This window comes from Triticum urartu, chromosome 7A, assembly GCF_056163025.1.
Source record: "Triticum urartu cultivar PI428250 chromosome 7A, HENAU_Tu73, whole genome shotgun sequence".
Lineage (NCBI taxonomy): Eukaryota > Viridiplantae > Streptophyta > Magnoliopsida > Poales > Poaceae > Triticum > Triticum urartu.
In genome coordinates this window covers 79,509,506-79,581,594 of record NC_141879.1, presented here as the reverse complement: position 1 = coordinate 79,581,594, position 72,089 = coordinate 79,509,506, and positions in this window count along the sequence as shown.

Genomic DNA, 72,089 nt, shown 5'->3' with positions numbered 1-72,089 from the left:
AACGAGGTCATGCTCCTTTTTAACTTTCACATACAAAGTACTCCTCCCCCCAGAGTCTCTGCAGATTTTCAAGTACCAATCATGCAATCTTCGCATCATCATTGATAGAGATCTTTCATCTTTGACGAGAGGCTTCCCGTACTTGTATCTTTGTATCTGGACCTCCATGAAATCATAATGTACATCATCGGGAGGTAATCACCAAGATTGCTATAACCGGGCACCATCCTCGGATCATTAGCGACGTTGTCGCTAGGCACCTTGAGCGGGGGGAATTATTGCTTCGCTTATTCGCCGAGCTGGGCAATTTGTTTCCCAGCTCGTCATTCTTTCAGCCATTGATCACTGACAGTACTTCCCGACCGCTCTGCTTCGGCAAACTCCTTTCCAATAATGCGCTCATAGTTTCCTTTCGGCGGAGACTTGGGTGGTTTTGTCAGGGCAGCCAGAGTGCGCTTCGCTTTCACCGGATCTACCTTCTCCTCCGGAGGTGGATGTTTCTTTGCTTTCACCCCTTCAAAGTAGTTCCTCACTTCTTCTCGTGCGATCTCGGCGTTCTCCTCCGGGGTCCTCTCGTATGGTAACTTCTCCGGAGTCTTCAGAGAAGGACCGAATCTGTATTTCCTCCCGCCTCTGGCTGTATTGCTAGACGCCGGCAGAGCATACGGAGCGGTTGTCTTCTTTACTTGCTTACGAGGCGGAGGAGAAGGACTATGACGCGCCAGACCAGCCGGAGCGGCGGCAGGTCTCTTCCGCCCTTGCTGACGAGGCGGAGAAGGAGGAGGCTAGCTGCTCGGGCGCGTCGGCGCAGGCGGAGAAGGAGGCGGAGTGCCGCCACGCAACGGAGAAGGAGCCGGTCAAGTGCCCTGATCGTCACTCGCCGGAGGACGAGGCGGTGGAGGAGGCGGAGTGCCCTGACTCGCCAGAGGAGGAAGCGGTGGAGGAGGCGGAGTGCCCTGACTTGCCGGAGGAGGAGGCGGTGGAGGAGGCGGAGTGCCCTGACTTGCCGGAGGAGGAGGAGGAGGCGTATGCGTCCAGTTCGGAAGGTTGATGAGCTCCTTCCGCCATAGGCATGGAGTCTTCAAAGCAGACCCCAGCCTAGTCTCCCCTTCACCGGTAGGGTGGTCAAGCTGGAGGTCCTCAAATCCCTCCGTTATTTCATCCACCATCACCCTAGCATATCCTTCTGGAATCGGCCGCCAGTGAAAAGTTGCGCCGGGTTCAGTAGGATAAACAGAGCCAACAGCCGCCTTAACCTTCAAATTCATCCATTGTGTCATAAGGTGACAATTTTGAGACTCCGTGATAGCATCCACGGGATAGCTGGCAGGAGCCATCAAGGCATGCTCCGGCTGAAGCAGCTCGGTGGAAGCCACGCTGCTTCTCCGCTGAGATGGCGGGGTAGCTTCGGGGGAAGCTTTGGCAGTACATTTTCTGCGATTTGCTTCTCGTTCCTCTATCGCTTGTACCCTTGCTTGCAGCGCCTGCATTTGGGTCTACTGCAATTTTTTCCTCCTCTCCCGGGATTTGTAACCGCCTGCGTCCGGAAACCCAACCTTCCACGGAATGGAGACTGGCGTGCCTCGTGTCCATCCAGGGTGCTTAGGATTCCCGAGGGCCATTGTGAGCTCGTCGTTCTCTCTGTCTGGAAAGAACGTCCCTTGCTCTGCTGCTTCGATATAGTGCTGAAGCTTCCTGACTGGTATGTCCATTTGATCGTTCGTCCAAATGCACTTCCCTGTTACAGGGTCCAAGGTTCCGCCAGCCCCGAAGAACCAAGTCCAGCAACGGTCTGGCCAGTTAATTTTCTCTGGTTCGATCCCTTCATCAACCAGATCATTCTCAGTCTTGGCCCACTTAGGCCGGGCTACGAGGTAGCCACCTGACCCCGTGCGATGGTGATGCTTCTTCTTTGTAGCATTTTGCTTGTTTGTCACTGACATCTTCTTACTCTTTTCCGATGTCTTGTGGGCCACAAATGCGGGCCAGTGATCTCTGATCTTCTCATATCTGCCCTTGAATTCTGGTGTCTCTTTATTTTCGACAAACTTATTCAGCTCTTTCTTCCATCTCCTAAATAGTTCTGCCATCTTCTTAAGAGCAAAAGACTTGATTAATTGCTCTTTAACTGGCTTCTCTGGATCATCCTCTGGCGGTAGGGTGAAATTTGACTTCAGCTCAGTCCAAAGATCATTTTTCTGCATATCATTGACATAAGACACCTCAGGGTCTTCTGTAGCCGGCTTTAACCATTGCTGGATGCTGATCGGGATCTTGTCCCTAACCAAAACCCCGCACTGAGTAACAAATGCGCTCTTTGTCCAGAGGGGTTCAATCGGTTGGCCGTCGGGCGCGATTGCTATGATCTCAAACTTTTCGTCCGAGCTCAACTTTTTCTTCAGGCCTCGTCTCTTTACCGAAGTTGTGCTCGATCCGGAGGGCTAGAAAAAAGAACAAAGACTTAATTAATATGTGTACATACCAAAACAATGAATGCATCAATTAGCTAGTCAGCAGAAGCTTAACTAATATATATACCTGGCCGGACTCGGTTCGGTCACCGGAGACGTCATCACGGTCTCCTTCTTGCACCGGCATTGGGTCACCGGAGCCGTCCTCACGGTCTCCTTCTTGCACCGGCATTAGGTCACCGGAGCCATCATAATCATAACCAGCTGCTTCCAGACGATCGGTGTCGTTGAGAAACAACGAGACGACGGCATCACTTCCTCGTGTGATTATGTCCCCCAACAACTCTTCTTGTACTTCGTCTCGGGCGGTGTCCATAGTTTCTACAAATATTGACAACATGGCAATTATTATTCAAACATGACAGATGGATATATTAGTGGCAAACTTAGAACTAATATCAATTAGTGGCCTCGACGCTGCTTCTCTAGGGTTTGGGGTGGCCTTGACAACGCTTCAAGGATAAAAAAAGAAGAGGAAGAAGAAAAAAGAGGAGAAGAAAGAATAGAGGAGTAAGAACTCCTCTATTCTTTCTTCTCCTCTTTTTTTCTTTTTCTTCCTCTTTTTTTATCGGGAACGAGGGTCATCGAGGGTCACCGAGCGGTAGAGGAAACCCTAAATAGCAAGTATCGTGGGTGTGAGATACATGTGGCCGTCGGTGTCGGACACTACATCCACGTCCCACAAGTGACGTGGGCGTCGAAGCCCGCATCACTTGTGGGACGTGGATGTATTGTCCGACACCGACGGCCACATGTATCTCACACCGACGATACTTGCTATTTAGGGTTTCCTCTACCGCTCGGCGACCCTGACCCTCGACGACCCTCGTTTCCGATAAAATAAAGAGGAAGAAGAAGAAAAAAAAGAGAAGAAGAGAAGAAGAAGAAAAAAAGAGGAGAAGAGAAGAAGAAGAAAAAAAGAGGAGAAGAAACGAGGGTCGTCGAGGGTCAGGGTCGCCGAACGGTAGTGGAAACCCTAAATAGCAAGTATCGCGGGTGTGAGGTACATGTGGCCGTCGGTGTCGGACACTACATCCACGTCCCAGAAGTGACACGGGCGTCGAAGCCCGTGTCACTTGTGGGACGTGGATGTAGTGTCCGACACCGACGGCCACATGTATCTCACACCGACGATACTTGCTATTAAGGGTTTCCTCTACCACTCGGCGACCCTCGACGACCCTCGTTCCCGATAAAAAAAGAGGAAGAAGAAGAAAAAAAAAGAGGAGAAGAAAGAATAGAGGAGATCTTCTCCTCTATTCTTTCTTCTCCTCTTTTTTTTCTTCTTCTCCTCTTCTTTTTTTATCCTCTTCTTCCTCTCATGTTCGACGACCCTCGACCCCTCGGCGACCCTAGACCCCCTCTCGACCCCCTCATGTCGAAGTTATCAGGTAGGGGGTATATCGACAACGACATACCCGATACATACATACATACATATCACATGCATCCATACATATATGAACAAAATTAATATCTACTAATTAACAACCGAAATAAAAAAACTAAGACATATAGGAAGCAGAAGAAGAAAAAAGAAGAGAAGAAAGAATAGAGGAGAAGACTTCCTCTCCTCTTCTTCTCCCTCTTCTTCCCCTTCTTCCCCGCCTCTCTCATGAATGTCCGACGTCCCCCCTCCCCCCCTCATCATCATCTATCACCCCCCCTCTCATGTTCGACGACCCTCGACCCCTCGGCCGCCCTCTCGACACACCCACGACCTAAAATGACCTAAAATGAAAATAACCTAAAATGCAATAAAGTTATCGATGACCCTCTCGACACACCCACGAATAAGAAAATATATCATCTTCTTCATCTCCTCTTCTTTGCATATTCACATAGCCACATACACACACATAGCCACATACATATTCATGTATGAATAAAAAAACATCATAGGTACAATTCATATCGACATTCATACATACATGAAAAAAATTATATGAACATCGTGAACAAAAAGATCATCGAGCAAAATTAGTTTCCATGAACATACATATAGCCACATTCATATAAAACTTTTGCATATATGAACATATATAGATGATTTTCTAAAAATGTAACTTTTGCATATAAACAGAGAGCAGCGGCGGCAATGGGTGGCGTCGTCGGCGACGGGGATGGGAAAGGGGGGATCTCACTTGGGACGGGCGGCGACAGGGAGAGGAGGCCAGCGACGGGAAGGAGGACGGCGGGCTCGGGGATGCCGGCGACGGGGACGGCGTGCATGGGGCGCGTGACACGCGGTGACGGGGACGACGGGCTCGGGGTGGCACACGGCGACGGGGACGGTGGCGGGCTCGGGGAGGCACATGGCGACGGGGACGAGGAGGCGGGGCTTGGGGCAGGACGGCACACAGCGACAGGGACGGGGAGGCGGGGCTCGGGGCAGGGCGGACGGCAGCGGGCTCGGGGCAGGGCGGCCGGCGACGAGCAAGAGGGCGCGGCGACGACGACAGCGACAGGGCGCGGCGACGGCGACGGGGCAGGGCGCGGTGACGGCAAGCACGCGGGGATGGGGCAGGGCGCGGCGAGGGCGACGAGGAGGACGAGCAGCCTGGCGGCGTCGGCGATGGGGAATGGAGCAGTTGGTGAAATTTTCGCAAGTGTGGGCTTATATAGGCGGACCAATGGTCCCGGTTCGTCGCATGAACCGGGATGAATGCGCACCTATGGTCCCAGTTGGTGCTACCAACCGGGACCAAAGGCCTCTTTTCGGCAGCCCAATGGGCGGGAAGCAGAGGCGTTTGGTCCCGGTTGGTCGCACCAACCGGGACTAAAGGGGGGCATTCATCCCGGTTGGTCTTACGAACCGGTACCAATGCACCCCTTTAGTCCCGGTTGGTGCTACCAACCGGGACCAAACGCCTTGTGCTGGCGCGGTGCGGTCGTATGTTTAGTCCCACCTCGCTAGTTGAGAGGGGCTCGTAGTGGTTTATAAGCCTCGCTGCCACATCCCTCTCGAGCTCCTCTCCATTGCATGCTTACAGGCCTAATCTGTGCACTACTATGCCTGTTGGGCCTGCTGGGCCTTCTGCGGGCCTGAATCCTGGCCCATGTAAGGGTTTCTAGTCGTATTCAGGCCGTGGAGGCCTAGTAGGTGGCATTTTTTTGTTTTCTTTTTTGCTTTTTATTTTTTTATTTGTACTAAATACTTATAGTTTTTTAGAGATTTCTTTTTGCTTTTAGGTCACAAAATTATAAACTTTCTGTTAGTGCCATTTGTTTTAAAATTTGATTTTTTTGTTTTCTTCTTTTGTTATCTCTTTTGCTTTTTTTTATTTGTACTAAATACTTATAGCTTTTTAGTGATTTCTTTTTGCTTTTAGGTCACAAAAATTATAAACTTTCGGTTAGTGCCATTAGTTTTAAAATTTGAATTTTTTTTGTTTCCTTCTTTTGTTTTATTTTTTGCTTTTTATTTTTTATTTGTACTAAATACTTATAGTTTTAAAATGTATGTGAATCACTAGTTTATGAATAATTTTACTATGAAATTAGATTTTTGAGTGATTCTTTTTCTTGCTACTTAATATTACAGTGTTTTATCATTATACTCTATTTGGTAATTTTAGGTTATTTTTAATATCTGTTTTAATCAAAAACAAATTTTGTTATTTTTTTGCTATTAAATTCTTTTTTCTATTAATGTGTTGAACAAAAAATACTTTCTGAATTTAAGTTGCATAAATTTTATATAAGTTTAGTTTCAAACATACTAGAGGTTTATAAAAACTTTTTAGTTGGTTCCTTTTGCTTTTTTGAGCTATAAGACCCTGAAATTGAAAAGCATTTCAAATGAACTCCAAAAAGGTTAAAAGTTGGCATGGTATCATCATTTCACCCACATAGCATGTGCAACAAAGTTGAGATGGTTACGGCAAAAACTGGATGCACTTCGTGTACAAAACGGACAATCTCTTTCGAAGTATCAGGGTTCCGGACGAAAGATCATCTGTTACAAAGGGATTTCATTTTCTTGAACTTATTTGAACTCCATATTTTTTCTGTGTTCAAAATGCACCATTCAAAGACACATCATCAATTTTCAAGCCTTTCTGACTTCATTTGTTATTTTTCATGCATTTACTAATTTTTTTGAGCTATAAGACCCTGAAATTGAAAAGCATTTCAAATGAACTCCGAAAAGGTTGAAAGTTGGCATGGTATCATCATCTCACCCACATAGCATGTGCAACAAAGTTTAGATGGTTACGGCAAAAACTGGATGCACTTCGTGTACAAAACGGACAATCTCTTTCAAAGTATCAGGGTTTCGGACGAAAGATCATCTGTTACAAAGGGATTTCATTTTCTTGAACTTATTTGAACTCCATATTTTTTCTGTGTTCAAAATGCACCATTCAAAGCCACATCATCAATTTTCAACCATTTCTGACTTCATTTGTTATTTTTCATGCATTTATTGATTTTTTTTGAGCTATAAGACCCTGAAATTGAAAAGCATTTCAAATGAACTCCGAAAAGGTTGAAAGTTGGCATGGTATCATCATTTCACCCACATAGCATGTGCAACAAAGTTGAGATGGTTATGGCAAAGACTGGATGCACTTCGTGTACAAAACGGACAATCTCTTTCGAAGTATCAGGGTTTCAGACGAAAGATCATCTGTTACAAAGGGATTTCATTTTCTTGAACTTATTTGAACTCCATATTTTTTCTATGTTCAAAATGCACCATTCAAAGCCACATCATCAATTTTCAACCCTTTCTGACTTCATTTGTTATTTTTCATGCATTTACTGATTTTTTTGAGCTATAAGACCCTGAAATTGAAAAGCATTTCAAATGAACTCCGAAAAGGTTGAAAGTTGGCATGGTATCATCATTTCACCCACATAGCATGTACAACAAAGTTGAGATGGTTACGGCAAAAACAGGATGCACTTCGTGTACAAAACGGACAATCTCTTTCGAAGTATCACGGTTTCGGACGAAAGATCATCTGTTACAAAGTTGGCATGGTATCATCATAATAGTTGCGGGAGAAAGTCTTCACTTTTTCTTTGCTTGTGTCATTTGCTTATTGCGCCGTAACCATGGATAATCTTCATCGTTTATCAGGATGCTTGGGTCAGCCTTGACATTGAAGGGAGGAATTTCATGAAACTTCTCATAATCTTCAGACATGTCTGTCTTGCCGTCCACTCCCAAGATGTCCCTTTTTCCTGAAAGAACTATGTGGTGCTTTGGCTCATCGTATGATGTATTCGCTTCCTTATCTTTTCTTTTTCTCGGTTTGGTAGACATGTCCTTCACATAGATAACCTGTGCCACATCATTGGCTAGGACGAACGGTTCGTCAGTGTACCCAAGATTTTTCAGATCCACTATTGTCATTCTGTACTGTGGGTCTACCTATACCCCGCCGCCTGACAGATTGACCCAGTTGCACTTAAACAAAGGACCTTAAAATCAGGTCCGTAGTCAAGTTCCCATATGTCCACTATGTAACCATAATATGTGTCCTTTCCGCTCTCGGTTGCTGCATCAAAGCGGACACCGCTGTTTTGGTTGGCGCTCTTTTGATCTTGGGCGATCGTGTAAAATGTATTCCCATTTATCTCGTATCCTTTGTAAGTCAATACAGTCAAAGATGGTCCCCTGGACAACAAGTACAACTCATCACAAACAGTGTTGTCACCTCTGAGATGTGTTTCCAACCAACTGCTGAAAGTCCTGATGTGTTCACATGTAATCCAGTCGTCGCACTGCTCCGGGTGTTTGGAGCGCAGACTGTTCTTGTGTTCATGGACATACGGGGTCACCAAGGTAGAGTTTTGTAGAACTGTGTAGTGTGCTTGAGACCAAGAATATCCGCCCCTGCATATTACTGAGTCACGTCCAAGAGTGCCTTTTCCAGTCAGTCTCCCCTCATACCGCGATTTAGAGAGACCTATCTTCTTAAGGCCAGGAATGAAGTCAACACAAAACCCGATAACATCCTCTGTTTGATGGCCCATGGAGATGCTTCCTTCTGGCCTAGCGTGGTTACAGACATATTTCTTTAGGACTCCCATGAACCTCTCAAAGGGGAATATATTGTGTAGAAATACGGGCCCCAGGATGACAATCTCGTCGACTAGATGAACTAGGACGTGCGTCATGATATTGAAGAAGGATGGTGGGAACACTAGCTCGAAACTGACAAGACATTGTGCCACATCACTCCTTAGCCTTGGTACGATTTCTAGATCGATCACCTTATGAGAGATTGCATTGAGGAATGCACATAGCTTCATAATGGCTAATCGGACATTTTTCGGTAGAAGCCCCCTCAATGCAACCGGAAGCAGTTGCGTCATAATCACGTGGCAGTCATGAGACTTTAGGTTCTGAAACCTTTTCTCTGGCATATTTATTATTCCCTTTATATTCGACGAGAAGCCAGTCGTGACCTTCATACTGAGCAGGCATTCAAAGAAGATTTCTTTCTCTTCTTTCGTAAGAGCATAGCTGGCAGGACCTTTATACTGCTTCGGAGGCATGCCGTCTTTTTCGTGCAAACGTTGCAGGTCCTCCCGTGCCTCAGGTGTATCTTTTGTCTTCCCATACACGCCCAAGAAGCCTAGCAGGTTCACACAAAGGTTCTTCGTCACGTGCATCACGTCGATTGAAGAGCGGACCTCTAGGTCTTTCCAGTAGGGTAGGTCCCAAAATATAGATTTCTTCTTCCACATGGGTGCGTGTCCCTCAGCGTCATTCAGAACAGCTAGTCCACCGGGACCCTTTCCAAAGATTACATGTAAATCATTGACCATAGCAAGTACGTGATCACCGGTACGCATGGCGGGCTTCTTCCGGTGATCTGCCTCGCCTTTGAAATGCTTGCCTTTCTTTCGATATTGATGGTTGGTCGGAAGAAATTGACAATGGCCCAGGTACACATTCTTCCTGCATTTGTCCAGGTATATACTTTCAGTGTCATCTAAACAGTGCGTGCATGCGTGGTATCCTTTGTTTGTCTGTCCTAAAAGTTTACTGAGAGCGGGCCAATCGTTGATGGTCACGAACAGCAACGCCTTAAGGTTAAATTCCTCCTGTCTGTGTTCATCCCACGTACGTACACCGTTTCCATTCCACAGCTGTAAAAGTTCTTAACCTAATGGCCTTAGGTACACATCAATGTCGTTGCCGGGTTGCTTAGGGCCTTGGATGGGAACTGGCATCATAATGAACTTCCGCTTGATGCACATCCAAGGAGGAAGGTTATACATACATAGAGTCACGGGCCAGGTGTTGCGATTGCTGCTCTGCTCCCCGAAAGGATTAATGCCATCCGCGTTTAAAGCAAACCATACATTCCTTGGGTCCTTTGCAAACTCATCCCAGTACTTTCTCTCGATGTTTCTCCACTGCGACCCATCAGCAGGTGCTCTCAACTTCCCATCTTTCTTTCGGTTCTCACTGTGCCATCGTGTCAACTTGGCATGTTCTTCGTTTCTGAACAAACGTTTCAACCGTGGTATTATAGGAGCATATCACATCACCTTCGCAGGAACCCTTTTCCTGGGGGGCTCGGCGTCAACATCACCAGGGTCATCTCGTCTGATCTTATACCGCAATGCACCGCATACCGGGCATGCGTTCAGATCCTTGTATGCACCATGGTAGAGGATGCAGTCATTAGGGCATGCATGTATCTTCTCCACCTCCAATCCTAGAGGGCATACAACCTTCTTTGCTGCGTATGTACTGTCGGGCAATTCGTTATCCTTTGGAAGCTTCTTCTTCAATATTTTCAGTAGCTTCTCAAATCCTTTGTCAGCCACAGCATTCTCTGCCTTCCACTGCAGCAATTCCAGTACGGTACCGAGCTTTGTGTTGCCATCTTCGCAATTGGGGTACAACCCTTTTTTGTGATCCTCTAACATGCGATTGAACTTCAGCTTCTACTTTTGACTTTCCATTGCGTCCTTGCATCAACAATGACCCGGCGGAGATCATCATCATCGGGCACATCGTCTGGTTCCTCTTGATCTTCAGCAGCTTCACCCGTTGCAGCATCATTGGGCACATCGTCTGGTTCCTCTTCATCTTCACCAGCTCCCCCCGTTGCAGCATCACCGTATTCAGGGGGCACATAGTTGTCATCGTACTCTTCTTCTTCGCCGTCTTCCATCATAACCCCTATTTCTCCGTGCCTCGTCCAAACATTATAGTGTGGCATGAAACCCTTGTAAATCAGGTAGGAGTGAAGGATTTTCCAGTTAGAGTAAGACCTCGTATTCCCACATTCAGTGCATGGACAACACATAAAACCATTCTGCTTGTTTGCCTTAGCCGCATCGAGAAACTCATGCACGCCCTTAATGTACTCGGAGGTGTGTCTGTCACCGTACATCCATTGCCGGTTCATCTACGTGCATTATATATAATTAAGTGTCCAAATTAATAGAAGTTCATCATCACATTAAAACCAAAGTGCATACATAGTTCTCATATAACAACATATAGCTCTCCAGACCATCTAATTAATTAAACCATACATTGAAACTATGTAAAACATTTCAATGCGAAAACAAATGCGATCATAATCGTAACCAAGGTAACAATTGATCCAACGGCATAATGATACCAAGCCTCGGTATGAATGGCATATTTTCTAATCTTTCTAATCTTCAAGCGCATTGCATCCATCTTGATCTTGTGATCATCGACGACATCCGGAACATGCAACTCCAATATCATCTTCTCCTCCTCAATTTTTTTATTTTTTCCTTCAACAAATTGTTTTCTTCTTCAACTAAATTTAACCTCTCTACAATAGGGTCGGTTGGCATTTCTGATTCACATACATCCTACATAAATAAAATCTATTTCACGTTGGTCGGCATAATTTTCATAAACAATAAATGAACCAATAGTTATAAAGATAATATATATACCACATCTGAATCATAGACAGGACGAGGGCCGACGGGGGCGGATACCAAAACCATCGCACTATATAAGATGCAATAATAAAAGTAAGAAAATAATACAAGTATCTATGTAAACTTACAAGTAAGAATATTTTTCCTTTCAGAAAGAAGATAAGAACAAGAGGCTCACCACGATGGTGCCGGCGATGAGCTCGGCGCGGGTGATCGACGGCGGTGAAGACGGGGACGGGGCGTGACGGACCGCTAAACCTAGACAAATATCGTGGAAAATGGAGCTTGGAGAGGACAAAGCTTAAGTAGTGTGGCTCAGGCATTCCATCGAACACCTTGTGTGCATAGGAGGTGAGCTAGAGCACCACCAAGCCCTCTCCCCCTCGGACAGAAAAAAACAGAGCAGTGTGCTCTGCTCTTACGCGAGGGGGTATATATAGGCACTTCATTGGTCCCGGTTGGTGGCATGAACCGGGACTAAAGGGGAGCCTTTGGTCCCGGTTCAAGCCACCAACCGGGACCAATGGTGGTGGGCCAGGAGCGAGGCCCATTGCTCCCGGTTCATCCCACCAACCGGGACCAAAAGGTCCAAATGAACCGGGACCAATGGCCCACGTGGCCCGGCCGGCCCCCTGGGCTCACGAACCGGGACCAATGCCCCCATTGGTCCCGGTTCTGGACTAAACTGGGACTAATGGGCTGACCCGGCCTGGACCAAAGCCCTGTTTTCTACTAGTGTGCAATGCTCCTCCGTTATGTGCAGGAGTTCACGGAGCTTCAAAAGCGGCAGGCGTCCACCACAAAGATGCTCGAGGCGTCGGCGGCGTTGCTGCAGAAAGTGGGAGATACGATAGGCCGTCAGGGGAGCCGGCTGGAGTGCGAGCGGGCCGATCGTGACGAGGTCCAGGATAGCCTCAGCCACTTGGTGAACCAAGTTGCCATGCACGTGTTGCGGCTGCGCGATGCCTACCGTCGTGCCAGCGCGACGATGCCTGCCGTCGGGCTAAACCCTCTGCATGGGCATGTCCATGTCTCGGCGCAACATGTCCGTTGGATCAAACTCAGACGGTGCAGATCAGTCACTGTAGCACAAAGCGTGTGGGTGTCTTTGGTTGCATTCTCATCTCAATATAGTTGTTTCCTCTTCGTGTATTTTTGTCAACCTACTAGTGTGGACTCATGCACCCTTCATGCACTCTGCCAAACACCCAAAAGTGGGTCGAGAAGGGAACTTTTGCTCCCATCCCGTGCTGTTGGGTTTCGTAGTAATTTCAAAAATTTCCTACGCACACGCAAGATCATGTGATGCATAGCAACGAGGGGGAGAGTGTTGTCTACGTACCCAACGCAGACCGACTGCGGAAGCGATGACACGACGTAGAGGAAGTAGTCGTACGTCTTCACGATCCAACCGATCAAGCACCGAAACTACGGCACCTCCGAGTTCGAGCACACGTTCAGCTCGATGACGGTCCCCGGACTCCGATCCAGCAAAGTGTCGGGGAAGAGTTCCGTCAGCACGACGGCGTGGTGACGATCTTGATGTACTACAGCGGCAGGGCTTCTCCTAAACTCCGCTACAGTATTATCGAGGTATATGGTGGCAGGGGGCACCGCACACGGCTAAGGAATAGATCACGTGGATCAACTTGTGTGTCTAGAGGTGTCCCCTGCCTCCGTATATAAAGGAGTAGAGGGGGGAGGCTGGCCGGCCAAGGAGGGAGGTGCAGGAGGAGTCCTGCTCCTTCCGGGAGCAGGACTCCCCTCCAATCCTATTCCAATTAGGATTCCCCGAGGGGGAAAGAGGGAGAGGGGTGGCCGGCCACCTCTCCTAGTCCTAATAGGACTAGGGGAAGGTGGGAGGCGCGCAGCCCTTGTGGGCAGCCCATGTGGGCAGCCCTTTCACCTTTCCACTAAGGCCCATGTAGGCCCATATGGCTCCCGGGGGGTTCCGGTAACCTCCCGGTTGTTGGCGAACGTTGCAGAAAACAAAAATTTTCCTACTCGTTTCACCAAGATCATCTAGGAGTTCATCTAGCAACGAGTCATTGGATGCATCTACATACCTTTGTAGATCGCGCATGGAAGCGTTCAAAAGAACGGTGATGATGTAGTCGTACTCGACGTGATCCAAATCACCGATGACCAGCGCCGAACGGACGGCACCTCCGCGTTCAACACACGTACGGGACGGGAGACGTCTCCTCCTTCTTGATCCAGCAAGGGGGGAGGAGAGGTTGATGAAGATGCAGCAGCACGACGGCGTGGTGGTGGATGCAGGGCGTCACAGAAGCAGGGCTTCGCCAAGACTACGAGGGAGAGACGTAACGGGGGGAGATGGAGGCGCCAGGGGCTGGTGTAAAATCCCTCCTCTCCCCCCCACTATATATAGGGGTGCCATGGGGGGGGCGCCGGCCCTAGTAGATGAGATCTACTAGGGGGGGCGGCGGCCAAGGGGAGGATTCCCTCCCCACCAAGGCACCTAGGGGTGCCTTCCACCACATGGACTCTTCCATGGTGGAACCCTAGGCGCATGGGCCTATAGGGGCTGGCGCCCCAGCCCACTATGGGCTGGGTTCCATCCTATTTCAGCCCATGGGGCCCTCCGGGATAGGTGGCCCCACCCGGTGGACCCCCGGGACCCTTCCGGTGGTCCCGGTACAATACCGATAACCCCAAAACTTGTCCCGATGACCGAAACAGCACTTCCTATATATAATTCTTTACCTCCGGACCATTCCGGAACTCCTCGTGACGTCCGGGATCTCATCCGGGACTCTGAACAACATTCGGGTTTCTGCATATACATATCTTCACAATCCTAGCGTCACCGAACCTTAAGTGTGTAGACCCCACGGGTTCGGGAGACAAGCAGACATGACCAAGACGACTCTCCGGTCAATAACCAACAGCGGGATCTGGATACCCATGTTGGCTCCCACATGCTCCACGATGATTTCATCAGATGAACCACGATGTCGAGGATTCAATCAACCCCGTATGCAATTCCCTTTGTCAATCGATATGTTACTTGCCCGAGATTCGATCGTCGGTATCCCAATACCTCGTTCAATCTCGTTACCGGCAAGTCACTTTACTCGTACCGTAATGCATGAGCCCGTGACCAGACACTTGGTCACTTTGAGCTCATTATGATGATGCATTACCGAGTGGGCCCAGTGATACCTCTCCGTCATACGGAGTGACAAATCCCAGTCTTGATCCATGTCAACCCAACAGACACTTTCGGAGATACCCGTAGTGTACCTTTATAGTCACCCAGTTACGTTGTGATGTTTGGCATACCCAAAGCACTCCTACGGTATCCGGGAGTTACACGATCTCATGGTCTAAGGAAAAGATACTTTGACATTGGAAAACTCTAGCAAACGAACTATACGATCTTGTGCTATGTTTAGGATTGGGTCTTGTCCATCACATCATTCTCCTAATGATGTGATCTCGTTATCAATGACATCCAATGTCCATAGTCAGGAAACCATGACTATCTGTTGATCAATGAGCTAGTCAACTAGAGGCTTACTAGGGACATGTTAGTGTCTGTTATTCACACATGTATTACGATTTCCGGATAATACAATTATAGCATGAATAAAGACAATTATCATGAACAAGGAAATATAATAATAATTCTTTTATTATTGCCTCTAGGGCATATTTCCAATAGACTCCCACTTGCACTAGAGTTAATAATCTAGTTACATTGTGATGAATCGAACACCCATGGAATTCTGGTGTTGATCATGTTTTGCTCTAGGGAGAGGTTTAGTCAACGGATCTGCTACATTCAGGTCCGTATGTACTTTACAAATCTCTATGTCTCCATTTTGAACATTTTCACGAATGGAGTTGAAGCGACGCTTGATGTGCCTTGTCTTCTTGTGAAACCTGGGCTCCTTGGCAAGTGCAATAGCTCCAGTGTTGTCACAAAAGAGTTTGATTGGCCCCGACGCATTGGGTATGACTCCTAGGTCCGTGATGAACTCCTTCACCCATATTGCTTCATGTGCTGCCTCCGAGGCTGCCATGTACTCCGCTTCACATGTAGATCCCGCCACGACGCTCTGCTTGCAGCTGCACCAGCTTACTGCTCCACCATTCAACATATACACGTATCCGGTTTGTGACTTAGAGTCATCCAGATCTGTGTCGAAGCTAGCGTCGACGTAACCCTTTACGACGAGCTCTTCGTCACCTCCATAAACGAGAAACATTTCCTTAGTCCTTTTCAGGTACTTAAGGATATTCTTGACCGCTGTCCAGTGTTCCTTGCCGGGATTACTTTGGTACCTTCCTACCAAACTTACGGCAAGGTTTACATCAGGTCTGGTACACAGCATGGCATACATAATAGAACCTATGGCTGAGGCATAGGGGATGACGCTCATCTCTTCTATATCTTCTGCCGTGGTCGGACATTGAGCTGAGCTCAATTTCACACCTTGTAACACAGGTAAGAACCCCTTCTTAGAATGATCCATATTGAACTTCTTCAATATCTTATCAAGGTATGTGCTTTGTGAAAGACCTATGAGGCGTTTTGATCTATCTCTATAGATTTTGATGCCTAATATATAAGCAGCTTCTCCAAGGTCCTTCATTGAAAAACTCTTATTCAAGTAGGCCTTGATGCTGTCCAAGAGTTCTATATCATTTCCCATCAATAGTATGTCATCTACATATAATATGAGAAATGCTACAGAGCTCCCACTCACTTTCTTGTAAACGCAGGCTTCTCCATAAGTTTGTGTAAACCCAAACGCTTTGATCATCTCATCAAAGCGAATGTTCCAACTCCGAGATGCTTGCACCAGCCCATAAATCAAGCGTTGGAGCTTGCACACCTTGTCAGCATTCTTAGGATCGATAAAACCTTCCGGCTGCATCATATACAATTCTTCCTTAAGGAAACCATTAAGGAATGCCGTTTTGACGTCCATTTGCCATATCTCATAATCGTAGAATGCGGCAATTGCTAACATGATTCGGACGGACTTTAGCTTCGCTACCGGTGAGAAAGTCTCATCGTAGTCAACCCCTTGAACTTGTCGATAACCCTTAGCAACAAGCCGAGCTTTATAGATGGTCACATTACCATCCGCGTCTGTCTTCTTCTTAAAGATCCATTTTTTGTCTATGGCTCGCCGTTCAACGGGCAAGTCAGTCAAAGTCCATACTTCGTTTTCATACATGGATCCTATCTCGGATTTCATGGCTTCTAGCCATTTGTCGGAATCCGGGCCCGCCATTGCTTCTTCATAGTTCGAAGGTTCACCGTTGTCTAACAACATGATTTCCAAGACAGGGTTACCGTACCACTCTGGTGCGGAACGTGTCCTTGTGGACCTTCGAATTTCAGTAGGAGCTTGATCAGAAGTGTCTTGATCATTATCATTAACTTCCTCTTCAGTCGGTGCTGGCACCTCAGGAACATTTTCTTGAGTTGCGCCATTTTCCGGTTCAAGAGGTAATACTTCATCAAGCTCTACTTTCCTCCCACTTACTTCTTTCGAGAGAAACTCTTTCTCTAGAAAGGACCCATTCTTGGCAACAAAGATCTTGCCTTCGGATCTGAGGTAGAAGGTGTACCCAATAGTTTCTTTTGGGTATCCTATGAAGACGCATTTTTCTGACTTGGGTTCGAGCTTCTCAGGTTGAAGTTTCTTCACATAAGCATCGCATCCCCATACTTTTAGAAACGACAGCTTAGGTTTCTTCCCAAACCATAATTCATACGGTGTCATCTCAACGGATTTCGACGGAGCCCTATTTAAAGTGAATGCGGCAGTCTCTAAAGCATAGCCCCAAAAAGATAGCGGTAAATCGGCAAGAGACATCATAGATCGCACCATATCTAATAGAGTGCGATTACGACGTTCGGACACACCGTTACGCTGAGGTGTTCCAGGTGACGTGAGTTGTGAAACTATTCCACATTTCCTTAAGTGTGTGCCAAATTCATGACTCAAGTATTCTCCTCCACGATCTGATCGTAGAAACTTGATTTTCCTGTCACGTTGATTCTCAACCTCACTCTGAAATTCCTTGAACTTTTCAAAGGTTTCAGACTTGTGTTTCATTAAGTAGACATATCCATATCTACTCAAGTCATCAGTGAGGGTGAGAACATAACGATATCCACCGCGAGCCTCAACACTCATTGGACCGCACACATCAGTATGTATGATTTCCAATAAGTCGGTTGCTCGCTCCATTGTTCCTGAGAACGGAGTCTTGGTCATTTTACCCATAAGGCATGGTTCGCACGTGTCAAATGATTCATAATCAAGAGACTCTAAAAGTCCATCTGCATGGAGCTTCTTCATGCGTTTGACACCTATGTGACCAAGGCGGCAGTGCCACAAGTATGTGGAACTATCATTATCAACCTTACATCTTTTGGTACTCACATTATGAATATGTGTAGCATTACGTTCGAGACTCATTAAGAATAAACCATTCACCATAGGAGCATGACCATAAAACATATCTCTCATATAAATGGAACAACCATTATTCTCAGATTTAAATGAGTAGCCATCTTGAATTAAACGAGATCCCGATACAATGTTCATGCTCAAAGCTGGCACTAAATAACAGTTATTGAGGTTTAAAACTAATCCCGTAGGTAAATGCAGAGGCAGCGTGCCGACGGCGATCACATCGACCTTGGAACCATTCCCGACGCGCATCGTCACCTCGTCCTTTGCCAGTCTCCGTTTATTTCGCAGCTCCTGCTGTGAGTTACAAATATGAGCAACGGCACCGGTATCAAATACCCAGGAGTCACTACGAGTACTGGTAAGGTACACATCAATTACATGTATATCAAATATACCTTTTGTTTTGCCGGCCTTCTTTTCCGCTAAGTATTTGGGGCAGTTCCGTTTCCAGTGACCCTTCCCTTTGCAATAAAAGCACTCCGTCTCAGGCTTGGGTCCACTCTTCGGCTTCTTCCCGGCAGCTTGCTTGCCGGGCGCGGCAACTTCCTTGCCGTCCTTCTTGGAGTTCTTTTTACCCTTGCCTTTCTTGAACTTAGTGGTTTTATTGACCATCAACACTTGATGTTCCTTCTTGACTTCTACCTCCGCTGATTTCAGCATTGAGAACAACTCAGGAATGGTCTTTTGCATCCCCTGCATGTTGAAGTTCATCACAAAGCTCTTGTAGCTTGGTGGAAGCGACTGGAGGATTCTGTCAATGACCGCATCATCCGGGAGATTAACTCCCAGCTGAGATAAGCGGTTATGCAACCCAGACATAGTGAGTATGTGCTCACTGACAGAACTATTTTCCTCCATCTTACAGCTGAAGAACTTATCGGAGACTTCATATCTCTCGATCTGGGCATGAGCTTGAAAAACCATTTTCAGCTCTTCGAACATCTCGTATGCTCCATGTCTCTCAAAACGCTTTTGGAGCCCCGGCTCTAAGCTGTAAAGCATGCCGCACTGAACGAGGGAGTAGTCGTCAACACGTGTCTGCCAAGCGTTCATAACGTCTTGGTTCTGTGGGACAGGTGGATCACCTAGCGGTGCTTGTAGGACATAATCTTTCTTGGCAGCTATGAGGATGATCCTCAGGTTCCGGACCCAGTCCGTATAGTTGCTGCCATCGTCTTTCAGCTTGGTTTTCTCTAGGAACGCGTTGAAGTTGAGGACTACGTTGGCCATTTGATCTACAAGACATATTGCAAAGATTTTAGACTAAGTTCATGATAATTAAGTTCATCTAATCAAATTATTAATGAACTCCCACTTAGATTAGACATCCCTCTAGTCATCTAAGTATTACATGATCCGAGTTAACTAGCCCGTGTCCGATCATCACGTGAGACGGACTAGTTAACGTCGGTGAACATCTTCATGTTGATCGTATCTTCTATACGACTCATGCTCGACCTTTCGGTCTTCTGTGTTCCGAGGCCATGTCTGTACATGCTAGGCTCGTCAAGTTAACCCTAAGTGTTTTGCATGTGTTCCGAGGCCATGTCTGTACATGCTAGGCTCGTCAACACCCGTTGTATGTGAACGTAAGGATCCATCACACCCGATCATCACGGCGTGCTTAGAAACGACGAACTTTAGGAACGGTGCACAGTTAGGGGAGAACACTTCTTGAAATTGTTATGAGGGATCATCTTATTTACTACCGTCGTTCTAAGTAAACAAGATGCAAAGACATGATAAACATCACATGCAATCAAATAATAATCGTGACATGATATGGCCAATATCACATAGCTCCTTTGATCTCCATCTTGGGGCTCCATGATCATCTTGTCACCGGCTTGACACCATGATCTCCATCATCATGATCTCCATCATCGTGTCTCCATGAAGTTGCTCGCTAACTATTACTTCTACTACTATGGCTAACGCGTTTAGCAATAAAGTAAAGTAATTTACATGGCGTTTCTTGATGACTCGCAGGTCATATAAAAGAATAAAGACAACTCCTATGGCTCCTGCCGGTTGTCATACTCATCGACATGCAAGTCGTGAATCCTATTACAATAGCATGAACATCTCATACATCACATATAGATCATTCATCATTCATCACAACTTTGGCCATATCATATCACAAACCACTTGCTGCAAAAACAAGTTAGACGTCCTCTAATTGTTGTTGCAAGTTTTACGTGGCTGAATTAGGGTTCTAGCAAGAACGTCTTCTTACCTACGTTAAAGCCACAACATGATTTGTCAACTTCTATTTACCCTTCATAAGGACCCTGTTCATCGAATCCGCTCCAACTAAAGTGGGAGAGACAGACACCCGCCAGCCACCTTATGCAACTAGTGCATGTTAGTCGGTGGAACCGGTCTCACGTAAGCGTACGTGTAAGGTTGGTCCGGGCCGCTTCATCCCACAATACCGCTGAAGCAAGATAAGACTAGTAACGGCAAGAAAGTTGACAAATCTCCGCCCACAACTAATTGTGTTCTGCTCACGCAAGAAGAACTACGCATAGACCTAGCTCATGATGCCACTGTTGGCGAACATTGCAGAAAACAAAAAATTTCCTACTCGTTTCACCAAGATCATCTAGGAGTTCATCTAGCAACGAGTCATTGGATGCATCTACATACCTTTGTAGATCGCGCACGGAAGCGTTCAAAAGAACGGTGATGATGTAGTCGCACTCGACGTGATCCAAATCACCGATGACCAGCGCCGAACGGACGGCACCTCCGCGTTCAACACACGTACGGGACGGGAGATGTCTCCTCCTTCTTGATCCAGCAAGGGGGGAGGAGAGGTTGATGAAGATCCAGCAGCACGACGGCGTGGTGGTGGATGCAGGGCGTCATAGAAGCAGGGCTTCGCCAAGACTACGAGGGAGAGACGTAACGGGGGGAGATGGAGGCGCCAGGGGCTGGTGTAAAATCCCTCCTCTCCCCCCACTATATATAGGGGTGCCATGGGGGGGGGCGCCGGCCCTAGTAGATGAGATCTACTAGGGGGGTGGCGGCCAAGGGGAGGATTCCCTCCCCCCCAAGGCACCTAGGGGTGCCTTCCACCACATGGACTCTTCCATGGTGGAACCCTAGGCGCATGGGCCTATAGGGTCTGGCGCCCCAGCCCACTATGGGCTGGGTTCTATCCTATTTCAGCCCATGGGGCCCTCCGAGATAGGTGGCCCCACTCGGTGGACCCTCGGGACCCTTCCGGTGGTCCCGGTACAATACCGATAACCCCGAAACTTGTCCCGATGACCGAAACAACACTTCCTATATATAATTCTTTACCTCCGGACCATTTCAGAACTCCTCGTGACGTCCGGGATCTCATCCGGGACTCCGAACAACATTCGGGTTTCTGCATATACATATCTTCACAACCCTAGCGTCACCGAACCTTAAGTGTGTAGACCCTACGGGTTCGGGAGACAAGTAGACATGACCAAAACGACTCTCCAGTCAATAACCAACAGAGGGATCTGGATACCCATGTTGGCTCCCACATGCTCCACGATGATTTCATCGGATGAACCACGATGTCGAGGATTCAATCAACCCCGTATGCAATTCCCTTTGTCAATCGATATGTTACTTGCTCGAGATTTGATCGTCGGTATCCCAATACCTCATTCAATCTCGTTACCGGAAAGTCACTTTACTCGTACCGTAATGCATGATCCCGTGACCAGACACTTGGTCACTTTGAGCTCATTATGATGATGCATTACCGAGTGGGCCCAGTGATACCTCTCCGTCATACGGAGTGACAAATCCCAGTCTTGATCCATGTCAACCCAACAGACACTTTCGGAGATACCCGTAGTGTACCTTTATAGTCACCCAGTTACGTTGTGACGTTTGGCATACCCAAAGCACTCCTACGGTATCCGGGAGTTACACGATCTCATGGTCTAAGGAAAAGATACTTTGACATTGGAAAACTCTAGCAAACGAACTATACGATCTTGTGCTATGTTTAGGATTGGGTCTTGTCCATCACATCATTCTCCTAATGATGTGATCTCATTATCAATGACATCCAATGTCCATAGTCAGGAAACCATGACTATCTGTTGATCAACGAGCTAGTCAACTAGAGGCTTACTAGGGACATGTTGGTGTCTGTTATTCACACATGTATTACGATTTCCGGATAATACAATTATAGCATGAATAAAGACAATTATCATGAACAAGGAAATATAATAATAATGCTTTTATTATTGCCTCTAGGGCATATTTCCAACACCGGTAACCCGGTAAAATCCTGATTTCACCCGGAACACTTCCGATGTCCAAACATAGGCTTCCAATATATCAATCTTTACGTCTCGACCATTTCGAGACTCCTTGTCATGTCCGTGATCACATCCGGGACTCCGAACAACCTTCGGTACATCAAAATGCATAAACTCATAATTTAACTGTCATCGTAACCTTAAGCGTGCGGACCCTACGGGTTCGAGAACAATGTAGACATGACCGAGACATGTCTTCGGTCAATAACCAATAGCGAGACCTGGATGCCCATATTGGCTCCTACATATTCTACGAAGATCTTTATCGGTCAGACCGCATAACAACATACGTTGTTCCCTTTGTCATCGGTATGTTACTTGCCTGAGATTCGATCGTCGGTATCCAATACCTAGTTCAATCTCGTTATCGGCAAGTCTCTTTACTCATTCCGTAATACATCATCTCACAACTAACATATTAGTTGTAATGCTTGCAAGGCTTATGTGATGTGTATTACCGAGAGGGCCCAGAGATACCTCTCCGACAATCGGAGTGACAAATCCTAATCTCGAAATACGCCAACCCAACATCTACCTTTGGAGACACCTGTAATGCTCCTTTATAATCACCCAGTTACGTTGTGACGTTTGGTAGCACCCAAAGTGTTCCTCCGGTAAACGGGAGTTGCATAATCTCATAGTCATAGGAACATGTATAAGTCATGAAGAAAGCAATAGCAACATACTAAACGATCGGGTGCTAAGCTAATGGAATGGGTCATGTCAATCAGATCATTCAACTAATGATGTGACCTCGTTAATCAAATAACAACTCATTGTTCATGGTCAGGAAACATAACCATCTTTGATTAACGAGCTAGTCAAGTAGAGGCATACTAGTGACACTTTGTTTGTCTATGTATTCACACATGTATTATGTTTCCGATTAATACAATTCCAGCATGAATAATAAACATTTATCATGATTATAAGGAAATAAATAATCACTTTATTATTGCCTCTAGGGCATATTTCCTTCAGTCTCCCACTTGCACTAGAGTCAATAATCTAGATCACATCACTATGTGATTAACATCGATAGTTCACATCGTCATGTGATTAACACCCATAGTTCACATTGCCATGTGACCAACACCCAAAGGGTTTACTAGATTCGGTAATCTAGTCCACATCGTTATGCGATTAACACCCAAAGATTACTAAGGTGTAATCATGTTTTGCTTGTGAGAGAATCTTTAGTCAACGGTCTTGCATATTCAGATCCGTTATGTATTTTGCAATTTTCTATGTCTACAATGCTCTGCACGGAGCTACTCTAGCTAATTGCTCCCACTTTCAATATGTATCTAGATCGAGACTTAGAGTCATCCAGATCAGTGTCAAAACTTGCATCGACGTAACCCTTTACGGCGAACCTTTTTGTCACGTCCATAATCGAGAAACATATCCTTATTTCACTAAGGATAACTCTGACTGCTGTCCAGTGATCTACTCCTAGATCACTATCGTACTCCCTTGCCAAACTTAGTGGTAGGGCGTACAATAGATCTGGTATACAGCATGGCATACTTTATAGAACCTATGACTGAGGCATAGGGAATGACTTTCATTCTCTTTCTATCTTATGCCGTGTTCAGGCTTTGAGTCTTACTCAACTTCACACCTTGCAACACAGGCAAGAAACCTTTTGTTTGACCGTTCCATTTTGAACTACTTCAAAATCTTGTCAAGGTATGTACTCATTGAAAAAACTTATCAAGTGTCTTTATCTATCTCTATAGATCTTGATACTCAATATGTAAGCAGCTTCACCGAGGTCTTTCTTTGAAAAACTCCTTTCAAACACTCCTTTATGCTTTGCAGAATAATTCTACATTATTTCCGATCAACAATATGTCATTCACATATACTTATTAGAAATGTTGTAGTGCTCCCACTCACTTTCTTGTAAATACAGGCTTCACCGCAAGTCTGTATAAAACTATATGCTTTGATCAACTTATCAAAGCGTATATTCCAACTCCGAGATGCTTACACCAGTCCATAGATGGATCGCTGGAGCTTGCATATTTAGTTAACACCTTTAGGATCGACAAAACCTTCTAGTTGCATCGTATACAACTCTTCTTTAGTAAATCCATTAAGGAATGCAGTTTTGTTTATCCATTTGCCAGATTTCATAAAATGCGTCAATTGCTAACATGATTCGGACAGACTTAAGCATAGATACGAGTGAGAAAATCTCATCGTAGTCAACACCTTGAACTTGTCGAAAACCTTTTTGTGACAATTCTAGCTTTGTAGATAGTAACACTACTATCAGCGTCTGTCTTCCTCTTGAAAATCCATTTATTTTCTATGGCTTGCCGATCATTGGGCAAGTCAACCAAAGTCCACACTTTGTTCTTATACATGGATCATATCTCAGATTTCATGGCTTCAAGCCACTTTGCGGAATCTGGGCTCACTATCGCTTCTTCATAGTTCGTAGGTTCATCATGATCTAGTATCATGACTTCCAGAATAGGATTACCGTACCACTCTGGTGCGGATCTTACTCTGGTTGATCTACAAGGTTCAGTAGTATCTTGATCTGAAGTTTCATGATCATTATCATTGGCTTTCTCACTAACTGGTGTAGGTGTCACAGAAACAGTTTTTTGTGATGTACTACTTTCCAATAAGGTAGCAGGTACAGTTGCCTCATCAAGTTCTACTTTCCTCCCACTCACTCCTTTCGAGAGAAACTCCTTCTCCAGAAAGTTTCCGAATTAAGCAACAAAAGTCTTGCCTTCGGATCTGTGATTGAAGGTGTATCCAATAGTTTCCTTTGGATATCCTATGAAGACGCACTTCTCCGATTTGAGTTTGAGCTTATCAGAATGAAACTTTTTCATATAAGCATCGCAACCCCAAACTTTAAGAAACGACAGCTTAGGTTTCTTGCCAAACCATAGTTCACACGGTGTCGTCTCAACGGATTTAGATGGTGCCCTATTTAACGTGAATGCAGCTGTCTCTAATGCATAATCCCAAAATGATAGTGGTAGGTCGGTAAGAGACATCATAGATTGCACTATATCCAATAAAGTACGGTTATGACGTTCGGACACACCATTATGCTGTGGTGTTCCATGTGGCATGAGTTTGTGAAACTATTCCACATTGTTTTAATTGAAGACCAAACTCGTAACTCAAATATTTGTCTCCGTGATCAGATCGTAGAAACTTTATTTTCTTGTCATGATGATTTTCCACTTCACTCTGAAATTCTTTGAACTTTTCAAATGTTTCAGACTTATGTTTCATCAAGTAGATATACCCATATCTGCTCAAATCATCTGTGAAGTTCAGAAAATAATGATACTTGCCGTGAGCCTTAACACTCATCGGACCACATACATCAGTATGTATTATTTCCAATAAGTCAGTTGCTCGCTCCGGAGAACGGAGTCTTAGTCATCTTGCCCATGAGGCATGGTTCGCAAGCATCAAGTGATTCAAAATCAAGTGATTCCAAAATCCCATCAACATGGAGTTTCTTCATGCGCTTTACACCAATATGACCTAAACGGCAGTGCTACAAATAAGTTGCACTATCATTATTAACTTCGCATCTTTTGGTTTCAATATTATGAATATGTGCATCACTACGATCGAGATCCAATGAACTTGTTTCATTGGGTGTATGACCATCGAAGGTTTTATTCATGTAAACAGAACAACAATTATTCTTTGACTTTAATGAATAATTGTATTGCAATAAACATGATCAAATCATATTCATGCTCAACGAAAAAACCAAATAACACTTATTTAGGTTTAACAATAATCCTGAAAGTATAGGGGAGTGTGCGATGATGATCATATCAATCTTGGAACCACTTCCAACACACATCGTCACTTCACCCTTAACTAGTCTCTGTTTATTCTGCAATTCCCGTTTCGAGTTACTAATCTTAGCAACTGAACTAGTATCAAATACTGAGGGGTTGCCATAAACACTAGTAAAGTACACATCAATAACATGAATATCAAATATACTTATGTTTACTTTGCCATCCTTCTTATCTGCCAATCACTTGGGGTAGTTCTGCTTCCAGTGACCAGTCCCTTTGCAGTAGAAACACTTAGTCTCAGGCTTAGGACCAGACTTGGGCTTCTTCACTTGAGCAGCAACTTGCTTGCCGTTCTTCTTGAAGTTCCCCTTCTTCCTTTGCCCTTTTATTGAAACTAGTGGTCTTGTCTACCATCAACACTTGATGCTATTTCTTGATTTCTACCTTCGTCGATTTCAACATCACGAAGAGCTTGGGAATCACTTTAGTCATCCCTTGCATATTATAGTTCATCACGAAGTTCTACTAACTTGGTGATGGTGACTAGAGAATTCTGTCAATCACTATTTTATCTGGAAGATTAACTCCCACTTGATTCAAGCGATTGTAGTACCCAGACAATCTGAGCACGTGCTCACTAGTTGAGCGATTCTCCTCCATCTTTTAGCTATAGAACTTGTTGGAGACTTCATATCTCTCAACTCGGGTATTTGCTTGAAATATTAACTTCAACTCCTGGAATATCTCATATGTTCCATGACGTTCAAAATGTCTTTGAAGTCCCGATTCTAAGCCATTAAGCATGGTGCACTAAAGTATCAAGTAGTCATCATATTGAGCTAGCCAAACGTTCATAACGTCTGCATCTGCTCCTGCAATAGGTCCGTCACCTAGCGGTGCATCAAGGACATAATTCTTCTGTGCAACAATGAGGATAAACCTCAGATCACGGATCTAATCCGCATCATTGCTACTAACATCTTTCAACACAATTTTTCTCTAGGAACATATCAAAATAAACATATGAAAGCAACAACGCAAGCTATTGATCTACAACATATTTTGCAAAATACTACCAGGACTAAGTTCATGATAAATTAAAGTTCAATTAATCATATTACTAAAGAACTCCCACTTAGATAGACATCCCTCTAATCTTGTGATTACGTGATCCAAATCAACTAAACCATAACCGATCATCACGTGAGATGGAGTAGTTTTCAATGGTGAACATCGTTATGTTGATCATATCTACTATATGATTCACGCTCGACCTTTCGGTCTCCGTGTTCCGAGGCCATATCTGTATATGCTTGGCTCGTCAAGTATAACCTGAGTATTCCGCGTGTGCAACTGTTTTGCACCCGTTGTATTTGAACGTAGAGCCTATCACACCTGATCTTCACGTGGTGTCTCAGCACGAAGAACTTTCGCAACGGTGCATACTCAGGGAGAACACTTCTTGATAATTTAGTGAGAGATCATCTTATAATGCTACCGTCAATCAAAGCAAGATAAGATGCATAAAAGGATAAACATCACATGCAATCAATATAAGTGATATGATATGGCCATCATCATCTTGTGCTTGTGATCTCCATCTCCGAAGCACCGTCATGATCACCATCGCCACCGGCGTGACACCTTGATCTCCATCGTAGCATCGTTGTCGTCTCGCCAATCTTATGCTTCCACGACTATCACTACCGTTTAGTAATAAAGTAAAGCATTACATCGCGATTGCATTGCATACAATAAAGCGACAACCATATGGCTCCTGCCAGTTGCCGATAACTCGGTTACAAAACATGATCATCTCATACAATAAAATTCAGCATCATGTCTTGACCATATCACATCACAACATGCCCTGCAAAAACAAGTTAGACGTCCTCTACTTTGTTGTTGCAAGTTTTACGTGGCTGCTACGGGCTTAAGTAAGAACCAATCTCACCTACGCATCAAAACCACAACGATAGTTTGTCAAATAGACTCCGTTTTAACCTTCGCAAGGACCGGGCGTAGCCATACTTGGTTCAACTAAAGTTGGAGAGACAGTCGCCTGCAAGCCATCTATGTGCAAAGCATGTCGAGGGAACCGGTCTCGCGTAAGCGTACGCGTAAGGTTGGTCCGGGTCGTCTCGTCCAACAATACCGCCGAACCAAAGTAGGACATGCTGGTAGGCAGTATGAATTGTATCGTCCACAACTCACTTGTGTTCTACTCGTGCATATAACATCAACATAAATAACCTAGGCTCTGATACCACTCTTGGGTTTCGTAGTAATTTCAAAAATTTCCTACGCACACGGAAGATCATGTGATGCATAGCAACGAGGGGGAGAGTGTTGTCTATGTACCCAACGCAGACCGACTGCGGAAGCGATGACACGACGTAGAGGAAGTAGTCGTACGTCTTCACGATCCAACCGATCAAGCACCAAAACTACGGCACCTCCGAGTTCGAGCACACGTTCAGCTCGATGACGGTCCCCGGACTCCGATCCAGCAAAGTGTCGGGGAAGAGTTCCGTCAGCATGACGGCGTGGTGACGATCTTGATGTACTACAGCAGCAGGGCTTCGCCTAAACTCCGCTATAGTATTATCGAGGTATATGGTGGCAGGGGGCACCGCACACGGCTAAGGAATAGATCACGTGGATCAACTTGTGTGTCTAGAGGTGTCCCCTGCCTCCGTATATAAAGGAGTAGAGGGGGGAGGCTGGCCGGCCAAGGAGGGAGGCGCAGGAGGAGTCCTACTCCTTCCGGGAGTAGGACTCCCCTCCAATCCTATTCCAATTAGGATTCCCCGAGGGGGAAAGAGGGAGAGGGGTGGCCGGCCACCTCTCCTAGTCCTAATAGGACTAGGGGAAGGGGGGAGGCGCGCAGCTCTTGTGGGCAGCCCTTTCACCTTTCCACTAAGGCCCATGTAGGCCCATATGGCTCCCGGGGGGTTCCGGTAACCTCCCGGTAACCCGGTAAAATCCTGATTTCACCCGGAACACTTCCGATGTCCAAACATAGGCTTCCAATATATCAATCTTTACGTCTCGACCATTTCGAGACTCCTCGTCATGTCCGTGATCACATCCGGGACTCCGAACAACCTTCGGTACATCAAAATGCATAAACTCATAATGTAACTGTCATCGTAACCTTAAGCGTGCGGACCCTACGGGTTCGAGAACAATGTAGACATGACCGAGACATGTCTCCGGTCAATAACCAATAGCGGGACCTGGATGCCCATATTGGCTCCTACATATTCTACGAAGATCTTTATCGGTTAGACCGCATTACAACATACGTTGTTCCCTTTGTCATCGGTATGTTACTTGCCCGAGATTCGATCGTCGGTATCCAATACCTAGTTCAATCTTGTTATCGGCAAGTCTCTTTACTCGTTCCGTAATACATCATCTCACAACTAACATATTAGTGGTAATGCTTGCAAGGCTTATGTGATGTGTATTACCGAGAGGGCCCAGAGATACCTCTCCGACAATCGGAGTGACAAATCCTAATCTCGAAATACGCCAACCCAACATCTACCTTTGGAGACACCTGTAATGCTCCTTTATAATCACCCGGTTACGTTGTGACGTTTGGTAGCACCCAAAGTGTTCCTCCGGTAAACGGGAGTTGCATAATCTCATAGTCATAGGAACATGTATAAGTCATGAAGAAAGCAATAGCAACATACTAAACGATCGGGTGCTAAGCTAATGGAATGGGTCATGTCAATCAGATCATTCAACTAATGATGTGACCTCGTTAATCAAATAACAACTCATTGTTCATGGTCAGGAAACATAACCATCTTTGATTAACGAGCTAGTCAAGTAGAGGCATACTAGTGACACTTTGTTTGTCTATGTATTCACACATGTATTATGTTTCCGGTTAATACAATTCCAGCATGAATAATAAACATTTATCATGATTATAAGGAAATAAATAATAACTTTATTATTGCCTCTAGGGCATATTTCTTTCACGTGCACCCTTCATACACCCTGCCTAACACTATTCGTGCTTCATGTGGTCCATGTTTCATGGAGTACTGTAGCACCGTACTCTTCGTGCGCTGTGGACCTAGTTATGTTAACATTGATCTCACCGTCCATTCTCGACCGAACAATCGAAAAAGCGGTACTATGTTACATATAGGAGTAGTTGACATGCGCACAACATCATTTGTTATCGTCATATCTTACTACACTAGCAACAAGATTGTGTAGTACTGACGTATGAACCACTGCACATGCCAAGTAGTTGGAGCACTATGTCTGTTCAAGTGGCTGCTGTGTTTCACACTCCTCCGTCGTAAGAGTGGAAACGCTTGTTTTAATCATTTTTTTCTTTTGAAAAACAGTGGACACGCTCTACCGTGCGGATCCTCCTCCAGCCATGCACTAAAGTACTCACTTTTGCCGACGTGTGGGACAGCCAGCATCGGGGTCCACTAGACATGCACTAAATTACTCCGTATTAGAGTGACGGTAGACTACCCCGATTGAAGTGTCGCAGTAATGCCCAATGAGCCGTCAAATCACAAAACCCCCTCCTTTCCAGCAGTAAGTTGGACGGACGAAGCAACCATCATTTCACTCTTCTCTCTCAGCTTCGTCTCTACCCAACCCTCGCTTCTGCCTCATCTTTTTCCTCATTTCTTTAAGAAAACCCCGACCTGCTTCTACCATTGTTCTTCTCTCCCAAAGAAGGAAAGGTGAGTGCATCAATGGTGTTGATTCTGGCCAAGGCCCGGTCTTGCAACCCCGAGACTGATCCTATAACTCCCTCTCTTTTCTTCTTTTGGGTTTGTGATTATGGTTTCTTTTCTTTTATTTCTATTTGACAGTTTCTTGATGGATGCTGGAGCACCGGCCGAAGTGATGTCTATGGCTCCGGCCAAAACCGTCTAGGCTCATGGTATGAAGAAGCAAAAGCACCCCGCCGAGACTACCGCAGACAAGCTCAAAGCCATCGCCCTGTCCAAGCCCCCCTCTCCGGGATCCCTCATTAAGCAAGTCCAGGTAATATCTCTTCTTGACGATCTTTTTCTCGATCTTGATCGTGTTTTTTCATCTAACACGCAGTACTAGTACTAGTAGTACAATTTTCTGGGTGATCTTGCATGTGATTTTTGTGTGCCAAATGACAGTTCTAAATTCCTCTTTTGACCAAAACATGTGAGAGGTTGACACTGATTTCTTATAGATTACTTTCAACTACTCCCTTTGTCCCAAATTTCTTGTCTTAGATTTGTCTAGATACGGATGTATCTAATAATAAAATGTGACTTGATACATCCGTATCTAGACAAATCTAAGACAGGAATTTTGGGACGGAGGGAGTACTTTATGAACATCAATGCTACCTTTTAAGAGGGTATATTTGCCTCAGTAACTTGTGTTATGGATATTGCATGTAATCCCTCTGCTCTCATGCCTTTGAAGTCATGTTCTAGTGTCTTTGTTCATTCATTTCTGAACGGAGGTAGTAATAAAATATGGCTTCTGTTTGAGTTAGAACCAGGTCCGTGGTGGAGATGAAGTTCTCAAAGTCATGCCGTGTGAACTGGAAGACCTGATGATGAGTTCTACTGAACTATCCAGCTGCTGTGTCCTTGTCGCCACGTGTCCTGAACTAGTGTTTTCCTGTAGCATTGTTGTCAGGCGTGTTCTCGACACTACTAGGAAAAGGGCTATAGGTGGAATTGACACTAATGGCGCACCAGACATGTGGTGCGCCATTACTATATACTAGTGGCGCACCATGTGTTGGTGCGCCATTAGTGTGCAAATACTAATGGCGCACCACGCTCACGGTGCGCCATTAGTAAAAAAAATTTAATTTTTCCAAAACTACTAATGGCGCACCGTGGGAGTGGTGCGCCATTACTAGTTGAACTAGTAATGGCGCACCACATCCACGGTGCGCCATTAGTAAAAAAAATTAAATTTTTTCAAAACTACTAATGGCGCACCATGGGAGGGGAGATCCTCAAAATCCTCGTGCGCACCTCTTAAACATTTTCAAAATCCTCAAAAACCTAACAGAAAAAAAGATACGGGGCTTTTAAGATCTGGAGAGGCAAAAAAATTCAAACTTACTAATGGCACACCTGCCCATGGTGCGCCATTAGTATCTTCCCGCCTTCAAAATTCAAAATAAGTCAACAAAATAAAAAAAGTTACTAATGGAGCACCTGCCCATGGTGCGCCATTAGTATCTTCCCGCCTTCAAAATTCAAAATAAGTCAAAACAATAAAAAAAGTTACTAATGGCGCAACTGTCCATGGTGCGCCATTAGTATCTTCCCGCCTTCAAAATTCAAAATAAATCAAAAAAATAAAAAAAAAGTTAGTAATGGCGCATCTGCCCACGGTGCGCCATTACTATGTCGTATATATGGCTGGGCGCACCTCCTCCACTCCATCTCCTCTTCTCCTCTCCTCCACTCCATCTCCTCCTCTCCTCCACTCCATCTTCCCTTCTCTCCTCCACCAATACTACCCTCCTCCTCTCCGGCGACCTCCTCCTCCTCCTCTCCGGCGACCTCCTTCTCCTCTCCGACGACCTCCTCCTCCTCTCCGGCGACCTCCTCCTCCTCTCCGGCGACCTCCTCCTCTCCGGGAACCTACTCCTCCCTCCTCTCCTCCCCTCCCCTCCCCTCACGGTTTCTCCTCCCTCCTCTCCTCCCATTCCCTCATGGTTTCTCCTTCCTCCTCTCCGATGCTTCGGTGAACTCCTCTCCGGCGACCTCCTCCTCCTCTCCGGCGATGTAGGCGAGTGCCTCTCTGGTGACCTCCTCCTCCTCCTCTCCGGCAAACTCCTCTCCGGCAAAAGAACACGGCAAAAGAACGTACAAGATCCAAAAACAGGAACAAAATTTGAAATAATATCGTGCCAAAAAACGAGGAAAAAAACTAGCAAAAAATGGGCAAAAAAATCACGATCCAGATCCAAATTCAAAATTCAAAAATAGCAATGGCGCACGGTGGGGGTTAGACGGTGCGCCATTACTATTTTCCCGGCTTCAAAATTCAAAAATACTAATGGCGCACCGTGGCCTATACTAATGGCGCACCAGTGGCCATACTAATGGCGCACCGTGGCCTATACTAATGGCGCACCAGTGGTGCGCCATTAGTAAAAATTACTAGTGGCGTGCTAGTAATGGCGCACCAGTGATGCGCCATTAGTAGGCAAAACTGGTGCGCCATTAGTAGGCCTTTTCCTAGTAGTGCGAGGCTGTACTTGACCAGAACAATTTCCTGGTTGTGCCTTCGATTACGAAGGGTGTGGTTCTTGTAAAGCTTCCCAACAAATCGGATGCGACCTGTCTTCATCATCATGTTTATGAGTGGAAAGACCACTCTGTTAGGTTCTCCAAGGTTGACAAGATGGTGATGGTGCATGTAGACATCTCACACGAAGTCCATGGCCTAGTTAGTTATGCGGGGTTCATCCTATAGGTTGGTGGCAAAAAATAGTCTGCAGAGTTTAGTTAGTGCAACTTTGCTTGTCTGTAGTAAGTACTATTGTTCAGTACTTGATTTTTGTTTGTGAACCCTGTATTGTTTATTAGTACTGTGGCTTTTGGTGTGTGGTCAGTCCTGAGAACGGTCTATCTTAATGTCTGTCCACTCAATTCAATCTGTATATTTTGAAGTATCCATATCATTTTTTTGTGAGGACGGTCTATCAATTATGGTTACACTCCAATATCTATATGCATTGCAGGGTTTATTGCACCCACCAGGATTTCCAGCCCCATGGATGTTCGGTCCATATGATTTGTCACGACCTTTGGACTATCCTGCTTGTGGGAGTAGGCGGGGCCCCTGCCAGCTCCGCGTAGTTGAATGATCAATCTTCTGTTTAGTACTTCAACATAGTGATTTCCTGGTAAGGATTCACTCGTGTCACATCATGTAAATCTTATTGATTTACTGTCTAAATCTTATTGATTTAATGTCATGTTTTCTTTCTTTTCCTGCAATTTTATGATGCAGGTTTTGCCATGTGACATTCATCACATAATAAACCGTTTGGTTTGCTCTACGATGGCTATTTTTCAGGTTTCACTTCTTATGTCGTGTCAGTAACGAAGGCATTGTCCATCAATTATATTACTAGAAAAAATTGGATCAGTATGTTATCTGAGTACAAGCTGAATCCCTATGATGAATTGCGATTTGGTTTGACAAAAACGCCACAATTAGTCCTTCTCGCGTTTAAAAGAAATGAAGAAAAAGACTGGATCACGGTCACGGATCCTAGTCAAGTTAGAAAGCTGATCATAGCAGACCAGACACGATCGCCGCTGTCTCACACAGAACGAGCACTGACAGGTGCTCTAGCACTGACAGTGGCAGCAGCTCAGTCTGATCCAGCTGAGGATTGGGCACCGACCGCGTCAGCAGATCAGTCTGATCTACCGGAGGATCGGGCATCGACACCGGCACCTGCTCCGACAACGGCACCGGCTCTACAAGGAGCACCATCTCCGGAAGCAGTAGCGGCTTCGGCACCTGCACCAACACTTGCACTTGCATCTGCTCCGGCCCGTGCAGTTGCACCTGCAACATACTGGGCTGTAGTTCGCACTTCATATACCAAAGTCCTTAAAAAAACCGACATGTCCACCTTCTTGGTAAGCATTGGCCGCCCAAGTGCTTCGTTCTTTTTTCTTTCCATGTTGTTTCACATGAGTCACTGTGTTGATCTAACTTTTTGGGTATGTCTTCTTGTTTGCAAACAGAGAATTCCTAGAGCAATGAGGGAGTCGTTCAACAATCCGGGTGACCACGGCCAAGTTTCTCTTACCATGCGCAATCTTGGTGTGAATGAACCTGCTCAATATATTGTAAGTACAAAGGATGTTCGCATGATGATTGATGCTAAAGGATGGTCAAGGTTCAAATCTAAATCATATCTTGCGGTAGGCGATGATGTCAAAATCAAAATTTCTCGGCAAGGAGAGCTGGTCCAAATCAACTTTGAAATTCTTCAGTAGCAGCACACAACTGCCTAACTGATCTATCCTCCGAGAGATTTTGATGTAATAATCTGGCGTGGTGAAACAAGTGTCCTGTATGTATAAGTAGTACGATAATTGTTGATAGAATTGCAACTCTGATTACTGGTTAGGAAATGTCGTTTGATTTCATTCCAACAGCTGCCATGCTTTATTCAATTTTGTGTATTCGCCTTGCGGCAGCATCTAAAACTAGCGCCGTATCGATCGCTTGCAATATGAAAAGCGCTAAGGTAGAACACATGGGCCCCCAAACATGCAGGGTCGGCCTACGGCCCAAAGTCCAGAACCTGGTTTCAAGAAGAACTAGCTCAGTGCAGAAGTGGCATCCTCCTCCTGCTATGGGTTGGGCGAAGATGAATGTTGATGCTGCGTTATCTCGCAATGGTGAAAGGGGAACCCTGACAGTTGTGAGACGGGAACATACAGGCTTCTTCCTTGGAGCATCGGCACTGGTGTGCGAAAGTGTTACTGATCCAGAGATCCTAGAGGCAATGGCATGTTGCGAGGGGCTATCTCTGGCTCTTGACTTAAACCTGCAACAAGTTCAGAGTAGCACCGATTGTTCAGCAACAGTCAAGCATATCGGAGAGGCATACTTGGGGCCCAGCAAAGTTATTATGGACGAGATCAAGATGAAGAAGAATATGTTCCGAACCATGGAGATCATACATGAAAAACGCGAGTGTAATGTTGAAGTGCATGTGCTCACAAAAGCTGCTACTTCTTTGCCCTATGGACGCCATCTTTGGCTCACAGGAACCCCCAAAATTATTTGTATACCTATGACTGTTAATCTTCAATAAAGCAGCTTTTATCCCTCAAAAAAAAACATCTTAGTATTATATTCTCAGCTGAACCCCCATAATGCCTGTGCGTTGCAGACGGAGTATTTTTCTCGGCAAGGTGAGCATGTGATATAAAAGATTTGTATATTTGTTTACAGAGGGAGTATCTCTCTGTCAAAAAATATATTCATGTGTAACTAGTTACTCCTGTCTTTCTACTTCCTTTCGCTGATATGTGGGGCAACCGGCAACGGGGTCCACGTGCCATATGCACAAATTAGAGTGCACAACTTCACGGTAGACACACCCCGGTCGTAGCGCTGCAGTAATGCCCAATGAGCCATCAAATCACAACCCCCCCCCTTTCCAGCTTTAGCAGTAAGCTGGATGGACGAAGCGGCAATATTTCACGGGGCCTGAATCCCTTTCTCCCTCGTCTGCTTGTTTAGAGAAAACCCCCTCTCGGTGATTGCATAGGGTTTTCTCATGGAGAACCAGGTACGAATTCTTCATCCATCCCCGATAAACCCAAGTCCCTTGGTCGCAGGTAATCCTAGGATGGAAGCCGCCGCTGTTGATGCATTTTTCTTCCTACTAAATCTAGTGTGTTTCATTTGCAGTGCCCAAAGTGCGAGTACCGTACAGGTTTCTGCGCCCTCGGCGAGATGCCACACTTGTTCCTTCTCATCCTAACACAGCATTTTGAAACACGCACAGTATGTTCCTAGAATCCTCTTTTCTATCCGGGAGGGTGGGGTTTATTTGAACATGCTGTGTTCTCATATTATTTTTCCTGTAGTGTATTATTTGCTCTGCCAGAACACATGTACTCAAGATGCCCGGCCTTGCCATAACTGAATACACTAGTTTAATGGTCACATTGAGGACAAGCCATGGATATAAGTTCCGAGTTGGGTTCATGAAGCAAGAAGATCGCTGCTTTTTTATGTCCGAACTTGGATAAACTTTCTCAAGTGTTACGGACTGAAAGTTGGCGCACGGATGTTGATGGAAATAGCAGAACCTGGTCTCATCTTCACTGCGATCTTCCACCCCGACGTGGTTCCAATTGTTCATCCATGTTAGTTTTGTATCTGGTTCTTGCTTGTTGCCTCGATTACTTCTTAATCCACCTATTCTGTCTAACTAATCACAATTTAACTTTAGAAGTAGCAACGAATCTCTCATGAAGATGCTACTTCTAACTAATATTTTCTTATAATTGGTGGCACATGTAGGTTTTTTCAGAGTAAAGCAGTTTGCTCGTTTGTTACTCTGTAATAACTCGGCTATTACTAATGGCGCTGAAGTTGATTGGATCAACATCCACAAGTTCCTACACTTTATTGATCGTCTTGAGCTCCTCGTGGGGCGTTTCAATGGTGGAAGGCCACGTGGGATATGTGTGCCATTGTTGCACTTGTTGAACTGGTCAAACTATGTCGAGAAACTTATGGTACGAGTTGTTTTCTGTTATATATGTTGTTCATAAACTATTACTTATACACAGTTTTACAGCTGTGGTCTTCATGAAACAGGAACTACCGAGTTCTATTGTTCCTATACAGATGCCTGACCATGGTCGGGTCAGACTTGCGCTTGGTCACAACATGATGTTTATGTCGACCTACTCAATTCCCCTTGGAGGTGAAAAGATACTTATTCATGGGTGGTCTCAAATAATGAAGGCCCGTCCATCTTGGAGAATAGGACAGAAGATTAAGTTCATGCTTTTCCATGGCTCTAAAGCGAATATCCTGTTTATTGACCACATTGCGAGATGAAGGCGCTTTTAGAAGGTTCTGGATGCGTGGGGTGGCGCCTGGGCCTTGTCCTAGGGCTTGGCGGCCTCACCCTTGGTTAACTGTAGGCAAAGTAGCACTGTTCGAGGCGTGCTTTGTATGGTTGAACCTGTATAAGTACTCATACTGCTTTCAGCTTTGGTTGTTAAGTGCCCTTGCTGGTTTCAGTTAAGGTTGTTAAGTACTACAGTATGTCGTGTTTCTTTAGTTCTGTCTTCCTCTAGCCGCCAAAACCAAACCAGCGCCGGCGGGGCCGCCTGCTTCCGCCTCCCACGGCTGGCTGCACCTCAGTGCACGCATCACCGCCCCACCGTATCCTAAATCGTTAACGCCGACGTCCTCCGCGTGCTTTGGTGCGCTCACCGCGGTGCCGCCCTCTCACGTTGTCAACATGGTCAACAAACAACGGGAATCGGCAGAAGTACATGGAGAGGATGACAGTAGGGGCCCACCATGTCAGTGTATGGAAAAATAAAATGCTTCCTCCTAGTGTTTTCCTGACATCTGGGACCCACGACATTGTTAGCATATATAGTCAATAGACAAGAGAATAGCACAAGATCGGCTGACACCTGGGACGTAGCTACTCGAGCAGTATTCTTTTTGTTTGGTATTGTCGAGACAGAGCGGGGTTTGAACTGGGCTGTGGCCGGCCCGTCTAGCCCAGGCTTTTATTTTATATTCACCATGTGACCAGCCCAGCTATTTTTTCTTTGTGAAAATGAGCCCAGTTTATTTTTTCTGAAGAATACCCAATCCAGGCCTACTTATTTTTCTACGCCCTGATGGGCTGAACTCTTTCAAGAAGCCTGCAAATCTTGAAAGCAATATGAAATGGGTTGTAAATATAAAAACATATGACAAATTGGCAATTACTTTATAATTTCTGAATTTTATTACATTTTCAGATTCCTATTTCACAGGGCATTAACCTAATTTAAATATATCTTCAAAATACTTTAAATCTGGCTGGACATTTCGGTATTAAAAATAGTTTGGAACCCACAGAAATATGCAAAATTGGCCCTGGCCAACCAAAAAAACGACTGCAATAAATTGCATAAGAAGTTGCCATGAGCTATATATAAATTATTAAAAAAAAGAGGAGTGGTCTAACTTGTGGGCCTGTTTAGTTGACGCATATGCAAGAATTTTTTTAGTTATTATATATGTCAATAAACGATTCTAGCAGACGTAACCGTTGGATGTCAATCCAACGGCCGTCGTGTTTCTTCAATCTCTGATCTTCTTGCTCCAGCCGCCAAAGCAGCGCCGGCGGACCGCCTACTCCCGCCTCCCGTGGCCGGCTGTGCTGCCGCATAGGCCTCAGCACCCCTACTACTCCCACCGCTGGCCAGGGCATCCCTCTACTCACCCACACCCCCTGTTATTCTGCGGCGATGGCAGCCTCACACCGTAGCCGAACCGGTGAACGCTCGTACTCCTCTCCGCGTGGGCATCCACTGCCGCGTCTTCCCCAGCTCCGCGTCGTCCCCTTCCTATGCCTCGCCGTCGTCCACCGCCGTGGTGCTCTCGGCACGGCGTGGTCAATGTGGTCAATGACCGACTTCCATCGGAATAGTACTGTACGTGGAGAGGCTGACAGATGGGTCCACGGCAGCCGCAAGGAAGTGCCTCCTTATTACGCGCAAAATAATTATTCCTCCACCTGACAGCCGGGACCCACCGGATGGGCCACCAGTATTTTGCGAAAAAATCGTTTCCCCTGACTGCTGGGACCCACCGGACGGGCCACCGTACTTCGCGAAAAAAACGTTCCCCCCGCTGTCAGCTCAGACCCACCGAAAGTGCCTTATTATTACGCACAAAAAAATGAATACTCCCCCAGCTAGCTGGGACCCACCTTTGTGGGAGGCTGACTTATGGGCCTACTAAGTTGACGGGGACGAAGGGCTTTGTCAACTTAGTCAATATGAACGATTCTAGCTCTAGTGACCGTACGATGTCCATCCAACGGCCGTAGTGCTTCTTCAACCTCTGGTCTTCTTGCTCCAACCGCCCAAAGCAGCACCGGTCATGCCGCATGCTCCTGCCTCCCGTGGCTGGTTGTGCTGTCGCGGAGGCCTCACCGCCCCCTACTATTCCCACCGCTGGCCAGGCCCTGGGCCGACGGTAGCCTCACACCGCAGCTGAACCAGTGAACCCTCGTACTCCTCTCCGCGCGGGCTTCCAACGCCGCGTCTTCCCCGGCTCCGCATTGTCCCCTTCCTAGGCCTCGTCGTCGTCCACCGTCGTGGTGCTCTCGGCGCGGCGTGGTCAATGTGGTCAACGACCGACTTCCATCGGAAGAGTACTGTGCATGGAGACGCTGACAGCTGGGTCCACGGCCACAGCAAGGAAGTGCCTCCTTATTACGGGTAAAATAATTATTCCTCCACCTGACAGCGGGGACCCACCGGACGGGCCACCGTATTTCACGAAAAAACGTTTGCCCCTGACTGCTGGGACCCACCAGCTACATCTTCGCACGCAAGGAAGTGCCTAACAGTCGGGACCCACCTGGTCGAAGCGTACGTAGCGTTGTCATTCTGGTAGCGAACGTGTACGTACATATATACTGGTTGATGTAGAGGCGCGCACGTGTCGTAGTAGAGGCGCGCACGTAGCATGTACACGTACGTACAGTGGCCAGGGTGCAAGAAAGAAAATACGGCCATGTATGTGTACATACGGGCGGGGTCTTGAACGCCTACTCGCGCATACGTACGGCCAGGGCTCGTGTACATGGCTGGGTCGGAATGGAGAAACAGCGTCGTCTTCGTGTTCATGGGGAGGCAACGGAATGCGTCGTGTTCATGGGGAGGCAACTGAAAGTGCGTTATATCGACTAGAGGGGGGTGAATAGGCGATTTTTATGAAAGTCTTCGAAACGTGGAAGTTTCGAAGACAAACAATAGAAATAAACCTATTATCATGCAGCGGAAGGTAGACTACACTAGGCAAAACCATAGTCAAGTATTCAATGAAGTGAAAGCACAATGACTAATAGCAGCTAGGTAGTAAGGATCAGGTAGGAAGATATTATGAAGCCAATCAGAACAAGCAGTCACTCAGTGAAGACAAAAGATAGTGCAATCATACAATGACTTCACAAGGACCAAGAGTAACTAAAGGGAAGGGAAGGATGAAAACAGTGACTCGTTGAAGACAATGATTTGTTGGACCAGTTCTAGCTGATGTGACAACTATACGTCTGGTTAGGGTGGCTAGGTATTTAAACCTGAGGACACACAGTCCCGGACACCCAGTCCTGAATACGCAGCTCAGGACACCCAGTCCTGAATACGCAGCTCAGGACACCCAGTCCTCACCGTATTCCCCTTGAGCTAAGGTCACACAGACCTCGCCCAATCACTCTGGTAAGTCTTCAAGGTAGACTCCCAAACCTTCACAGACTTCGTTCACCGGCGATCCACAATGACTCTTGGATGCTCAGAACGCGATGCCTAACCAGCTGGAGGATTCACAGTCCTCAAGTGTAATAAGTCTTCAGATCACACAGATAGGAAGACTTAAGTGATGCCTAACACTCTTTGGCTCTGGGTGGTTAGGGCTTTATCCTCGCAAGGAATTCTCTCTCAAAGGCTTCGAGGTGGGTTGCTCTCAAACGACAAAAGCCATACTCTAACTCTGAGCAGCCAACCGTTTATGGTTGTAGGGGGTGGGCTATTTATAGCCACTAGGAAACCCGACCTAATTTGTCTGAAATGACCCTGGGTCACTAAGGAACTGACACGTGTTCCAACGGTCAGATTTCAAACACACACGACAACTTTACTTGGGCTACAAGCAAAGCTGACTTGTCCGACTCTGGACAAGATTTTCTCTCATAGTATTCACTCGAAGACATAGGTTTTGGTTAAGCATCACTTCAGTCATTCTGACTGTTTCTCTTGGACCCCACTTAACAGTACGGTGGTTCCTATGACTCAATAAAGAAGAAGAAGAATTATGAAAGATCTGAGTCTTCGAGCTCCATAGGCTTCATGCGATGTCTTCTCCTTTCATAGTCTTCAATGTGAATATCTTCACATACCACCTTTGACATCAATGTCTTCATACATTTTTAGGGGTCATCTCTGGCAGGAAAACCGAATCAATGAGGGACTTCTACCTGTGTTATCCTGCAATTCTCACAAACACATTAGTCCCTCATCTAGGTTTGTCGTCAATACTCCAAAACCAACTAGGGGTGGCACTAGATGCACTTACAATCTCCCCCTTTTTGGTGATTGATGACAAACTAGTTGAAGTTTTCAACGGGGAATATAATATGTGAAATTGTAAAGGGTAAGGAATTGTCTTCATAAGTTGCGAGGGCTCCCCCTGAAGATGTGCATATAAGTAATTTGCTTTTGGAAAGCAAATGCACATGGCAGGTTGTACTAGTGGAGATCCTCTTCAACTTATGATGACAATTCATTATGCATGTGAAGGTATGTGAATATAATGACATGCATAATGAAAAATGGATGTCTGCAAAATGATCTAAGTGCGGAATTTATCGTCGCACATGCGGAATTTATCATCGCATCACAAAGTAGCAAATAAGTAGCAGACGACCATCGAGTTTAGGTGTTACAACTCAAAGAACCAAATGTATCAAAACGAGAGTTGTAAACACTAGGGAAAATATAAAGCAACCGCCCATGTGTAGAGTTGTAAACACTAGGCAAAATATAAAGCAACCGCCCATGTGGACCCACTTGAAGACTATCAAACTCATATGCTTCTCCCCCTTTTGTCAGTAAGGACCAAAAAGGTTTGAAGACATAGAGCATCTACTCGTTCCCATGAGGAGTAGGTGAGGCAGCAGGGTCGTCGGTGGTGATCGACGGTGCAGAAGAACTTGGAGCAGTGTCGAAGCGTGCTGAAGGAGGGGGCGGTGAAGTAGCATCGTCTTCGTCCTCTATCACTCGGGCATTCACAGTTGCCGCAGAGGAAGAGAACTCAGAGTCTTCAAGAGATGGAGTTCGTCGCAGCACTGCCCTTCGAGGAGGTGTGGAGTCAAACTTGAAGCGTTCAGAGAAGCCATACTCTTGAAGATCATCTTCAGAGCACATAAGCACCAGCCCTTTCCATGTGCGTCGAGAGGTTTCTTGGGCAACAAAGGCATTCTTGGTGGCAAGATTCCGAATGCAGTTAACATCCACCAAGAGGCTTTGCATTTGGCGCTTCAGCCAGTCATGATGCCTATCCTATTTCTGATGAAGAGGCACCAGAAGCTCTCGGTCATTGAGAACACGAGATCGCTTCTTGGGTCGTTGGGCAATAGTGTTTTCGGTGGCTTCAGGGAGGGCACGATGAGGTGCACGTGTAGTTCCAGCCAGAGGATAAACACGAGGGACTGCTCCAACTCCTTCAATGTTCTGAGAGAAACTTTGATGCTCCGCGGATGAAGAAGTCTTGTGCATTGAAGCATTTGCCATGAAGAATATAGAAGACCAAAGTCTTCATTGCACCTTCCAGCTTGGCATGTGGAGAATGTCCTTTGATGGGCCAGAGAGTTTGCCTTATGATGTGATAGATAGTCCTTGGCAGATACTCAAGGTCTTCAATGAAGAACTCCTTAGGATATGCAGCATCTTGTGGCAAGGGCTTCATCATACTGAGCATCTAACTCATGTTTGGTTCAGGCTTTTGAAAGATGCTCTCCATAGTTCATTGTGAATATGACAGCTAGGTTCGTAGAGATCGCCAGGAGTGGGCAGACCAGTGAGCTCAATGATATCAAAGGCTTTGGCTTCGTGATGAACATTTCCTGTCATCCACTCAAGGACCCAAGTCTTCGGATCTCTGTTGTACCCACGGATGTGAAGTGTGGCATAGAATTGGAGTAGCAACTCTTCATTCTAGTGCTCTTGGTCGGTGAGAAACGGCAACAATCCAACCTCTTTGAAGCAATCCAGAGCTTCTTTCAGACAGGGCAGAGTAGCTATTACTTCGGTGTCAAGACGCTTATGTGGGAAGATGTGACCTTGATTGTACAGAATGCAGGAGTAATAGCTTCGCTGCGGATAGCTCCAGAACCGATCAGAAGATATTCTTTCCCTTGAGTAGGGGTTCTTGGAGCTATTGAAGAAAGTGTTGTCTGCTTTGAAGCCGTTGACATTGAAGGATCCAGGTGCTGACGCAGAACCTGGAAACCTGGGCAACCTTGGAATTGGCTTCTGTACCTGAGGCCTATGCTCAACATGATAGTCAAACTGAGGACCAGCAGGAGGCGCAGGAACAGAAGAAGTAGCATCATTGGCTTCGCTGACTTCTGGTTCTTGTGTTGGTGTAGGCTCCACATTTGCTTCAGCCATGACAGCGTCAATGGCTTCATTGGTGTTGGTGGTGGCAGCCTCAAGATTTTCTACCTCCACGTGATGAGCTGGAGGGTCGGGCACAGACACGTTCTCCGCGAGAACAACTTCGTCAGTAGTTGGGGGAGTGGGGACATGTTCTTCTTATTGGGTGTCATCGGCTGATGCAGCCGGAATGTCTTCAGCAGCTTTAGCTTCAGACTCGGAGACTAGAGGCCCTGGTCCTTTGCGAAGCCTGCGTAACACTGGCGATGCCTGTGGAGATGTAGTTGGCTGGGCCTCAAAGGCATCTTCTTCTAGTGCTTGTGGGTGATCAGCCCATGTTGTATCCTGAGCAACTGGCGTCAAGGGACGAGCATGTTTCTTGAGAAAGGCTTCTTTGAGCTCGTGCAGCATAATCTTGATGTTTTTCACCTCTTGCACGCTGAGCTTGGCCATATGCTTCTTGAACTGAGCTTTCTCAAAGTCAATCTTTTGCTTCAGTTCGACGATGCGCTGAGCTATAGCTAGCTCTGAAGCAATGGCGCCATGGAAGGCGACACTGAGGCCAATCGGAAGTTGCAGATCTTCGAAGCTGAGGTTGGGCGTGTCAAACCACTCACCAATGAAGTTGTGAATGATTGCCACGTCAAAGAGAGGCAGATCATTGAAGATTTTTGCTTCTTCTTTGCTCTTGATCAGTTTCTCAAGAGCGTCATCTGCAAGATCTTCATCACTGGACAGAGCAATGGCATCGTTGCGCAGAATAGCAGCAGCAGTCAGTTCTTGGCCGGTGTGTGGCAGAGGCATCTTGACTTTCTGGGGCTTGGAGATGCGTGACAAATCTTCAGACTGCACACTGTCTTCAGGAGGTGCAGTAGCCAGTGGCTTCGCCCGTGAGATTTTTGGTGCAGAGGCAGGCTTTGAAGCTTTAGGCTGCTTCACCTTCTTTGGCTTCAGCGCTGCAGGCGCTTCATCTGATTCAGCATCATCTGCAGGCTCATTCACGGCTGTCCCTTGAACCACGATATGAGTGATGAGACCTTCCAAGTTGTAGAAGGGCCCAAGAAGATTGGGTTCAGCTTCGCGAGTTCCATCCGCACGGGGAGCAGAGGGACCAAGGTTGAAGTCTAATCCCAAAGACTTCTTGTTCTGCTTCGCTGAGTTCTTGGCAAACTGGAAGTTGCGCTTGAACAGATTGTCGTCACGACACCATAGTAGTGACGATGTGTGTGCATCTGCAGGCTGTGGCCCAAGGACCATGCAGGGATAGAAGCCTTGTTCAATGGCTTCTTCTCTGGACCTGGGTTGAAGATTCTTGTATAGGATGTCTCCCCACGGTCGCTTGATGGCATTTTTCTCAGCATATTCCTGGGTCACAAACCGGTATTTGAACCATTGTTCTGCCCAATATCTTCGAATCCATTGGATTCAGGTCTTGCGCTGATTGTAATCCTCTTCAGGATATGTCTTGTAAAGCTCTGAGAGGTCATCAGGAAAATCTCTTGATGTTCCCCCATGACGCTGTCTGCCACCCTTCCTTACTGATTTCTCTGCAGCCATGAACTTCAAACTGAAGGGCTTCAACACGTTCAAAGGCTTCAAAGGCTTTCGCTTGATGGACAAACAGGAACTGGCTTCGGGAGAATTTATATGATACTGTAAGAATTCTGCACATGAATGCAGACTATGAGAACCAAGGGATTCTCCCACGGACATGTACCTGTGACAACATTAAGATGCGAGGGAAGGGGAAGAGGTCATATGCATTCTCAGAAGATTTTGAAGATAAATCAGTTTAGAAGATATTAACCTCATCGTGCTAAGACATTCACTCATAGATAAGGAGTTGGTTCCAGATTTGTACGAATCCACAGATCAGTACATGTGAGGAATCTAACTACTTTGTGAAGCATAAGTGAATATACTAGGCATATTATGAGATGCAGTATGAAGTGGATCCAACATGTGTGAACAAAAACCACTTGTGGTAGAAAGTGACGAATCTGTAGGATCAAAGGGGCAGTAAAAAGGAGGTTTTTATTTACCACACAAGGAACTGCTAGACGGAGTGGAAGAGGAGGCTGAGCAGTTCGATCGTCCGTGCCCTAACTTGGCGACGGAGGACACCTACAGCGACGGCGGAGAAGACGATGTCCGCGGTCGGCATGAAGACGCCGTCGGAGAGGTTGCGGCAGCTAAGCGCTTCGTCGCTGGTGTCGTCGAGGGCTAGCGGTGGCGCTAGGGTTCGTGCGAGAGTGGAAGAAGAGATAATGACTATGGCGTGGCGCGTATTTATAGGGACAGGGGCGGCTCAGTGTTATTACACAGGTGACCCTGGCGATTCACATCTGAGGAACACGTGGCCATCATGCCGCATATCGGAGGTTGTTCCACGTCCCACGCACGCCTGGATTGTCGGGTGGTCGTTCCCACTTCTCCAGGTTTCAGGTGAAGGAATTAGCATTGAAAGCGGACTTAATGTTTGTCTCTGTATCTTCTGCTGACAAGGATGCAGAGAAGACATTTGACAGTTTCAAGAGAATGCATATGATTTGGAGAGATGGAGTTTCAGATAGAAAGCATAGAGAGGTTAGGGTCCGATCACATTCACTTAGTTCAAAAGATTCAACAAGAAGACATAGCTATAAGTGAATGCTGTAGAGGACAGAACACTAGTATATATATATAATCAGCATAGTGAAGATAATCATGAAGACATGTTGAGATTGAAGCCAGACCAAATGTGAAGACATAGAAAATGTAACGCCATGAGTGAAACACTTCAAAGAGAACATTTGGTGGTGGCGTTACCCACCGTATAGGAAGTATTAGACCCAGACATGGCGCACAATTATCGTGGCGCTCCGAAGTCAAATTCCTCATTATATTAATGTATTCACACTTAGAATGCATGTCTTCATTGATTGAAGATATACTTCACTTCATGTGTTGCACATCTAAGTCATCAATATGCATAAGTGTTAGGATGTGTGCCTGATCACAGGACATTTGAGGATTCCAAGATATTTAGCTCACACCGTAACTTGCGAAATCTCTTGTCATCCAAGGGCTTGGTGAAGATATCTGCCAATTGCTCTTCAGTGTTGACATGTATGATATCAATATCTTCCTTCACAACATGATCTCTGAGAATGTGATGATGAATCTCAATGTGCTTTGTCTTCGAGTGCTGAACTGGGTTGTTGGCAATCTTGATGGCGCTTTCGTTGTCGCAGTAGAGTGGCACTTGCTTCAGATGAATGCCATAGTCTTTGAGTGTTTGCTTCATCCACAGAAGCTGAGCGCAGCAAGATCCAGCAGCAATGTATTCAGATTCAGCAGTGGAGAGAGATACACAGTTCTGCTTCTTTGAAGACCAACATACAAGTGATCGTCCTAGAAAATGACATGTGCCTGATGTAGACTTGCGATCCACCTTGTCACCAGCATAATCAGCATCTGAGTATCCAACTAGATCAAACTCTGAGCCCTTTGGATACCATAATCCTAGAGTTGGGGTGTAAGCCAAATATCGAAGAATTCGCTTCACAGCTAAGTGATGCGATTCCTTTGGTGCCGCTTGGAATCGGTCACACATGCAAACACTAAGCATAATATCTGGCCTAGATGCACATAGATAAAGTAAAGAACCAATCATGGAGCGGTATACCTTTTGATCGAACTCTTTACCATTGTCGTCGGGACCCAGATGATGTTTGGCTGGCATTGGCGTCGTGAAGCCTTTGCAGTCTTGCATACCGAACTTCTTTAGGAAATCTTTGAGATACTTCTCTTGAGATATAAAGATGCCGTTGCGTTGCTGTCGTATTTGAAGACCAAGGAAGAACTTTAGCTCTCCCATCATGGACATCTGGTATTGCTCTTGCATCATATATCCAAATTCTTCACTGTATTTCTGATTGGTGTAGCCGAAGATAATGTCATCCACATATATTTGGCACACAAACAGTTCACCATCATATGTCTTCGTGAAGAGAGTGGGGTCGAGGGAACCAGGTGTGAAGCCTTTGCTCTTCAGCAAGTGTTTGAGTGTGTCATACCAAGCCCAAGGGGCTTGTTTGAGGCCATATAGTGCCTTGTTGAGCTTGTATACCATGTCAGGATGTTTTGGATCTTCAAAGCCAGGCGGTTGTGCAACAAACACTTCTTCTTCAATCTTGCCATTGAGAAATGCGCTCTTCACATCCATTTGATATAGAAGTATGTTATGATGATTTGCATAGGGCAGCAGTATGCGCATGGCTTCAAGTCGAGCCACGGGAGCAAATGTTTCATCGAAGTCAATCCCTTCCACTTGAGTATATCCTTGAGCAACGAGACGAGCTTTGTTTCTGACAACTTGACCATGCTCATCTTGCTTGTTGCGGTATATCCATTTGTTGCCTATTATACTGTGCTTTCGAGGATCAGGACGCTTAACCAGTTCCCATACATTATTCAGCTCAAACTGTTGAAGCTCTTCTTGCATAGCTTGAATCCATTCAGGTTCCATGAAGGCTTCTTCAACTTTCTTGGGTTTTGTTATTGAGACGAATGCGAAGTGCCCACATAAATTTGCTAGCTGTGTTGCCCTTGAACGAGAGAGCGGACCGGGTGCATTGATGCTATCAATTATTCTCTCAATCTGCACTTCATTGGCAATATGAGGATGTACAGGGCGAAGATTTTTCTCTTGCTGATCGTTGTCATTGTTAGAGGGATTGTCTTCAGTCTGAGCATTGTATTCAGGTTGATCAGGTGCGGAGATGATAAGTTCCTCTTCAGGTTGAGCTTCAGAGGGTATGATTTCTCTAGTTCCCATAAGTTTGATTGATTCACTGGATGGAACTTCATCTAGCACATTTGGCAGTTGCTCTCTTTGTGAACCGTTAGTCTCATCGAACCGCACATCCACTGTTTCAACCACTTTATAATGAAAGAGATTGAAGACTCTGTAGTAGTGCGAATCCTTTCCATATCCAAGCATAAAACCCTCATGTGCTTTTGGTGCAAATTTTGAAGTGTGATGTGGATACTTGATCCAGCACCTGGCGCCAAATACTCTGAAGTAACTGACATTTGGCTTCTTGCCAGTAAGGAGCTCATAAGATGTCTTGTTCAGAAGCTTGTGAAGATAAACACGATTGATTGTATGGCATGCAGTATCAATGGCTTCAGGCCAGAATTTTCTTGGAGTCTTGTATTCATCAAGCATCATTTGGGACATCTCAATGAGTGTTCTGTTCTTGCGTTCGACGACGCCATTCTGCTGTGGCATGTACGGAGCTAAGAATTCATGTGTGATACCCAAAGTATCAAGATATGTATCAAGGCCAGTGTTCTTGAATTCAGTGCCATTGTCACTTCTCATGTGCTTTATCTTGGCGCCATAGTTGTTCATTGCTCGATTGGCGAAGCGTCTGAAGACATCCTGCACTTCAGTCTTGTAGAGGATTATGTGCACCCAAGTATATGTAGAATAATCATCAGCAATGACAAAGCCATAGAGACAAGCAGTAGTAGTAAGAGTTGAGTAATGAGTGGGACCTAAAAGATCCATGTGGAGCAGTTCGAAGGGTCGAGTTGTTGTCATGATTGTCTTCGAGGGATGCTTTGCCCTCATCATCTTTCCTGCTTCATAGGCACCGCATAAGTGATCTTTCTTGAACTTGACGCCCTCGATGCCTATGACATGCTTCTTCTTTGCAAGGGTGTGGAGGTTCCTCATGCCAGCATGCCCTAGCCTCCGATGCCAGAGCCAGCATTCTGAAGCTTTTGCCAGAAGACATACGGCAAGTTGTGGTCCTGCTGAGAAATCTACCACATACAAATCATCTTTCCTATACCCTTCAAACACCAGAGACTTGTCAGATTCCATTAGAATAAGGCAACGATATTTTCCAAACATCATGATCATGTTTAAATCGCAAAGCATTGAGACACACATTAAGTTGAAACCAAGGGATTCAACAAGCATGACTTTATCCATGTGTTGATCCTTTGAGATTGCAACTCTACCTAGACCCAATACCTTACTTTTACCAGTGTCAGCAAATGTGATGTGACTCTTGTCGGATGGTCGTAAGGTTGAGTCCATAAGAAGGCTTCTCTTGCCAGTCATGTGATTGGTACACCCACTATCAATAATCCATTCTGAAGCTGCTGGTGTCGTACCCTACAGTGCAGTTAGGGGGATAGGCTTCACGAAGAGAATTGTGAAGCAAAAACATTTGACGAACCAGTGGGTTATGAAAGCTTAGATCGAGATTTGGACTGATAGGGCAAGTAGCAAGCGATTCAGGAACGAAGTACATAATAAGACCATTTGGGCATTTGATCTTGTGCCCTACAAGATGTTTAAGGTCCCCAGCAATAGCGTCAGACGATTTTGGTTTTCTGCTGGAGACCCTTCCCTGCAAAAGAGAGTTAAGCTTTCTTAGCCACCCACATCTTCAAGGGTGGCTTCGAAGCAATGAGTCTAAGTGCAGCATCTGAGAACTTTGGCTTTGCAACCCTAGCGAAAAGTCTTGCAGGAGGACAATAGTATTCATAAGAATAAGCAGAATAGTTCTTGGTCTTATGAACATGGCGGTTTGATGAACCGCGCTCATATTCATAGGCCTGAGTATGGCTTCCCCGCAAAACATTTGCGTTAGTTTGACTCCGGTTAGTCCTCTGTTTGTATGAAGCCTTAGGACCGTATGAAGCCTGCGGTCTGGGGTTTGTCTTCTTCACCTGTGGTGTCATGATGACATTCACAGGAAGATTCTCCAAACACTTTTTGGGCACCCGGATCTTCTTCATAGGCGGTCCATTCCTGCAGTTAGTACCAATATACCTGGCAAACACTTCACCATTCTGATTCTTAAACAGTTTATAGTTTGCATCAAAGGATTCATCAATGACAATGGGGTTAGCACAAGTGAAGCCAGATAGAGTGGATGGATCTGCTGAAGGTTCCTTTGCAGCAACCCATGTGGTTTTGGGGTACTGCTCAGGTTTCCAGTAAGATCCATCAGCATTCATTTTCCTTACGAACCCACCAACCTCTTTCCTAGGGTTTCGGTTCAGGATCTGCCTTTTGAGGACATCACATAGTGTCTGATGCCCTTTGAGACTTTTGTACATCCCTGTTTCAAGCAATGTCTTCAACCTAGCATTCTCATCAGCAATAGCAGTGATATCCTCAGCAGAGGGGTTAGTTCCCACATCAACAGTTGAAGATATTGCAACAGTAGCAGCAGTAGAACATTCAGCAACAGAAGTAGCATTATCACGCTCAATGCATTTAAGACATGGTGGTTCAAATCCTTCCTGAGCTGAACTGATCTGTTCGGCGCGAAGTGACTCATTTTCTGTTTCAAGATCTTCATGAGCCGCTCTCAATTTCTCAACATCTTGCTTCCTTTGAAGATAATCATAGGAAAGCCTTTCATGAGCTGTTGAGAGCGTTTCATGACGACTTTCAAGTTCCTCATACTTAACGTGAAGATTTTTTGTCTTTAATTAAGGACTGAGATCGAGTCATTTCAGCGTCTAACAGATCATCTCTTTTGTCTAACAGTTTTTGAATGTGTTCCATGGTTTTCTGTTGTTCAGTTGCAATTTTAGCGAGTGTTTTGTAGCTGGGTTTGGAACCACAATCAGAGTCATCGTCACTAGATGTTTGATAGTGAGTAGTGTGTGTGTTTACCTTGGCACCGCGTGCCATGAAGTAGTAGGTAGGAGCGGAGTAGTCCTTGTCATTTGCAACGGTGTCGGTGATGGAGTCATTGTCTTCAGTGTTGAAGATGGACTTGTCAACGTATGCTGTAGCCAGACTCACAACGCCAGAATCGGACTCCTCCTCAGAATCCACCTCCGCCTCCTCAGAAGCGGACTCCTCCTCTGAATCCATTTCCTTGCCAACAAACGCACGTGCCTTGCCAGATGAGCTCTTCTTGTGTGATGAAGACTTTGAGGAGGACTTGGAAGAAAACTTTGAGTATTTCTTCTTCTTGTTGTCATCAGAATCATACTCCTTGCTCTTCTTTTTCTTCTTGTTCTCAATGTCCCACTGCGGACACTCAGAGATGTAGTGGCCAGGTTTCTTGCACTTGTGACATGTTTTCTTCTTGTAGTCATGAGCAGAAGCTTCATCATTCCTTGAGCTTGATCGTGAAGACTTTCTGAAGCCTTTCTTCTTGGTGAATTTTTGGAACTTCTTCACAAGCATAGCAAGCTCCTTTCCAATGTCTTCAGGATCATGAGAACTGCTGTCAGATTCTTCTTCAGATGAGGAGACAACTTTTGCCTTCAAGGCACGAGTTCGCCCATAGTTGCGACCGTAGATATCTCTTTTCTCAGAAAGCTGAAACTCATGTGTGTTGAGCCTCTCAAGTATGTCAGATGGATCGAGTGTCTTGAAATCAGGACGTTCTTGAATCATCAGGGCTAGGGTGTCAAACGAACTATGAAGTGATCTCAGGAGTGTCTTGACGACTTCATGCTTGGTGATCTCAGTAGCGCCGAGGGCTTGAAGCTCATTTGTGATGTCAGTGAGTCGATCAAACGTGAGCTGGACATTCTCATTGTCATTTCTCTTGAAGCGGTTGAAGAGGTTGCGAAGGACACTGATTCTCTAATCTCTCTGGGTTGAGACGCCTTCGTTGACCTTGGAGAGCCACTCCCAGACTAGCTTAGATGTTTCCAAAGCACTCACGCGGCCGTACTATCCTTTGGTCAGATGACCACAGATGATATTCTTGGCAGTAGAGTCTAGTTGAACGAACTTCTTGACGTTAGCAGCAGTGACACCTTCTCCAGCCTTGGGAACGCCATTCTTGACGACATACCATTGGTCGACGTCAATGGCTTCAAGATGCATGCGCATCTTATTCTTCCAATAGGGATATTCAGTTCCATCAAAGATGGGGCATGCAGCGGAGACTTTAATTATCCCTGCAGTCGACATAGCCAAAACTCCAGGTGGTTAAATCGAATCACACAGAACAAGGGATTACCTTGCTCTGATACCAATTGAAAGTGCGTTATATCAACTAGAGGGGGGGTGAATAGGTGATTTTTATGAAAGTCTTCAAAACGTGGAAGTTTCGAAGACAAACGATAGAAATAAACCTATTATCATGCAGCGGAACGTAGACTACACTAGGAAAACCATAGTCAAGTATTCAATGAAGTGAAAGCACAATGACTAATAGCAGCTAGGTAGTAAGGATCAGGTAGGAAGATATTATGAAGCCAATCAGAACAAGCAGTCACTCAGTGAAGACAAAAGATAGTGCAATCATACAATGACTTCACAAGGACCAACAATAAGTAAAGGGAAGGGAAGGATGAAACCAGTGACTCGTTGAAGACAATGATTTGTTGGACCAGTTCTAGTTGCTGTGACAACTGTACGTCTGGTTAGGGCGGCTAGGTATTTGAACCTGAGGACACAGTCCCGAACACCCAGTCCTGAACACGCAGCTCAGGACACCCAGTCCTCACCGTATTCCCCCTGAGCTAAGGTCACACAGACCTCGCCCAATCACTCTGGTAAGTCTTCAAGGTAGACTCCCAAACCTTCATAGACTTTGTTCACCGGCGATCCACAATGACTCTTGGATGCTCAGAACGCGATGCCTAACCGGCTGGAGGATTCACAGTCCTCAAGTGTAATAAGTCTTCAGATCACACAGACAGGAAGACTTAAGTGATGCCTAACACTCTTTGGCTCTGGGTAGTTAGGGCTTTATCCTCGCAAGGAATTCTCTCTCAAAGGCCTCGAGGTGGGTTGCTCTCAAACGACAAAAGCCGTACTCTAACTCTGAGCATCCAACCGTTTATGGTTGTAGGGGGTGGGCTATTTATAGCCACTAGGCAACCCGACCTGATTTGTCCGAAATGACCCTGGGTCACTAAAAAACTGACACGTGTTCCAATGGTCAGATTTCAAACACACACGACAACTTTACTTGGGCTACAAGCAAAGCTGACTTGTCCGACTCTGGACAAGATTTGCTCTCATAGTCTTCACTTGAAGACATAGGTTTTGGTTAAGCATCACTTCATTCATTCTGACTGTTTCTCTTGGACCCCACTTAATAGTACGTTGGTTCCTATGACTAAATAAAGAAGAAAAAGAACTACGAAAGATCTGAGTCTTCGAGCTCCATAGGCTTCATGCGATGTCTTCTCTTGTCATAGTCTTCAATGTGAATATCTTCACATACCACCTTTGACATCAATGTCTTCATACATTTTTAGGGGTCATCTCTGGTAGTAAAACCGAATCAATGAGGGACTTCTACCTGTGTTATCCTGCAATTCTCACAAACACATTAGTCCCTCAACTAGGTTTGTCGTCAATACTCCAAAACCAACTAGGGGTGGCACTAGATGCACTTACAGCAATGGAATGCGTCATGTTCATCGGGAGGCCTTGGACGGAACAGGCGATGGAAACGAGGCCTGGCGTACCGCAGAACGGAGGAAACGGCCTTGTGTTCGACCGGCCACGTTCGAAACGGGATCCTGTTCATCGGGAGGGGTCTGGCATACCGAAAAATGGAGGAAACGGACCTCTTACGGTCGAAACAGGGGTCATGTTGATCAGGAGGGGTGTGGCGTACCGCAAAACGGACGAAACGGACTTGTGTTGGAGCGCTACGGTCGAAACAGGGGTCCTATTCATCGGGAGGGGTGTGGCGTACCGCAAAACGGGACTCCACGGGATACTGTTCATCTCCACCGTCGACCCCCTCCAGCCTCCACGAGCTACTGTTCATCCATCGTCGACCTCCTCCAGCCTCCACCTGCGACTGTTCATCCACGGGCTCCTGTTCATCCAGCCTCCACCGTGCGCTACTCCACCGGCTACTATTCAACCAGCCCTCTCCACCGGCTCCTGTTCAACCCCCCCCCCTCCACGGGCTACTGTTCATCCTGCCCTCCATCGTCTACTATTCATCCTGCCCTCCATGGGGTGGTCCTGTTCATCCAGCCCTCCACGAGGTCCTGTTCATCCAGCCCCAACCGGCTCGATCGATCGTAGTCTTGTTCATCCAGAGGCAACACCACGGGGTCCTGTTCATCCACCCCCACCGGGAACTGTTCATCCAACCCCCCCCCCCCCCCCCCCCGCAACGCTTACTGTTCATCCAGAGGCAACATCGATCGGCTTCAGTTAGCAGCAGTAGCGAAGGAATCGCTCGATCGGGTTCAGTTAACAGCCATCGATCGATCGCTCGGGTTCAGTAACGCGTAGCCTGCAGTGCAATCGCTCGGGTTCAGTTAGAGCCCAACGCCTCGCTCGGGTTCCGTTAGAGCCAACGCCTCGCACACACGCGCGTACGTGTACGAGAGAAACGCGGATCGCTCGGCCCCCGACCTCCCACCGTAACCGGGAACTCCCCGAAATCCCCCCCCCCTCGCTTCTACCACGGTTTTTTCTGTCATGGACGGCTCAAAGAATGTCATGCAGCCGCGTCTCCGGCCTGCCCAGGATGAAAAGCCCATTTTCTGTCATGATTTTTTGTCATAGAAGTAGGAGCCCACCACATATATGATGATACCGAGTTTTGTCACAATTATCGTCATAGAAGTGTCATATCTGTGACAGAAAAAAAATTGTTCTGCCCAAAATGTCACAGATGTGTCTTTTTTTGTAGTGGAAGCCCCTGCCCAGGAAGAAGTCGATCGCCGCGTGGCGGAAGCTCGCTCGTCCTTGGAGCGCGAATATGAGACGAGGTTGGGGCTGATCAAGGCCGAGGCTGAGGGCAGGACCGCAGCCCTCAGGGCCAAACTGACCGAAGTGACGTGGCGTGCAGACTCCTCCACAACCGCCCTCAGCGCGGCGTAGGCGGAGCTGTCCGCTTCCGGTCCGAGCAGCTTCTTCTCCAACAGAGGGTTGATGACGCCGAGGCCGTCGCACAGCGGAATGAGGACGAGATCCGTCAGTGGCGGGTTCTGGAGCATGTGCATGCCACCATGCTTCAAACGCTCAGAGAGAGGGCCAACACAGCTTTGGGCTATATCTGCGAGGCTGCCGCCAAGGAGCCGCACGAGGTCAACTACGCTGGCAACCTCCAATTTTTCACCGATGTGGTGACGCTTCTGGAGAACCGATCCGAGAGGTCCCATTGGCTTGTCGAAGAGAGGAGCCGAGCCTTGCTCGGGCGTGCCTTCTCCCGCGTCTTCAGCCATATGCAGGACAGGGACCCCCACTTCGACTTCGACGCTACCATCGCACCCGTGCCCATTGCCGTCCGGGGCGACCTGGCGCGGTGGGTGGAGAACAACGTGGACGCCCTCGTCAGGGCCTTTGCGTCTGATGACGACGGCGTGGTCGTGGGCGCCAATGAAGGCGGCGTTGTGGATGAGCCTGGCGCTGATGGAGATGCTGGCGGCGGCGGCAATGTCAACGACGCCAGTGATGCCTCTGAGGATGCCCAAGAAGACGCTGTGAGTGATATGTTCGACTGACCACATGTCACTGCTATTTAACCTGCACGAATAAGGTTTGGGCTTGGCCCTGAAGGATGTGAGAGCATTTTGGGAGGGGAAGCCCCTCATGTAAAGGTTTGAAATTAGTACCCTGGTAAGCATAATGTTGCGTGTGAACTTAGCCGCTAGCCCGGTGATGGGTCAGCTGCCTTGTGTACCTTCTGACGCCGACGAGTCCCGAGCGGGCCTGCGGGGGCCGCTGCACCTCGGGTGTCTTCTGATTAACTTGTAGATTCCACGACGAAAACCTCTGGAAAGGGTACGGTAACAGTGGTCCTGGTTGCAAACATGCCTGGCCCGGCCCGGCTCGCAAGGGGCTCGGGAGGGGGGCAGCCAATGTTCACTTTGGACGCAAAGCCAAAACCAGAACGCGAGAGATTGCTCGAACGAGACTAAACACCCCTTCCCTCAAACACACGCAAGCATCGAGCTCAAATCCAACTTAAATCCAAATCGAAGAACTTGTCAACAAGGAAAGGCAAAAGAAAAAGGCCGCGCCCGGCACCTAGTCTAGTCTTCGACGTCTTCTCACCAACGCGGAGCTAAGTGCTGCCACTGGGCGTGGGCGGGAGCCCCCGAGGCCCGAGGGCGGCTCTCTGGAGACTTCGGGGCATGTACAGCCCCACTCATTATTACGTGAGAGTGTCACGGGCAGCGAGCTTCACAGGCACTGGCCTTCTTCACAGGTACCGGCCTTGCTTCATATCGCCAGACGAGGGCCCCGCCTTGCGCCACACTCTACCGCCATCGACGGCGACCGGAAACCATGACGACGCCAATGAGGCAGAGCGGTCGCCAGCGGTTCCCTCGACGACCATGGGTCCCCTGCCAGGGGTAGGCCCTGGGGCACCTCCCCAGCAGCAGGCCTACCTCCTATGAACGCCTTGCTCCGACCGTCGCAGGGACGAACCCGAATCTCGGCCCCTCTCCTGCATCCCCCTGCGCCCTCCTCCTGAGGGGTATGAGGCTGCAGAATTGGGGCAGCCACCTGCTGCGGTCACCTGTATCTCCTGCGACCCATGGTTAGCATCAGCTTACTCCTGAGGGATGAGTGGTACCCGATAGTTGCCGCCGACGGTGCTGTCTTCGAGGTTCTCCTGGGGTTCCTGAAAGAGCTCAGCTCCTGGCGTCTTCTCGCCCCAGCCTGGCACGAGGAATGAGCTATGATCTTCTTCCAGTGCGCACCCCTGATCCACCATGCGGGGCACATAAGCTTCTAGGGCCACCGCCCCGTGCGCCTCGCCGTAGCATCCTGTATGCCACACAGCCTGGCTTGGAGCGCCGTCTTGGGGGTGATGGCGCGGCGGTCCGCCGAAGCCGAAGGCCACGACGTGCACCCCTTCGCTGTCCTGAGAGGGGGCTGGCATGACTTGTCGCCCGGTGCCAGCGGAGGTGTTGGCGCTGCACGGGCCCTGGAGTCCGCTGGAAGTTGCGCGCGTGCGCATGATGCCACCATGCGGCCCGCCTTGGGTCTGGGTGGCAGCTGGACACAGAAAGGAGGTGTTCCTGAGGTGGCGTCATCCAGGAGCTCGGCTACTCACTCCAACAACACGTCGCGGCCGCCCACCAGCAGTCGGCACCATAGCAGCTCTTGGGCCACCGTGAGCGCGGCCCTGGAATTCGCTTGCTCCCGTCGGGTGTACGGCGTTGTGGTCGCGGCGTGGTCTGAGGCCCTTGCTGCAGCCCGCGCCTGCCGTGGTGCGAGGGCAGGCGGCGTCTGGCCGCGTCGCCCGCACCCCGCAGCACCCTGCGGAGCGCGGGCTGCCTGAGGCGCAAGGTTGAGGTCGCCCTGGGCTGGTGCCACGACATGGGCAGGCCACGCTGCCCAGCGGTCGGCGTTGGCAGTTGGGTCGCCTGACATCTGAACGGCGAGGTGACGGAACGTGATGCGGAGGAAGAAGGATTGCGGCGCACCCCTACCTAGCGCGCCAAATGTCGAATTTCGGGTTCTGGGAGACCCTTGAGGTTCGAACACCGGGGTGCACGCGGAGATCTATCCCCTACAGATCTGCGTCCAATCTCCTCGCGTGATTTGAGCTCGAAACAACGAACAACACAAGGTTTATACTGGTTCGGGCCACCGTTGTGGTGTAATACCCTACTCCAGTGTGTGGTGTGGTGGATTGCCTCGGGGGCTGATGATGAACAGTACAAGGGAAGAATAGCCTCGCGAGAGGTGTTCTTGAGCTGGTGCGATGAACTGCTAGGGTGAGTTCAGTTGCCTCTCTCTCTCTCTCTCTGCTAGGGCTCTACCAAATTTCTAGATCTCTGGGTGTGTTGATCTCTCCGGGGGTCCTCTCCTACTTTGTGGTGGCTAGCTCTATTTATAGAGGCCCTGGGCCTCTCCCCAAATAATGAGCGGGAAGGGCGCCAACAATTGGCCATTTTGAAGGGGAACATATAGTATCCGTTATCCTGACCAAAGGTGGTCTTAGGCTGCCAAAAGTACTGGTGATGACGCCGTCTTGGGCTCCACGGTGACCTCCGTCCTGCCGCTCTGTTGGTCTTGGTCTTGTTGCACCGGAATGGTAACCTTTGCCCGATGCCTTGGCATGTGCTTGCCCCCTTTGCACCAAAGGGGAAACGAGGACAGTGCGTAGGCCGGCGCCCTCCTGGTCTCGATCGTCATGGCTTGCGTCACGGGCTCCTCGTGAGGTATCCCCGCCTTGATTTCTCCGCCTCCTCGCGAGCCTGCCTGATGAGGCTGCCTTTGAGGAAGCTTCCGGTCGTCCACCCCGTGAGGCTTGGCCCCTCGCGAGGGTCTTGAGCTTGAGCTGATGAAGATGGGCCACGCTGGGCCCCTACTTGAGCCACGCCGCACGCCGCAGGCAGGCAAGTCTGGGGACCCCCATTCCCAGAACGCCAACAGAGATGGAAGAGAACTTTTTTAAAACTTTTTATATGTATGGAAAAGATGAAGAAGGAAGAAGGATAGGAAAAAGGAAAATAAGAAGAGGAAGAAGGAGAAGAAGAAGAGAAGAAGATGAGAGGAAGAACAGGAGAAAAAAATAAGAAGAGGAAGAAAAAAAGAGGAGAAGAAGAACTAGGGTAGAGGGTCGAGGGGTCGAGGGTCGCCGAGGGGTCGAGAGGGGGACGTCGGTTAACCCCCTCTCGCTTGACCAACTCTCGAGGACACCCAAACCCGAGAAAAGAAACGTTGTCAATCTCCTACCCCCTCCCGCCCCTACCCGACAAACTCTCTCGAGTTGATAAGAGATTTATCAAGAATGCCTCCGTTATGGATGTGCATAATTAAGTTGATCCATATTTTTCCTGATCTCATCTATGCTTCTATATGTGCATGTTCTCTTGTGTCAAAGTATTGAAGAAATCCATGGTTTCATAATTAGCCGGAAGTAACAGGCGCATGATGGTATGAAGCTCTCCAAAGTTATTTTGGAAAGGAGTCCTGACAGAATAATTCGTTTTTTGGTACGAAGTTCAGCAAAGGCCTTCCAAATAGCGATATTTGAAAGGCTATTGATGAACTTCGTACCAAAAAGCAAATTATCCTATCACGACTGCGTTCCAAAATAACTTTGAAGAGCTTCATACCATCATGCGCCTGTTACTTCCGGCTAATGATGAAGCCATGGTTTTCTTGAATCCTTTGACACTAGACAACGTGACATATTGTCAGGACCCCGATTCCAAGTCACATCAATCTAGCCGGTAACACCTCATATCACTTTGCGGCCTCACGCACGGTATTCCCACGGGTGTCGCCTTACCATGGTCTGAGACCATTTGCGCCTTTTGGCTCACGTATATGATAGTGTCGCTAGCATCCATATGACAGAGAACTCGGGCTGACATGGCTAGTCGTGAACCCAAAGCGGCACTAACCTATGGGAACAGGCATACATGAATCACATCGAGCGTGTCGGTCAGCAGCGTGTGAATCCGGGATGTAGCGCTGGGCTAACAGGACTCCGGGAACCCGGGCTGTAGCAGGCTAGACAGGACTTTGGATGTCACCACGTGACATTTCCCCGAAGGGACAGACACAGTAACGAAGTGAAACACATGCCGGCCAGTCAAGTGTCCTGAGCAGTAGTGTTGGGCTAACAGTGTTGGGGAACGTAGCATAAATTCAAAATTTTCCTACGTGTCACCAAGATCTATCTATGGAGTCATCTAGCAACGAGGGAGGAGTGGATCTACATACCCTTGTAGATCGCGCGCGGAAGCGTTCAAGAGAACGGGGTTGATGGAGTCGTACTCGTCGTGATCCAAATCACCGATGATCCTAACGCCGAACAGACGGCACCTCCGCGTTCAACACACGTACGGAGCAGCGATGTCTCCTCCTTCTTGATCCAGCAAGGGGGAAGGAGAGGTTAATGGAGATCCAAGATCACAACGGCGTGGTGATGGAAGTAGCGGGATTCCAACAGGGCTTCGCTAAGCGCTGCGGGAGGAAGGAGATGTGTCACGGGAGGGAGAGGGAGGCGCCAGGCCTTTGGTATGGTTGCTCCTCCTTTTCCCCACTATATATAGGGCCAAGGGAGAGGGGGGAGGCGCAGCCCTTGCCCCTTCCTCCAAGGAAGGGTGCGGCCAAGGGGGGGAGGAGTCCATCCTCCCCAAGGCACCTCGGAGGTGCCTTCCCCCTTTAGGACTCTCCCTTTTTCCTCTACTCTTGGCGCATGGGCCTCATGGGGCTGGTGCCCTTGGCCCATATAGGCCAAGGCGCACCCCCTACAGCCCATGTGGCCCCCCGGGGCAGGTGGCCCCACCGGGTGGACCCCCGGGACCCTTCCGGTGGTCCCGGTACAATACCGATGACCCCGAAACTTGTCCCGATGGCCGAAATAGCACTTCCTATATATAATTCTTTACCTTTGGACAATTCCGGAACTCCTCGTGACGTCCGGGATCTCATCCGGGACTCCGAACAACTTTCGGGTTACTGCATACTAATATCTCTATAACCCTAGCGTCACCGAACCTTAAGTGTGTAGACCCTACGGGTTCGGGAGACATGCAGACATGACCGAGATGACTCTCCGGTCAATAACCAACAGCGGGATCTGGATACCCATGTTGGATCCCACATGTTCCACGATGATCTCATCGGATGAACCACGATGTCAAGGACTTAATCAATCCCGTATACAATTCCCTTTGTCTAGCGGTACGATACTTGCCCGAGATTCGATCGTCGGTATCCCGATACCTTGTTCAAGCTCGTTACCGGCAAGTCTCTTTACTCGTTCCGTAACACATCATCCCGTAATCAACTCCTTGATCACATTGTGCACATTATGATGATGTCCTACGGAGTGGGCCCAGAGATATGTAGCGACCTGACCCGAATGGATCACGTCTACTGTGCTACGGTGTCATCCCTGGATCAGTAATGCTGACACCACACAGTACATCGAGGTTTTATAGCAGAGTTGCAATCACACACTTATTACATCGATGGCTCAAAAGAACTTATTACAATAAATATGACTTAAGGCCATATTTTAAAGATAACAGCGGAAGACTTGGAAGATAAATGGGTCCATCAACTCCAGCGGCATCACTGAGTATAGAACCACGACCTAAACGCACCTCAATCGTCGTCTGAAAAGTCTGCAACATTAATGTTGCAGCCCGAAAACGGGTCAGCACATGGACTATGCTGGCAAAGTAACACATAGAGTAATGGAATGAAACAGCTATACTACATGCATATATGGCTGGTGGAAAGCTCTATGGTTACAGTTTTGCGTAAAGCCAGTTTTTCCCTAATGCAAAGGAATAAATTTTATTTACTATTATGGTGGTTGTGAAACATTGAGAATGGTTGACAGCATTCTCAATCCCAATTAAAAGTAATTAAAACCCAATAACATTAATTAGAAGTAACATGTTGAGATTCACAATGATATTCATGTACTAGATACTCAAGTTGTCCATAACTGGGGACACGGCTAATCATGATTAGTTTGTTACTCTGCAGAGGTTTGCGCACTTTTCCCCACATGACTCGATCGCCTCCGTTTGTTTTCTCGCACTACATGGTGTTTGAGAAACGGATGACCGAGACATAGTCTTTCAGAAGCACTAGCACCTTACATGTGGGGTAGACCGGTACACCTACATCCCCTACATCTGCTAGTCCACCCCGTAAGAGTTCGCACAACTTAGTCAACTATGCCAGAGCCCATAGTAGCATGTGGCTGCACACGGAAGTTTCTAGCATGAATTACCTTATGATCCCTTTGAGCCTGGGTGGCGGTCCAAAAAAAAAAACAGGCAAGTCCTGATAGACATCAGGTGCCTCAATCCACCCAGATGTGTGTTTAAGTTGCCACCTTAGATAAACCATTAAAATTATCAATCTCACATCTGTCATGGATATCACTCACCCAATCCATGTCTACTAGCATAGCATGGCAATATAAGCAAACGTAGAGTAACTCCCAAAGGTTTCATAATAAACAGGTAATAGGTACTACCTCATCTACTTCCCATCCCACAATTTAATTAGATCCTAATCATGCAATGTGTGAGGATTGATCTAATGCAGTAAAACATGGGTTGTAGAAAAGGTATGATCAAAGTGTTACTTGCCTTGCTGATGATCCGCGAGTCCTAGGGTTTCGAAGTAACAAGCGGCGCAATCCGGGTAATCTATCGCAGATGAACAACAAGCATACAATAAGTACTCATCTAATGCACAGGTAAAACTCGAACAAGAGAACGAACCAGGTAGTTCAACTTAAGAACTCCGGTTGCAAGAAAGAACGAAAAACAAACGGCGGAAGAAAACAACTCGGTTCTAGCAAGTTGAAACTAGGTCAAAATTTTACTGTAACAAAAGCTTGTTCAAGTTGATTATACGGAACGGCGGTTTCGAGACGAAACTCCAGGCGCTTGAATCACCTGATTCCGATAAACGAGCGGAAAAATAGACTAGGAAGAAGATCGGATCTGAGATCGCGATCGCGGAATAAATCGAAGAAAAGAAAAAGAAGAAAGGTTAAACGAACGGACGTCGTTAACCTAGAAGAATCCGGTTATCACGTTCGTTAGGACGAACGGTCCAAAGCAACTAAATCGGAGAAGAAAACGAATCCGATCTAGGGTTTTGGAGAAGAAAAACCGATCGAAAAACTGATCTAGAAAACCGGAATGGTTTAGAGAAGAAAAGAATCGGAACGATTAGAAGAAAACAATCCGAGAAAAAGAATAGATGTAGCGCGGGGCTACCTTGGCGAGGTCTCCGGTGAGGGGCTCCAGCGGCGTCGGCGTAGGGCGGCGGCGTGGGCAAGGTGCGGCGGCGGCGCGGGTGTGGGGCGGCGGCGGTAAGGTGCGGCGGCGGCGCGGGTGTGGGGCGGCGGCGGCAAGGTGCGGCGGCGGCGCGGGTGTGGGGCGGCGGCGGCGCGGGGTGTGGGGTGGCGGCGCGGGTGAGGCGGGGCGGCAGCGGTGACGCAGGGCACGGTGTGATGCGGCGCGGCGGCGGTGCAAGGCGCGGTGTGGAGGAGAGCTTTGATTTGATGTGTTTAGAGGGGGGGGTGCTTGGGTATTTATATTGGAGAGGGGAGGGGTTTACTTGGGGTAGAGGACAAGGAATTAGAATAGGAGTAGGAAAGATCTAGAAAATAAACGGAGTAGGACTAAAGAAAACGAAATAAGGAAAAGGGGACAAGGGGGCGCCCTAGAATCCTAAAAGGATTCGGTCCTAGCAAGAGGCGGCGGCGGCCGACCGGCTCCTGGCTCGGCGCCTGGCGCCTGGGAGCGCGGCGGTAGGTGGCTTGGCTTGGGCCTTTGGCCCAAGGCGCTGCTCAATTTATTTATTTTTTAAATAGTTTCCTCGCACAGAAAAAAAAAACAAAAAGGGATCTAAACGAACTCCGAAAAATCTAAAGTAAATTTTCCCCGACTCCTAAAAATGAGCCGAACAAAATGAACATTTCTCCAGACCTAAAATGCAATTTTTGAAAACGCTCATTTTTCCCTATCCAAATAAAATGAAAATAAACACCGGAAAGCAAAATTGATCTATTTATTATATCTTCATTTTTCCTAAATTTGGGAAAGTCATATTATTCCCTCTCTCATATATTTTGACACCGGAAAAATTATTGAAGATAAAATAAATAAATCAAATGATCCTATTTTCAAAATTCGAGAGAACTCTCAAATATGAAAATAACGAAATCTCCAACTCTCTCCGAGGGTCCTTGAGTTGCGTGAAATTTCTAGGATCAACCAAAATGCAAGAAAATATGATATGCATATGATCTAGTGTATAACATTCCAAATTGAAAATTTGGGATGTTACAAACCTACCCCCCTTAAGATGAATCTCGCCCTCGAGATTCGGGTTGGCTAGAAAATAGGTGAGGGTGGTCTTTGAGCAAATCTTCTTCTCTCTCCCAGGTGGCTTCATCCTCTGAATGGTGGTTCCACTGAACTTTGCAAAACTTGATAACCTTGCTGCGAGTAACTCTACTGGCAACATCGAGAATCTTGACTGGCTTCTCCTCATATGTTAGGTCATCCTTTAACTGAATCGCTTCTAATGGCACTGTATCTCTTAGCGGTACCTCCGCCATCTCGGCGTGACATTTCTTCAGCTGAGAAACATGGAATACATCATGAACTCCTGACAGTCGTTCTGGTAATTCCAACTTATACGCGACTTCTCCCATACGTTTCACGATCTTAAACGGTCCAACGAAACGCGGTGCTAACTTTCCCTTAACTCCAAAGCGCTTAACTCCTCGAAGTGGGGATACTCGAAGGGAAACTCTGTCTCCGGTTTCGTAAACTGTCTCCTTGCGTTTAGAATCTGCATAGCTCTTCTGCCTGGACTGGGCTACCTTGAGCCTATCGCGAATCCACTTAACCTTCCATTCTGACTCCTTAATCAAATCTGGTCCAAAGAATTGACGGTCTCCAACTTCGTTCCATGATAACGGTGTCTTGCACCACCTTCCGTATAAAGCTTCGAAAGGGGCCATCTTCAAACTAGTTTGGTAACTGTTGTTATAAGAAAACTGGTTTGGTAACGGTGTCCTGCACCTCCTTCCGTATGCGGAGTTTATCCATCAATGTTGACTGAATCTCCAATGCTCCTACATAGCCTCTCGGAACTATTTCCAAACATAGCTCACGAAGGTTTTCTGCTAACTCCTTTGGTATTTTCCCCGTCATTATCGTATTGACATGGCTCTTACGGCTTAATGCGTCAGCTACTACATTAGCCTTTCCGGGATGGTAATGCAATCTCATGTCATAATCCTTGATGAGCTCCAACCATCTCCTCTGTCGGAGGTTCAACTCCTTCTGAGTGAAAATGTACTTCAAAATATTGTGATCCGTGTACACCTCACAATGATTTCCAATGAGGAATGTCTCCACGTCTTCAATGCATGTACTACGGCTGCTAACTCCAAATCATGCGTGGCATAATTCAACTCATGAGGCTTCAGTTGTCGTGATGCATACGAAACAACTCTCCCTTCCTGCATAAGCACTGCTCCAAGTCCTCGACGTGAAGCGTCGCAATACACCTCATAATCCTTGGTCTGATCTGGCAAAATCAATACCGGTGAGGTAACCAAACGTTTCTTCAACTCCTGGAAACTAGCCTCACACTCCTCAGTCCATTTGAACTTAGTATCCTTCTTCAACAACTCCGTCATAGGCTTTGCAATTTTTGAGAAATTCTCAATAAATCTCCGGTAGTATCCTGCGAGTCCAAGAAAACTCCGGATCTCTCCAACTGTTGTTGGTGCTTCCCATTCGGTTACGGTCTCAACCTTTGTGGGGTCAACTGCTATACCTTCTCTGGATATAACTTGTCCGAGGAATCCAACTTCCTTCAACCAAAACTCACATTTGCTGAATTTGGCATATAACTGATGTTCCCTTAGTTTCTCCAAAACCAAACGCAAATGTTCCTTATGCTCCTCTTCATTCTTTGAATAAACTAGGATGTCATCAATGAACACTACGACGAACTTATCCAAAAACTCCATAAACACTTTGTTCATCAGGTTCATAAAATAGGCAGGTGCGTTAGTCAATCCAAATGACATAACGGTATACTCATACAGTCCATATCTTATGGTGAATGTTGTCTTAGGTATGTCCTGCTCTCGAATCTTCAACTGATGGTACCCTGATCGCAAATCGATCTTGGAAAACACTTTAGCTCCTTGCAACCGATCAAACAGATCGTTGATCATTGGCAGTGGGTACTTGTTCTTGATGGTTAGTTCATTCAATCCCCGATAATCAACAACCATCCTTAATGATCCATCCTTCTTTTCCACTAGAAGTACGGGTGATCCCCAAGGTGAAGAACTTGGGCGAATGTAACCTTTATCCAATAACTCCTTAATCTGATTCTTAATTTCCACCAAATCCTTTGCTGGCATCCGGTACGGTCGCTTCGATATTGGGCCTGTACCTGGTAATAACTCAATCAAAAACTCAATGTCTCTATCCGGTGGCATGCCTGGTAATTCCTCAGGAAATACATCAGGAGAATCCTTTACCACTGGTACTTCCTCCTGCACAACTCCTGATAAGCAATTCACTTGTGTCCTGTTTGGCACATGCCGGGATACATACTTGATCCTTCTTCCTTCTGGTGTGGTAAGCAAAATTGTCTTACTGGCGCAATCGATGTTTCCTCCATACATCAACGGCCAATCCATACCAGGAATCACATCCAGACCTTGGGATTCCAGAATAATTAAATCCGTTGGGAATACATGCCTTCCTATACTCAATGGTACTTGAAAACATCCTTGTCTGGCCATGTATTCTGCTCCTGGCGAGCTTACTAGCATAGGTGTTTTAAGAATCCTAGTGGGCAGGCTATACTTTTCCGCAAATCCCCTTGAGATGTATGAATGCGATGCACCAGTATCAAAAAGAACGAGTGCAGTAAATGACTTAACCAAAAACTTACCGATTACTGCATCGGGCTGATCTTCAATCTCCTCCACATTAACGTGGTTCACCTGTCCCCTATTGAAAGGGTTCGGCTTCTTGCCAGAGCTTCCATTGCCATTTCCATTCTGGCCTTCAGGACATTCATTGGCATAATGTCCGGTCTTCGAACACTTGAAACAGGTGACTTGACTCAGGTCTCTCTTGGTTGGGGTTGATGGGGTTGTTCGGTTCTGGCCGTTGCTTCCTCCATTCCCATTACCATTCTTGTGGCCATTATGGTTGTGCGAGCTACCTCCTCCATGGGTGTGCTGAAACTTAAATCCCGGTTTAGGGGTAAAACGGGGCTTCTGCTGGGCTCCAGAGTTATACTTCCCCTGTCCATACTTCCTCTTACGGTTCTCAATCTGCTGTTGCTTCCCTTCAATCATGATGGCACGATCTACCAACTCCTGGTAGTTGTTGAAACTTGCTACCATCAACTGCATGCTTAGTTCATCACTCAATCCTTCCAGAAACTTCTCCTGCTTGGCTGCATCCGTAGCAACGTCATCTGGGGCATAACGGGCTAGCTTACTAAACTCTTCCACATACTGGCCAATAGTCCTTCCTCCTTGGCGTAAGTTGCGAAACTCACGCTTCTTTATGGCCATAGCTCCTGCTGAAACATGGGTAGTGCGGAAAGCTTGCTGAAACTGATCCCATGTGACAGTGTCAATTGGGTAAGTGGCTATGAAATTCTCCCACCATGCTGCCGCGGGTCCGTCAAGCTGGTGTGCGGCAAACTTCACTTTCTCACCATCCGTGCATCTTGCAGTGGTCAACTCCCTTCCTATCTTACGGAGCCAGTCGTCTGCTACTATTGGCTCGGTGCTACTAGAAAACACCGGCGGATTCAGCCTAAGGAAACGGGCTAAGTGGTCAACAGGTGGTGGTGGTGGGTTGTTGTTGTTGTTCTGCTGGTTCTGGACTAACATCTGCATCAATTGATTCTGCTGCTGGATCAACTGAGTGAGCTCCGGTGGAAATCCATTGTCACGTCTCGGAGGCATCTGAGGGTTTAGAAAAGACGAGAATTAAGAATATAGGGGGTCTAAAGGGAAAACACTACCCATATGCACATGAGGCAAAAGCACACAATTCACTTCAATCAATCAAACAAGGGCTTACAAATGGTCTAACTATCGAAAAAGTGCTCGACTATAATGTGTTTACATGGGGGAATACTATTACTATCTGGTGGTCATCTAGAAATTTGAACCGGTGGAAGACTCCTTGATATCTACTCCAGCTTCGTCTTCAAAGTCGGGTTCACTTGGATCCGAATCGGTGTCGTCGATGATGATGTAGTTGTCTGGACATGCGACGTACTCGTCTTCCTCCTGGGATGCTAACTTCCTCTTGGGTTCTTCAATCTCCTGCTTAAGATCGCAATTGTGCCTTGCTAGAGCTACGATCTCGTCCATGTAGTCCTTGCGTGTAGACTTTAGTTCTCCTTCTAGCTTGATGATCCTTGCCTTCGCATTCTTCAACTCTATCATATCATTGCACATCTGGTTCTCGTGGCGTCGAATGTGCTGGTTTAACTCCTGGATGAATGCTGCAATGGATCTATATTTCTTGGTCCTAACTAACTCCCATTGTTCATCACGGCGTCCGCAAATCTGGTAGATAGTGTCCTTGAGGTCTTCTTGATAAACTTCTCCAATGCGTCCTATGGTGATATGAGCTGCCATGCTCCTTCCTAGACTCCAGGTTGGTGCATTGAAAACACTATCTATGGGCTTCGTGATTGGCGTGAATGTTCTTCCCAGAACATGAGCTTGAATCTTCCAGCGCTCCTCTTCAGGCAGAGTGGCGTTGAAGGTTCCCGTGAAGCTTGGTAATCCAATGTTCAGGTACTTGGTGACTTCCTTCAGGTGAAATCCAAATGGTGTGCCTTCATCCGGTTGAGCGTACTTAATCTTCGCGTGCGTCATCCTAAAAGAGTAGAAAAGATGAGGAGTTAGAAAATGAGAAGAGAAGGGTGATCTATGGCTGTAACTTAGTGGTCGTGTCCTACAGTCAGCGTGTGCTCTGATACCATCTCTGTAGCGACCTGACCCGAATGGATCACGTCTACTGTGCTACGGTGTCATCCCTGGATCAGTAATGCTGACACCACACAGTACATCGAGGTTTTATAGCAGAGTTGCAATCACACACTTATTACATCGATGGCTCAAAAGAACTTATTACAATAAATATGACTTAAGGCCATATTTTAAAGATAACAGCGGAAGACTTGGAAGATAAATGGGTCCATCAACTCCAGCGGCATCACTGAGTATAGAACCACGACCTAAACGCACCTCAATCGTCGTCTGAAAAGTCTGCAACATTAACGTTGCAGCCCGAAAACGGGTCAGCACATGGAATATGCTGGCAAAGTAACACATAGGGAGTAATGGAATGAAACAGCTATACTACATGCATATATGGCTGGTGGAAAGCTCTATGGTTACAGTTTTGCGTAAAGCCAGTTTTTCCCTACTGCAAAGGAATAAATTTTATTTACTATTATGGTGGTTGTGAAACATTGAGAATGGTTGACAGCATTCTCAATCCCAATTAAAAGTAATTAAAACCCAATAACATTAATTAGAAGTAACATGTTGAGATTCACAATGATATTCAAGTACTAGATACTCAAGTTGTCCATAACCGGGGACACGGCTAATCATGATTAGTTTGTTACTCTGCAGAGGTTTGCGCACTTTTCCCCACATGACTCGATCGCCTCCGTTTGTTTTCTCGCACTACATGGTGTTTGAGAAACGGATGACCGAGACATAGTCTTTCAGAAGCACTAGCACCTTACATGTGGGGTAGACCAGTACACCTACATCCCCTACATCTGCTAGTCCACCCCGTAAGAGTTCGCACAACTTAGTCAACTATGCCAGAGCCCATAGTAGCATGTGGCTGCACACGGAAGTTTCTAGCATGAATTATCTTATGATCCCTTTGAGCCTGGGTGGCGGTCCAAAAAAAACAGGCAAGTCCTGATAGACATCAGGTGCCTCAATCCACCCAGATGTGTGTTTAAGTTGCCACCTTAGATAAACCATTAAAATTATCAATCTCACATCTGTCATGGATATCACTCACCCAATCCACGTCTACTAGCATAGCATGGCAATATAAGCAAACGTAGAGTAACTCCCAAAGGTTTCATAATAAACAGGTAATAGGTACTACCTCATCTACTTCCCATCCCACAATTTAATTTGATCCTAATCATGCAATGTGTGAGGATTGATCTAATGCAGTAAAACATGGGTTGTAGAAAAGGTATGATCAAAGTGTTACTTGCCTTGCTGATGATCCGCGAGTCCTAGGGTTTCGAAGTAACAAGCGGCGCAATCCGGGTAATCTATCGCAGACGAACAACAAGCATACAATAAGTACTCATCTAATGCACAGGTAAAACTCGAACAAGAGAACGAACCAGGTAGTTCAACTTAAGAACTCCGGTTGCAAGAAAGAACGAAAAACAAACGGCGGAAGAAAACAACTCGGTTCTAGCAAGTTGAAACTAGGTCAAAATTTTACTGTAACAAAAGCTTGTTCAAGTTGATTAGACGGAACGGCGGTTTCGAGACAAAACTCCAGGCGCTTGAATCACCTGATTCCGATAAACGAGCGAAAAAAAAGACTAGGAAGAAGATCGGATCTGAGATCGCGATCGCGGAATAAATCCGACGAAAAGAAAAAGAAGAACGGTTAAACGAACGGACGTCGTTAACCTAGAAGAATCCGGTGATCACGTTCGTTAGTTCGAACGGTCCGGCGAACGGTCCAAAGCAACTAAATCGGAGAAGAAAACGAATCCGATCTAGGGTTTTGGAGAAGAAAAACCGATCGAAAAACTGATCTAGAAAACCGGAACGGTTTAGAGAAGAAAAGAATCGGAACGATTAGAAGAAAACGATCCGAGAAAAGGAATAGATGTAGCGCGGGGCTACCTTGGCGAGGTCTCCGGTGAGGGGCTCCGGCGGCGTCGGCGTAGGGCGGCGGCGTGGGCAAGGTGCGGCGGCGGCGCGGGTGTGGGGCGGCGGCGGTAAGGTGCGGCGACGGCGCGGGTGTGGGGCGGCGGCAGCAAGGTGCGGCGGCGGTGCGGGTGTGGGGCGGCGGCGGCAAGGTGCGGCGGCGGCGCGGGGTGTGGGGTGGCGGCGCGGGTGAGGCGGCGCGGCGGCGGTGACGCAGGGCGCAGTGTGATGCGGCGCGGCGGCGGTGCAAGGCGCGGTGTGGAGGAGAGCTTTGATTTGATGTGTTTAGAGGGGGGGTGCTTGGGTACTTATATTGGAGAGGGGAGGGGTTTACTTGGGGTAGAGGACAAGGAATTAGAATTGGAGTAGGAAAGATCTAGAAAATAAACGGAGTAGGACTAAAGAAAATGAAATAAGGAAAAGGGGACAAGGGGGCGCCCTAGAATCCTAAAAGGATTCGGTCCTAGCAAGAGGCGGCGGCGGCCGACCGGCTCCTGGCTCGGCGCCTGGCGCCTGGGAGCGCGGCGGTAGGTGGCTTGGCTTGGGCCTTTGGCCCAAAGCGCTGCTCAAATTTTTATTTTATTTTTTAAATAGTTTCCTCGCGCAGAAAAAAAAACAAAAAGGGATCTAAACGAACTCCGAAAAATCTAAAGTAAATTTTCCCCGACTCCTAAAAATGAGCCGAACAAAATGAACTTTTCTCCGGACCTAAAATGCAATTTTTGAAAACGCGCATTTTTCCCTATCCAAATAAAATGCAA